This window comes from Haemaphysalis longicornis, unplaced genomic scaffold (assembly GCF_048455015.1).
Source record: "Haemaphysalis longicornis isolate Haplotype H1 unplaced genomic scaffold, Haemaphysalis longicornis Haplotype H1 scaffold_7, whole genome shotgun sequence".
In the NCBI taxonomy this organism is placed as follows: domain Eukaryota; kingdom Metazoa; phylum Arthropoda; class Arachnida; order Ixodida; family Ixodidae; genus Haemaphysalis; species Haemaphysalis longicornis.
This window is the reverse complement of record NW_027526422.1, coordinates 35,674,520-35,744,590: the sequence shown is the minus strand read 5'-3', so window position 1 is coordinate 35,744,590 and position 70,071 is coordinate 35,674,520. Positions and strand designations below refer to the sequence as shown.

The 70,071-nt window shown below is 47.9% G+C and overlaps 5 protein-coding genes across 6 annotated transcripts in view; all 5 read left to right on the top strand.

The window, feature by feature from the left end:
* LOC144146253 (uncharacterized) overlaps window positions 1-5,561 on the top strand; it is a 10,147-nt gene extending 4,586 nt beyond the window's left edge. Inside the window, exons 3-5 of the mRNA XM_077678216.1 lie at window positions 3,051-3,201; window positions 3,551-3,663; window positions 5,548-5,561. Coding sequence (XP_077534342.1) covers window positions 3,051-3,201; window positions 3,551-3,663; window positions 5,548-5,561 — 278 coding nt within the window. The remainder of the gene's footprint in view (window positions 1-3,050; window positions 3,202-3,550; window positions 3,664-5,547) is intronic.
* Window positions 5,562-24,855: 19,294 nt separating this feature from the next.
* On the top strand, window positions 24,856-28,972 carry LOC144145210 (mitochondrial ubiquitin ligase activator of NFKB 1-like). The gene is made up of 3 exons (XM_077676744.1): window positions 24,856-25,110; window positions 25,629-25,840; window positions 27,925-28,972. Exons 1-3 carry the CDS (start codon window positions 24,985-24,987, stop codon window positions 28,637-28,639), a joined length of 1,053 nt encoding a protein of 350 aa, XP_077532870.1. The 5' UTR covers window positions 24,856-24,984; the 3' UTR covers window positions 28,640-28,972.
* Window positions 28,973-31,012: 2,040 nt separating this feature from the next.
* Sds22 (protein phosphatase 1 regulatory subunit sds22) lies at window positions 31,013-53,461 on the top strand. Of its 2 annotated transcripts, XM_077676742.1 has the most exons (13): window positions 31,013-31,119; window positions 31,522-31,602; window positions 33,105-33,182; window positions 36,902-37,003; window positions 37,123-37,140; window positions 39,399-39,466; window positions 40,180-40,245; window positions 41,614-41,744; window positions 44,203-44,365; window positions 45,516-45,632; window positions 49,204-49,308; window positions 50,323-50,409; window positions 52,281-53,461. In XM_077676742.1, the coding sequence occupies exons 1-13, from the start codon at window positions 31,035-31,037 to the stop codon at window positions 52,461-52,463; spliced, it is 1,284 nt and encodes a 427-aa protein (XP_077532868.1). In that variant the 5' UTR covers window positions 31,013-31,034; the 3' UTR covers window positions 52,464-53,461. The 2 variants fall into 2 exon arrangements, with proteins under 2 accessions (XP_077532868.1, XP_077532869.1); XM_077676743.1 differs by lacking the exon at window positions 37,123-37,140.
* Window positions 53,462-57,410: 3,949 nt separating this feature from the next.
* On the top strand, window positions 57,411-65,602 carry LOC144146252 (uncharacterized). The gene is made up of 4 exons (XM_077678215.1): window positions 57,411-57,777; window positions 62,053-62,252; window positions 63,088-63,237; window positions 65,243-65,602. The coding sequence occupies exons 1-4, from the start codon at window positions 57,411-57,413 to the stop codon at window positions 65,600-65,602; spliced, it is 1,077 nt and encodes a 358-aa protein (XP_077534341.1).
* Window positions 65,603-67,221: 1,619 nt separating this feature from the next.
* The window catches only part of LOC144145205 (neprilysin-1-like), a 10,215-nt gene continuing 7,365 nt past the window's right edge, over window positions 67,222-70,071 (top strand). The window contains exons 1-3 of the mRNA XM_077676738.1: window positions 67,222-67,516; window positions 67,942-68,172; window positions 68,434-68,687. Of these exons, the coding sequence (XP_077532864.1) occupies window positions 67,268-67,516; window positions 67,942-68,172; window positions 68,434-68,687 (734 nt within the window). The 5' untranslated portion in view covers window positions 67,222-67,267. The remainder of the gene's footprint in view (window positions 67,517-67,941; window positions 68,173-68,433; window positions 68,688-70,071) is intronic.

Here is a 70,071-nt window from a genome sequence, read left to right as displayed (position 1 = left end):
ATAACAAGATAGTCAACTCCCTGACACGAAATTTTCGTGTAAAGCTTTTCGTGGTTATAGGTGCCTACGAGCCCATTAATCATAGAATGGCACATTAGATTGTCGAACGCAGCATAAATGATTACTTACCGCTCCGTTTATTAGTATAAGTTTCGGTTTCGGGGAAGCGAACACCGAGGCAGCCTCCATGACAGGAAGGCGCATTTGACGTCACAGTTATCGTCGCACTACAATCGATGCCGGTCTGGGCGCGCGTGCGCCAGACCGGCCCGACCAGCCGCAGTCGCCTGTGACGTCAGTCCCAAAAACTGTGACGTGGTGTACAAGGCGGAAAAGCGCGCACCAACAGCACCGCGGCCGCCTCGAAACGTCACGGAAGCCCTTACGTCGGCCGTTTGGGGGTCAAAGGTCATGAGCTTGCTCGATGGCGTGGATGAGCTTTCTCATGCGCGCAAGGATAAAATTGATGTAAAATATGTTCTACTGAATAACCATTCAGTAGAACCATAACACTTCTGAGGGGTTGTCTCCATATACAAAGGAAGCTTTTTACATATAGTTATCTGACATTTCAAATTTTGTGTCAGTATTCCTTTAAGACGATCTCAAAGGGACCATGATAATTTGTTCGTCTTATCAGGAATCTGTGTTTTCAGAAGCCCTCCCAAAAAAAGAATCGCCAACACGCCCAAGTGCATGCAAATTTCTTGCTTCGAGACTGTGAATGGAGTAGATTTACGAAAGAAAAAGACAAAAAAAAACTTATTTGAGTGCGCAACTTGATAGAAGGATGTATTCAAGTTTTCTTGCCTAGTTTCATCCAGTCCAAACGGCGACGGAGAGCGTACACCCGTGACCTGAAGCGACAACTCAGCAGAAACAGAGAAGTAGCTCCTCGCTTTCTCGGCGGTGACGCGGTGGGACTCGCGAAGCGAACCACCGCGTCACCGCCGCAGTGCTGCTACTTTCGAAAACAGGAAGTCTACGTCGTCGTTTTTTTTTTTTTTTATCCTCCTAGTTTTGCGTCTGCCTCCTCCAGAGCAGAGCGGCCACAAAACTGGCCCTCACTCATTTTTTTTTCTTTGCTTTGCCGCTGGTTCCGCGGGTTGAAGGATGGGAGAAACTGGTAGCTTTATCCACGTGTCTTTTTTTCTCGCTCCCTCCCTTCCTACGTGGCGCGAATTCGCTTTGCGCTGTGGTTTTCTTTTATTTTTATTTCCCTCTGGTGAATTTCCCGCCGCACCCCTGCAAGTCTGCCATGTTCGCTACCCAGAATCGCCAGCTGTGGTGATCACCCGGAAAGTTATTAGGCGGAGCATTCTTTGCCGAGTACCCCCGCAGCCAGGAGCGTGTAACGTCCTACATTTTCACAATACAGATTCCATAAGTAATCGCTAGAATAACGTAAATGGAGATAGATGATCGAACGAACTTTTGAAAAACTAAAAAATAACATCAATATAAAAAATTACGGAAAATGTCAAAACGTATACAGCATGACATTTCCACAATAACGTAAAATTCGCGAAAGCTTCACCTGTATTCATTTATAATTGCGTAAATGGAGATAATTGATTGAACGGAATTTTGAAAAACTAAAAAAATAAGAAAAATATAAAATAATTACGGAAAATGGCGAACCGTGTAACACCCTGCATATCCACAATAAGCAGATTTCGCGAAAGTTCCAAATGTAATCGTTAGAATAACGTAAATGGAGATAGTTGGTTGAGCGAAATTTTGAATAACTGAAACAACAGAAATATAAAAAATTACGGAAAATGTCAAAACGTATACCGCATGGCACTTCTACAATGATGTCGATTTCAAGAAAGTTCTACCTGTAATCGTTATAATAGCGTAAATGGAGATAATGGGTCGGACAGGATTTAAAAAAAACAAAAATTTGGCTGGAAAAAACTCTCACTCAAGACAGGGGGCATAAGAATGCTACGCATTAGTAGATAATTCTCTGAATTTCTGCAGAAGTTTTTGTCTTAACCGAAGAGCACGTGCAAGGCTGATCGTCTTAGTCTGACTTTTTAAGTGCGATGCACTTTATAAACGACCCTGAATCCGCCGTCATTCGCGCTCCTCCTCCTCTCCCCTAGCAACGGCGCGAGGAGCGGAGAGGAGCGTCTGTAGCAACGGCGCAGCGACGTCACACCCCACGTGACCCGCGCGCGCTCCGCCTCCCGCGCCGTGGCTGTGCGCGCCCGCGCCGGCTCCCGCACCGCTCCTCGCGCCGTGACGTCACACTCCCACGTGACCGCGCGCTGGCGCCTTTGCGTCTGCTCCCCCTCTCCTCGCGCCGTGACGTCACATGCTCTGCAGCTGGCGCGCCTCTCCCCCCGTTAGGTTTGCACTCACCCTCGGCGCGCGCCTCTCCCCTCGCCTGACAGCTCCCCCTCGCCGGTACTGCGCCTCTCAAGGCGATGGCAGAATTACTACGCCGTGTACTCTCGGCGCAAGAAATGAGTTCGCACTTCCTCACGATTCCCTTCGGGGAGGTGGGGGCAATTTTTTTTTTGCATTGGGCCTTTGGGAAACCAAACAAACGTTCCCACGTTGTTCGACATAATCGAGATTTCGTCTTAACTGAGTTCATAATAACGGGAGTTCACTGTATATGCCTTGCGCATTTCGAAGAGCTTCGGTCGGTTTCAGTTGTTTTAAAATAGCCAGTAGCCCTCCGCTATGGCGGCCCTCTCAGCCGGCGTGTTACCTTGCCGCATAGAAACTTAATTCGATTTAAAACTATTCGACGCCTAAGCAATACTGAGTAATTTTACGATGTGTAAATGCTCGAGCATTACTTGGTTCTGAGTGTGCGGCTGAGTTATGTGCTGGCGCGCCTTAGTCCAGCTTGCGCCATCTAGTGAATCGTCCGCGAAGCAGCCCCCAACCGGAGCCACGTGACGCGTCGCAGCCAATGGGAATTAATATTCCGTTTGCCTGCATCGTTTTGGAACAGTGTGCCAAGTATGTTCGGCATTAGACGTAGCACGTGTGACAGGAGCCCCGTGGCGTGCCCTTCTTGTTCACCGCAGCGCTGGTGAATATGTTCCCGTGCGTGGAGGAGCGCGCGCGGTTGTACAGGCCCCCAACGGTGCTGCCGTCCCCACTTCACCTGCTTTCCGCAGCAAGCCTCTTTTCGACAGACGCGAAGCCAACAAAGGAGGCCTCCAGGAATTCAGCGCTGTATGTTTTGCCGCCCTATCTATCTATCTATCTATCTATCTATCTATCTATCTATCTATCTATCTATCTATCTATCTATCTATCTATCTATCTATCTATCTATCTATCTATCTATCTATCTATCTGTCTATCTATCTATCTATCTATCTATCTATCTATCTATCTATCTATTTGTCTGTCTGTCTGTCTGTCTGTCTGCCTGCCTGCCTGCCTGCCTGCCTGCCTCCCTGCCTGCCCGCCTTCCTGCTTGTCTGTCTGTCTGTCTGTCTGTCTGTCTGCCTGTCTGTCTGTTCGTCCGTCTGCTTATCTAGTCTGTCGTTAACATTTCGTTCGCGTCAATCCTTCGCAGCTCTAGGAGGGAAGCCATCGACGAGATGGCCAGCGTGGTCGCCCTCTCGTTCGCCTTCGTTGCCTTCGTGGCCGCAGCCGGCATTCTACTCACCGGACCAACCGAACATGCTCGTGAGTGCTCACGGACCTTGGGGATCGCTGTTTCTCCTCAAAGTTGCCCCCCTGGGACGTTCACTCTGTCAGCTTCCGGTTCTAGGTGCCTCGGAACCCTCCATTCTGCAGCTTGCTTTTATTCTCACAGGGGCGCATTGTATACGTAGGTGGGAAGAAAAGCCGCAAAACCGTTGATTTCATCATTTTCCGGGAATGCGGTATTTCGGGAGATACTTTCTAACCGCCCGAAATTCCACCATCCCCGCGTAGTGAAAAGGTCGATACATTCCCGGGCGAGTGTGGGCAGAACGGGACAGTATTCACAATCAGTGTCCGCCTTATGAGGCTTGAAAACCCGTCTCCCGAGATAAAAATATGACACAAAACGGGCGGAGTGCTGTCAGTGCGATTTCTCGTGGTGCCAGTCAGGCAGGCCGGAGTGCGCTTCTCGTATGCATTTCCCCTGCTAAACGTTTCTTTCCTCCGCGTGTAGTACGTCGCCAAGACAGGGTAAACTGCCGCGTATTAACAGCGAAGCTGTTTAGAGGCTCTCAATGTTGTTGATGCTCGTCATGCCAGGCGAAGGTACCCCTCCAGGCCGACAGATGCAGCCACCGCCTTGGCGGTCGTCCAGTGCGCTCCACTCCACCCCATTCTTATCCCTCTATCTCTGCCTCATGGTTGGGATCCGGGGTCACAACTTGGCCTAAGTCGATATATTCGCTTACCACTTCCACCAGATATCTGTGGGGGAGCTTGGAGTACGTGCATACCGCGGCGAGTGGCGTTGTGGGCGACCCCCGCCTGACATTGGCCGCCTGCGTGCCAATGTCCACGCCGCTGTTTCCGCATATTTGACAGGCGTGGACCTGGATTTAATCTTTTTCCCCCGAGTACTGTCTTCTCGTGACCGGCACACCGCGGCGGTCTTCCGCCCCGCAATGCGATGAGTGAGGCGATGGTATTGTCTACCAGTAGCACAGATTGCGAACGTAGACGTTCTACTTTTGCTGCCTGATAAAGAAAGAGGGCCGACTTAGCGGTAGCGTCAGCTTCATAAGGGCCACGTGATGAACGTTACATTGAAGGCCATGTGCTGAACAAGGCTACGTAGTCATGCTCAAATGAAATGCGAACACGGAAATATAAACCGGGACATGCAAAATTGAAAAATACTGTTCATGGAGGTCCTAATGGCGCGGTATTCGAATACTTAGAAAGCAACATTTCCCAACTTTATTTCTCTAATTAAGTCACGCGTCAATTTGACTTGCATTGAAAGATATTACGCTATTTGTGGGGTCTGGTTCATATTTTCGTGATCGCCTTCCATATGTCCGTGACTGTACGTCTGAGCATGCAAGAAAAAGAAATCACTGCTTAAATGTGCGTCTTAAGGTGGTATTCGTTGAAAAGTTGAGCTGTCAATTTCTTCGCTTGGCAACACTGAAAACGGCCACAAACATGGCCGATGCGCCTCGGACATGGCGCGGCTTGGGCCACTGCGCCTGCACGCCGAACAAAAAAAAAAAAACAGCGGCGTGCGTCGTCTGCTCAGTTTCAACCCGATTCTCAACGGTGGTGTCAACAAAGATGTAATTAATCGCACTCACATTGAACTCGAGGCAATACTTCGCGTTCGTTGAGGTAGAGTTTGTTAACGTGCAACCGAGTCATGTGCTTAGCATGGACACGTACCGCCATCCCGCGGAGTCCGACGTAACGAGTGACTGCGCACTCACACGGTTGCCTGCATGCGCGCCTCGCCAGTGAATACAAGCAATAGTTCTAGCCTACCAATTTTAACAAAAATACTGCCTGTGTTTATCTTCGTTTTCATCTCGGCTCTGATGAGTAAGTTGTCGTATGAGATAAACTAATCGTTTCTTGTTTTTCTTTCAGGGCCACCATTATGACGATTCGGTGGAACTGACATATTTTTGCATAACTAATTGCCCAGAATACTTTGTCATCTGACCTGACATATTTCTGGTCATAAATAATTACGGAGAAAATCAAATCATGTTAATGAACTTCGCATATTTTTGTATAAATAATTGCGCAGAGAAGTTCGTCATGTGCTTCAAACGATGGTGTTTTGATTAAATGCGTTTAAGTTGCCTCACGTGTACCGGTGCTTTCGCATTATGATTTCCGTTCACATAGTATATTACAAAATACAGTTCGCCTATCCACCACGCCCAGCAATGAGCAATCGTTAATGAACTACAAAATGGTTCAAACGTAGGGGATTATATCACCACCTAAAGATTATTTTTCGCGGGCTACAATTAAGGACGTACAAAACATCTGTGCTTTTCATTCACCAGTATTATAATCATATTATAGTCCTATCCCGGCGTCGTAGCTCATGTCTAGTATCTTTAAGGTGCCGGCCATGAAGGCAAAATACAAATTTGGGTCATTAAAAGTCGGCTTGGTCCCAATAACAATGATGCCAATTTTATCGCAAACTTCAAACAAAAAATTAAAGCCTTTCCACTCAATGTGGAAGCTGTCTGAAGTGCAGAGCAGTGATTCGCCATAATGGGTTGCAGCGTCGTTATCCGCTCATGGCTGCCGCCCAATGAATTTCAAATTTCCCGCCTTGCGCTCACTGCCTGAAACTGTGCCAGCGGGAGTTCTGTTCTTTTTGTGCTTGCTACAATTTCGTATGCTGGAGCTCTTTTGCGTAATTTCGAACGCTCCGTTTTTTTTTCTTGCCCGGCTGGAACCTTTCTGCGGCATTTCGAACGCTCCATTTTTTTTCTTGTGCGGCTGGAACCTTTCTGCGGTATTTCGAACGCGCCATTTTTTCTTGTGGCCGCTTTTCTCGCTTACTATTGTAAAAACCAACCCAACGAGCGCTCCTAACTAAATTAACGCAGGCGCTGGCGGGTAATTACGTATATTTTGCCTCAAATGTACCTGCATATGTCTTTGCTCTAAACAACAAGTAGATGTATGACAAGCGTCAGCGTTTCACGAGGTTTGAATGGTTATGACTAATTAAACTGCGTGGTTTTCGAAGCCCTCAGCGTGACCACCTGACGACGGTACACCAGTTTCTACTTGGGTCCGCTATCTCGCTGCTGCGCCGCTGCGCCGCCTGATTCCGGCAGTCGCATCCACCGTTAGGGAGCTACGACGACAAGGCGAGCCCATGAAGTGTTGTGCACTTCATAATCGGGTTATTAAAGAAAAAATCAGAAGGGGAGACCCCCTAGCCACTTTCTGGGGATTTTCTATGACGTCACAGATCTTGTTTGTACTATTGGCCGTCGCCGCCCTCAGCCACCACCAGGAAGCATGATTGGGAGAATATAGTGTGGCCTCCAGTTTCGTTTTATTGTATCACTTGGATGCTAACATGCGGTTAACATACCATGTTTTCAATGCTGGCCCATATTACCTTACGTAACTCTTGCCCATATTACGCCGCTGTAGCGCGAAATTCGAAAGTCCTTTTTGTTGTTAAAAAAAGTCAAAAAGTCATTCATGACGGTATGGGAGAGAGAGAGAGAGAGAGAGAGAGAGAGAGAGAGAGAGAGCGAGAGAGAGAGAGAGCGAGAGAGAGAGAGAGAGAGAGAGAGAGAGAGAGAGAGAGAGAGAGAGAGAGAGAGAGAGAGAGAGAGAGAGAGAGAGAGAGAGAGAGAGAGAGAGAGAGAGAGAGAGAGAGAGAGAGAGAGAGAGAGAGAGAGAGAGAGAGAGAGAGAGAGAGAGAGAGAGAGAACGTTTATTTGAGCTTTCTAAACTGGGAGTGGTTCCCTAGTCCGGGAATCCATCAAGTGAGCAGAGAGCCTTCGCTCTGGATGCCAGGAGCTGCTGGACGTCCAGACGGTCGCTGGTCACCAGGTTCTCCCACAGCTCAGGGGTGGGAAGAGGGGATCGGAGAGGTGGAAGTTTGGGATTGCACACACACTGTATTATTATATGAGCTAGAGTTCCGGGTTGTGAACAAAACTGGCATACAGCACAGTATTGAGTTGGAAACATACGATGCAGGCGAACTGGGTGAGGAAAGGTATTGGTTTGTAGTCTGCGGAGCAGCGATTCTTCTTCCTTGGATAGGCAGGGTAAGGGGGAGGACAGTGTTGTCTGTCGGACCGGTAATATTGCGTGATGTCTTGATACGTTACGAGCGGGATTGACGATGTGGTGGTCTCCTCGGAAGCCTGGAGAGAAAGGGCGCAGGCTTGCTGATGAGCAAAGTTGTTGCCCGTCAGGGAGGAATGGTCAGGAGTCCAAATGATATTAACTTTCCGGCGGGGTTGGTGTGGTAAAAGTAGCTTTAAAGTAGAAGGGGCCACCCTCCCGGCTAAGAAGCTTCGGCAGGCAGCTTGGGAATCCGTGATAATGATTGGGTACTTCGTGTGTATGAGGGCTAAGGTGATAGCTAGCACCTCGGCAACCCAGGTTGATGTTGTCTTGATTGATGCACAGGTAATGAGGGCGCCCTTTTTGGTGACTGCGGCTACTTTGTGTTGACCATTAGGGTAGGTACTAGCATCCGTATAGGCGACATCTGTTCTTTTTCCATAAATATTCTCATGTGCTTGGCTTCGGGCTTGTCGGCGGCCGGGATGGAGGTCAGGGTGCATATTTTTTAGTAAAGGGCGAACCTGGATGTTACTTCTCCAATGGTCAGGGAGGGGCTGACAGACAGTAGATTGCGGGCATGTGATATGAAGGCTGTCTAGGAGGGCTAGCCCTGCAGGTGTTTGTGTTAAACGGAGCCGTTGGCTTGATAGGTGGCCTTCAATAAGCTCGGATACCGTATTGTGGAGGCCAAGTTGTAGGAGACGGGCCGTCGAAGCGTTCATAGGTAGATTTAATACTTGCTTAAAAGCTTTGCGGATTAATCGATCAATGCTTTCTGTGTCACTTTTGGTGAGGGTAAGGTAAGGTGTTACATAGGTTACTCGCGAAATCAGGAGAGCTTGAACCAGTCGAATGAGGGTCTTTCTCCTTCATGCCCCGGCAGCGGTTCGAAACGCGTCGAAGCTGAGTGAGTTACCAAAAGCTAGTTTATAACCAAGACGTATTTTAACTTCAGGGCACCTTTAAATCCTAAATCCTAAGCAGTTCAAAGCAAGTAAACTTACGTGTACTTAAAAACAACCTGCGAAGTCCTCACATGAGAGCCACATACATAGGTGGCTTCACATCGCACTGCGCAATGCATTCATTCTGCAACCGCTTTGCTGAGCTGCAAAGCACTGCTGAAACTGATTGACAGCAACGCAAACCTAGGGTATTCGAAAGGTCAGCGGAATAAAGGTGACGCATTAAAAAGTACAGTCGCCAGCAAAAGTTTGCGGGATGTGCGGCGCGTGGCCGAGCGGCGCTAAACTGCATTGCTGCGCCATCTGCAGCCAGCGAGCGCCGGGTCGAGGCTCAAGTAACTGGCGGGCTAGGCGCGCTTTGCGCATGCCTGTCCTTTATTTGCTACCGGGCATCTGTGTTCACTCGCTTGCCCGTGACATGCTCTCGATATTCGCGGCAGCCGCGCTGGCGCCGCGTGACCATCGCTGTCGTTCTGCTATCACTGGTGCTACAAAATACGCAGCCCGCGGCCGCCGTTTGCGCGGCGCGCAGCATTCAATAAATCTCATCTTCCAAGTGATGTAATGGTATACGACTAAATTTATTTTACAGGAGCTAGTAAAGGCTACCTGTTGGAAACTGCGTACCTCGATGTGATGCTTAGAAAAAAAGTCGCGTCGCCAAATTTAATATTGCGGCAAAGCGAAGTTTCTGGGGAAAGGTCTAGCTCTCAATGTAATGTAGGTCTCATGTAAACATCATACTGAACTGGCCGCGAGGACGACCGTTAGCATTACGCCGAATCACATTTACTTGCCATAATTAGTTTTTAGGGAAGCCGTAAGCGATGCGGCATTCAATACATGACAGACTAAGGAGGGCGTACAGTTACAGAAAATGGCTGTAACTCTTGTTTTGTTGGAACTACCCCAAAGAAAATTTTGTTATAATTAGCCCCTGAGACGACTACAACGGCAATTGTGGGTCAGCTGACAGTTTATCGGTGCTTAGGTTAAAAATAAAATAAAAGTATTTCCTATTCAACCACCACTGCCTCTTGAAAGATAAGGCCGGGTTCATACTGTCCGCAACTGTCGTAACTAACTTTAAAGAATGACGTCATTTCATGTCTCAATCCACCGAACAGCGTGACATGCCGTCTTTTTACGTCCATGGATCATGATATGGCTTTTGCGTCGATAGCACGGGGCGGCCTCTCTCGCATCCACCGTGGTCCCACGTAATTCGCGCCAGCAGCGCCAAATCCTCCCCTTGTAGTACGTGGCCTCTGAGAAACGTTGCATTAATCGCCATGGCAACGAGTGGCGAGGGGGGAAAGGGCGTTTGCTGACGTCGCGGACGCTGCTGACGTCATTTATCCCGCGGCAGCCAGGCCGTGCCGCCGCGCGCCGGCCCCTGAAACCGACGCTCGTCCAACGAAGAAAACATGTAGGTAATAGTACGTTTTCTTGGGCGGTATTCCCGTGTTTTGTCCCTTTTGTGTCCCTTTCAAAAGTGTCCCTTTTGATCGAGCCCTGACTGGCTAAAAACGAACACCCAGATGTGACGCCATGCAAGCACGGCGGAGCTATGAGCCGGGCTACTCGGAGCAGACGATTTGGAGCAGACGATTTTTCGTCGCCTTATTCTTGGTTCGCTCGCGGAACAATAAACACATAAAAGATACTCTGATACGGTTTCAGTTCTTTAAAATGCGTTTGCAAGAACAGTTACGGTATTTGAATCGAAGTCCCACTGCTTAACCGGAAGTACGTCACGATGAAAGGGACGCAAAAGGGACGTTTTCAAAAGGGACAGTTACGAGAATACCGCCCCTGGTGTCGAATTGTTGTCTTTGTGGCGATAATAATTGGAGTGTTACACAAATATTATTTTTGCTATGCATTTATTCAAAATTCATATGAGGACGCCTTTGATTCGAAGTCATGAAAACACATGTACTACACCAATATATTGCACATACATTTTATGTACACAGTATTGGACTAAGCAAAAATATGACGTATGCAAATTTAGGCATACAATATTGTACAATAGGGAAAAAACGTGCTACATACACATTTACAATAACACGGTTAGGCGGGCTAGTTGGTATTCTGAATTCATGGCTGTAACTTTTGCGCAACTTTACACGGTGACGGGTACAGGTCTTCGAGTCCCTTTTTGTATCGGTCTCCATCTAAAGTTGCGCAAAAGTTACAGCCATGAATACACATTTAGGTACACAATACTTGATTACGAAAGAAGAACTTCGAAAGTTCTAGTCCCTACACAGATTTTTTTTTTCGCGCACACCTCGGCGGGAGAAGAAAAGAACTTGAAAGTTCCACTCAATGTATACTTATTTCTTGGGCTCACCTCGAGACAGGAATGTTCCTTAGACATTAAAAAAAAAATTGTGTCAGTTCAGAGACACAATAATTGGGAATCTATATGTTAAAAGAAAGCACGCACACGTATGCTTCAAGCCCTGCCTTTCGGGCGAGTTAACGCAAACTCTGAAATAAAGCGTTGACCCGCCCATTAACCTGCATACACTTCCGATAAATCATGTTCACACCAACAAAATGCAGCCATACAAAACTGTTGCAACACAATGACCGCACTGTAGACACTCTTTGCTGGATTTTATCTACGTACAAAAACAATGCCCAACCATGTGCACGTCGTAGAACACAGAACACAAATCGAACGCACCCGTCTTTTCTTTTAATGGTGCGTGAATTAACAGTCTGCTTACCGGGGGTGGGAGGGAAGGCGGGAGGGGAGAAGACACCCAGAAAAAAAAAGAAACTTTCCTGTATTTTAAGCCGCAGATATCGGCCAGGTTGTTACAAGCTACCCTCTAACTCGTGTCTGGGCAGCGCCTCTTATCTCATCCTGCCCGATACGGCATGACCATTCTAACTTCAGAACTATGGAACACCAAACCCATTCGCGATAAGATGACAAGGCGCGGGCGCCCAGTTTAGATTGAACAGCAAAGCCGGCAATGCTACTTGGTTTTATTTATTTTTTAATGAGCGAAACGCTTGCAATGGCGGCTGCAGACAAGGCATGTATATCGGTTTGGCCTTCCACTGCTTCATGTGAAAATCGACTTGCATTGAACACCGCGGAGTTACGTCAGATTTTTCGGAGCTCTGAAGCAACGCTTGGCAGTAGTTTCGCCGCAAATATACGTTTTGGAGCAAGACGGGGGAGGAAAAAATGCTCAGGGCGCAGCACCTCCACGCCATCAATCGATGTGGTAGTATGTACGCCATGAAAGGCAAGAAGCGCGTACAGTTGAGCTTGCCTTCTTTGTGAGCAGGTGCGTCGTGATGACATTGGATGGATTGAGCAGAGTCACCGGAGGAAACGTCCAATGAAGTCGCAAACCGTCCTCGACTTGGGGCCCAAACCTAGACTCATACCTGCTGCACGAAACAACAAAAAATACCTTGATAAGTATACTGAATCGACGTTCCAGCAGTTACTAACGCAATCATCAAAAAACGGCAATGCCACCACAAATTCATCTTGCGAGCAAGTGTGTGCGTGCCAAAGACGCGTTTACTTCTACTAAAACTTTGCGTACCTGCACAGCTGGGATATATTTGCACATTAGTTTCCACTCCAAGACGAGTGACATGTCTCATTAACTTCACGTTACATGCGCGAATTATTTTGAAAACAGAAGAGTGCAATCAGTCGGCTTTTAAGGAATTCACTATAACTTGTACAAAGCTTATTTGCTTACCTGTCGTCTTTGGAGAAGGCGAGAAACTTGGTCGAACTGTACCGCCCTGTGTTGCTGCACCACAGAGCTGCGCAGGAGTGGTAACACTCCTTCCTCCGCTGCCCCATATTTAGAATACATTCGAATGTATTTTATAATGCAGCGAAACTTTCCGCCCGTGGAAGCGTTTAGGCAACCCGCGCAACCCTTCGCACGCCGGCTCGCTCACGCACGTACCGAACTGGCCCGCCGTGCGCGCCGAGAGAAAGAAAAAAAAAATATTGGCGCCGGTGAGCTGTTGCGCATGCGTGAGGAGGCGCGGAAGCGTTGACGGTGTGGAAAGAAAGAAACACTGAGGGAAAGGGAAGGGCCACGCCGCAGCACCGTGCCGCTAGGATCGCCACAATTTCGGAAACCGAAACTAGCCAAAGTCGCCGACCAGTGTCGATAGTCTGAACATAGCCTAAGATTTATTCAACGTTGGGCGCCGCGCAAACGGCGGCCGCGGGCTGCGTATTTTGTAGCACCAGTGATAGCACAACGACGGCGATGGTCGCGCGGCGCCACCGCGGCTGCCGCAAATATCGAAAGCATGTCACGGGCAAGCGAGCGATCAGAGATGCCCGGTAACAAAGAAAGGACAGGCATGCGCAAAGCGCGCCTAACACGCCAGTTCCTTGAGCCTCGACCCGGCGCTTGCTGGCTGCAGATGGCGCAGCAATGCAGTTTTGCGCTGCTCCGCCACGCGCTGCACATCCCGCAAACTTTTGCTGGCGACTGTACACAGCCGCCTTGGCCGCAAAAGTTAGCTAAGGGGGTAAAGGATGGTTCGAAAACCCCGGAGCCTCTGTGGTCATTTTGAAGGCGTCATGGTCATCACCATCATCGTCATTGTCCTCGTCTTCGTCGTCGATCACATTTGTCTACAGCGGGTGAGCAGTGGTCTCCTGGATATATGCCCGTGACACCTGTGCGCAGCCCCTGGAGGCCGGAAATCCCTGATCATCCCTAACCCTCGCTGTGGAATATGCCACGTCCGACATTCTGCATGCTTGACGTCACGTAGTAAGCGCGTCGTCTGCTATCCGCGTATGTCCTCCCGATGGCATACTCCAAGACAGAGACAGAGTCGCGGGTTTTCAGGATTCCCATGAGCCTAACTAGCCTTTTTGGGTGTACTTTAATCCCACACCACTGGCCGGTCAGGAGGTCGCCAAACTCACCGCTTGATTACCTCTGATTACCGCTGATAGGTTCACTGGTTCCACTCTCTGTGGTCCCGGAATGGCCTCAAAAAGGAAAGATAGTCTGTGGCACTTCGCGTGGCATCTGCCAAATGGGTCGCATCCACAGGTAGGGAAACATGTGAGAATGGCGCATAAAAAGCTACAGTCTGTGGAACTTCGCGTGGCATCTGCCAAATAGGTCGCATCCACAGGTAGCGAAACATGTGAGAATGGCACATAAAAAGCTACAATAGTCAAGCCACTGCCTCGAACTTTCTTGCCATGCATGATTTGGGAGGCGACGACAAGTCCGCTGTAGGGACAGAAGACCAGGGATTCAGCCCGCAGATCAACGATTCGGCTTCCTGCAGATGTCTATTAATCCCCCTCCCCTGGCTCGGCAGTCCCCAGGTCGGCCGCAACATTGCGAAAGACGTCTTTGGGTTCTCTCAGCACATTGTACTTCTTTTGTGAAAAATAAAGTCATTTCATTTCATTCACGCCTGGATGATGCTTTACACACACAAAAAAAAAAAACACGTGTTAACCAGTAACTTTTTTGAAAATATGGGGGGTATTGTTTGAAGCAGTTTGGCCTTGCTGCTGTCGGCAAGGCGCGTACGCTGAAGCTGCTGAAGCAGCGATTCAACAAACAGCGATTTATTCGCTGCTCAAGACACGTGAGGCCTTCGCAGTTGAAGACTGGCGCCAGGGACAATCTTCAAATACCGAGTGGTCCTTCTCGAAGTATTTTCGGCACTGTACTCCCGGCGCTGGCTGTCCTCGGCTGCGGTCACCGGTGCTCTCGTCAGGAAGCGTGCGTGAATACGGATGTCGTTCACAACAGTTTTCACGACTCGGACCGTGCAGCGGTAGACCGGTGTCACAGAGGACCTCCAAAGAACCGGGGTCCTTCCAGAAGACCTATGCGTGGCAGGGTCCCGTCCGTGGCCGGTGCTCCGATGGAGTGTCCGGTCCAGTCGGCAGCAGCTGTCTCTAGGAAAAGAGAGCCCCGGCCAGGCGCGCACGCCCGTTATAAGTTCAGGCCACCGTACACAGTTCTGCGCAGGGAAAATCGCGCGGAATACTCCTGGCGTGCGCGATCATGAAGATACGCCTGTCACGCTGTTTTCACACTTGCAGGTAAACGAAAGCACGTGCCCAAGCATGTATAGATGAGCAGTGTTGGAACTTTATTCCGTAGAGGAGAAAGAAAGGAGTGCAGGTGTGAGTAGAACAACCCCCTTACATTCTTCACGACGCCATGGCCTAACTTTCGACGCCCTCAGCTCCTGTTGGCAATTCGATTCATTCCTTTATTGGCGCTGACTTCTTTTCTATTGAAACATTACCCGCGGAAGATAGGCTAGTGCCGGTTTATGTCGACAATAACTTCCCACAGAATTCCAAGCAACTTCCTGGACGTGTCCTATAGGGCATTTAGAAGAGCACGTTGCTCATTTTCCAGATCATGTTGTTATTGCCACTGATGGTTCGCAATATGAATCTAAATCAGCGGTTGGTATTTGTTCATTACATCTAGATTAGAGTTTTTCTTTTAGATTTGCTGATTACACCCCCATACTTGAGGCAGTACTGGTCATGGCTCTGACCGTAATAATAGTTCCAAGCTCTGTGTCTCATGCAATTTTCATAACCGACTCTCGGCCTTTTACACTTATTTTGTCAAATATGAAAACTCTATTCACCTAAAAAATTTCCCCACAAGCACACCAGCAACGAGAAACTGGTACAACTCAGGATACATAACAACCTCTCAGAACTTGTAAAAGCCTTCATCTAGAAGGGACTTCTCATCGATTCCCGACAGGCCTGCCGACTGTATCAGTACGGAAGGGTACCGGCAAACGCCCTTCGTCTCCTCCGGACCTTGCCCGAAGATCTTGAAATCACCATCGTATGGACCCCAAGCCACTCAGGCCCTGCCGAGAACGAGGCAGCTCACGCTGCCGCCCGCGATCTGTCCTTCCGGGCATTCCCATCCATAAGGCAAGACGCCACGAGCAGCCCGGGCTCCACAATCCCCTCTCTAACACCGCTCGATCCGGCATACAATGCCATCCTATCCCACTACCTGCACTCCAGAAGGACCTATCCACCGCCCCGCCCGATTCGCAGCAACCAACAGTCTCATATACGGCGCCGGCTACATACCGGTACTTACTTTAACCACATGGTTCTCTCCCACATTTATCCATCACTCTTCCAACACGACTGCCGCACTTGCAACATCCCTCTCCCTACCTACCACTTGGTGCCCTCATGCCGAGACAACCCTTGACACCTCCTCAACCCATCACCTGAGCAGTGGGAGTATGCGCTGACCAGCTCGGTTCCGGAGCAACAGCAAGCTCCGCTCGAACGGGCACTGGAACCAGCGCGGGCTCGCGGCCTCCTGGACTTGGAAGGCTGACCGCTTCCGCTCTTACTCCTTTCCCTTCAACATAAATAAACGTTTATCTCTCTGTCTCTCTCCTGACCTCATTGCATGCGAAGTGGGAGATGAACAGATCATCAAACTCAATACAAACCTTGACATGGACTTCGCATCAAATACTGTTCGCTGCCCCCTGACGTGGCAAGGTCACGAGAACATACGAAACACTGGTTTAAGTCACATACCTATAACTCCCTCCAGAGGAATTGTGGGTCGCCCGATCCCAATGCACTTCCACTGGTAGGCTTAGCTCGGTTTCAGTCTGCTGCGATTTCTCGCCAATTCCCTCGCCGCCCTGTTTTGAGCTGCTATTTGCCGCCACCGGTGTATGTGCTATTTCCACTGGAGAGCAAAGGTTAGAGGGCAGTGTTTACGATGCATAAGAATTGGCGGCGCAGCCCTTGGCACGCACAGTTTCATCACAAATACCAAACAGTTTTGTCGCTTTCAAGAGGACTGACGTCCATTTATCTTAAACATTCATAGTAAGGTCAGAATGGGGTATGATTGGTTCGGGTCGCTGAGATGGGGCATGGGGATGGGCATAGCAGATTTTGCCTAATGGGTCTGATGCCTCTCTATGGTGCAGTGCGCTATTATTAATTTCTGTAGCAGCTAATACTCCCTCCAGTTGGTCCCATGGGCAGACATCGCTCGCATGCTTATTAAGCACGACTAAACTGCCAGAGCTTCATTCTGTATTATTGTGGCCCTATATTGTACTTGGGCAAAGTACTGCTACTGCTCATTATATCTGTTGGAACTTTCGACAAAAAGAAGTGACACCGAATGGTGGTGCTAAGCGTACGCTTTACATGCTTCGGGTTCGCTCCCGGCTCGTGCACCTCACCTTCGGCGCCTGCATGTTCGGTCATAGAATCTGACTGCCGGTGATCTCCGTGAAGCTCAATGAAGCCGCTATCAGTAGCGTAGTCCCTCGGTCCCACTTTGGCGTCCAACTCTGACGCCGCCACCCACCTGAAGACCGGGCGAGGGCAGGCTGGTGCGACAGGCGTTCCCGAAGAACTGCACGTCGAAGTAAATTCTTGTATTGGCAGGATATTCGACGGGATGAACCCGAAAACGTTGGGTATTCGGTGTATGGGGCCCCTGACATTAGACAGGCAGGTGACATCCTTGTCGTTCGTAGCGCGGCCCGACGTTGAAGAAACGACGCTCTCAGCACTGGGGGTGAGCGACGGAGTCGCCTGCTGGCTTTTTGTCCGCACGTGTACAGGCTGCTGTCGTCGCGTATGGCGATCTCCTTCGGGAACGGCTGCATAAAAGCCTTGAGGGACTCGGTGGTGCATCTGAACTTGCTCCTCGGGTCAGGCGGGAGCTGGGACAGGTGACCAGTGAGCTTCTGCAGTGAGATGCCCTGGTATGATTCCACTCGCTCCTTCGGGAATTTCCCCGTAGCTCCGCTGCAGTTGCTGCTCCTCTCAGACATGGCTCCTCTCAGACGAGGCGCGCAAATGCACCCACAACGACCTTGAACCTCCGTAATCGGCGCAGAGGAGGGTGCCAGGATGAGTCCCAATCCCAACTGCCGCTGGCTTTCTCTCGCGCTGACGGCATGCTCGGTCAGTGAGCTCGGCGACTGTCCCTGCTCGCCTCTTTTGCCGCTTGGGCTCCAGCTCGGCGTACGGTCGGCGTACGGCGGATTGTGGGACGTTCGCGGGTGCGGGGGCTCGGTAGCTGGAAGGAACGAAGTCTTGATGATGACGATGATGGAGACGACGACGACGACGACGACGACGACGACGACGAAGAAGAAGAAGAAGAAGCAGAAGAAGAAGAAGATGATGATGATGATGATGATGATGATGATGATGATTATGGTGATGATGATTATGATTATGGTGTCCTCGAAGTTCTGCCACGTACGCACAAGGGGGATTGGTCAAGGCTGAATACCTCACTGTATTTCGTAAGGCTCTCAAACTACTTATCTCTGGAAACTTGTTTGGTTGGTTGGAGCCAACAAGAATGGCACGTACCCACTCTGGGAAATTGGCCAAGTCTGATTGTGGCTTTATTGTTTAAGAAGCTTACGAATTCAAACCAAGGGAAAATAGAAGTGAGATAATAGTGGGTAAAGTGATGCTAACAATTTGAGAAGCCAAACAAACGAAAATTCGATACTGCTGTAAAAACAGGTATTTTAATACACGATTAAAAAAATGGTTCATGCGATTTACTAACAAGGCAAGCGACCTGATTCGGCAATAAAAGAGTGAAGTAAGAGGAGACTTCTTCTCCTTTGGGCTATGGCACATACCCACTGAGGGGATTGGCCGTGGCTTGAGATTTGTCTAATTTGTTAAAATGTGTTCTTTAGCATTAAGAAACTACGACAGATGAGAGAGAAAAAAGAAAGGGGATGGCAAGCATGGGCTGCTACAGAGATTCCTTTTTTTAATGCGGAAGCTTTCTTTGTGGGATCTATTACGTCCTGTCAAAAAACTAATGCATTTTCTCACAGACCGGTTAGTCGACCGAAAAGCCAGGATAAGCTATCTGGTTGGTTGGTGCCAAAAGAAAAGCTCATACCCACTCAGGGAGATGTGTTAGGAAATGGGCGCTAACTGAGAGAAAAAAAAACTGGGCTCGGGATTAAAAGAAATAAAGTGAATGCATTTGAAGTACTCGGTTAGAAAAAAAGTGTATATAAACGGCAATAAAAAAGATAATAAGTAGACTGCTAGAAAATAAGATGCGGCATCAGAGAGGACACTATAAAATTAACACTAAGGAATAAAGAAAGGATAGACAGAAGGACAGCCGTGGAAAGTACTATCGGCGTCAAATGAAACGCGAACACGAAAATAAGAACTAGAATGCGCAAAATTTAAAAATACTGTTCGTAGAGTCCAAATAATGGCTTGCTATTGGTATGTTTGGAAATCCACTTTTCCCGACTTTGTTTTTTATAACTAAGCCAGGCGTCATTTTGGCTTGCATGGAAAGAAATCGCGCTATTTGCGTGTTCAGGTTCATATTTTCGGGGTCGCGTTTCATTTGACGCCGATAGTACGTAAATAAATCAAGCAAGAAGATACGGCAGTGAAGGAGAGGCAGTGAGCGGGAAGGCAGTGCATGAGTACAGGCGCTGACATGTTTTACAGAGCAGCCCGCCATCTTGGAAACACGGAGCGTTCGGTAAACAGGGCATAGTGTCAAAACGGTTTCTTGAAGAGGCAATACATGCATCGATCATGAAAAAGGAGTACAATAGTACACCTTTATCTCACAAACAACGCATCGGTATGCATTTAGATCGTTCGTAGATGCGTTTACTTAGCGCGCGAAAATTCGTCGCGTGGGATCGTTCTTCGTTTGCTATTTGGGTCCTTGAATGTTTGAAGATCGATTGGACGTGCACCTTTAGCGAAGGCTTTGACGCACTTTGGACGCAGCTTTAATGTGAGAAAGCGTGCGCGCTTCTCTCAGCTTTCTTTGGGAAGGGATGGTAAAGCGTTAGAGGATTGTGAAGAATGGGGAAACAGGAGGGGCATTTTTTTTTAACGGGATAAATTAATATTATTGTTATTATTATTAAAATTATTTATTCGGAAGGGGAGACTCAAGGTCTAGTCAGGGATGGGGAAGGCGGTAAAGAAGGTGAGAGCGTCTACATTCTCTTGTGTATCCCCGTGGTACAAGCGAAAGTCCACAAGCCCGGCCCAGAGGAGGCGATGCCCACTCCTGGAGGGTCTTGATGGGTGCGCCGTACATCAAGACCCTCCAGGAGTGGGCATCGCCTCCTCTGGGCCGGGCTCACCCAAGAGAAACGGGATAAATGAAACATGAGGGCGGCCATTGTTCTTAATTCGTTTCATCATCATCATCATCATCATCATTTAATGTACCCTTAAGGACCCCTGGCGAGGTAGCACATAAGGGGAGGGCAAGTACAAAATTCCACAATGGGTGATGGTCGATGGTACAGGCACACACATGAGGCAGGTTCATAATGAAATGGCGGCAACGTTTGCAAATACATACATATATACATGAAGGAACTGTAACAACAAAAATAAAATAAAAAAGAAAATAACAACAACTGTAATATTCTGCGATTAATACTGAGGGTAGGGTTTTAATACTAAGGGTTCACGTTCGTTGACTATGGTTTCTGGCTGGTTATTCAAATCTTCTATGGAAAGAAAAATTGAAAGATGAACACACGGGAGCATCTCAATGTCAGTTAAAGCAGTTATTTCTTGAAATTATTGGTTGAGTGGCATTGATTTAGTGTATAATTGAGTGATTGGTATTATATATTTGGTTATACGTGGTGGTGGTGGTGGTGGTGATGTTTATTGACGGGTGGACCTAGCCTTGCGTGGTATGCCGGCAATTGCTCACCCGATCAGCACCTTTTACCGCTATGCGCGGGAACTCACCATGATTCGCTGAGGCTTGTGACCCTTAAAAATTGCAGGATCAAACGAAAGATGTCCCTCCTCGTGATCCAATGGCCTTCCGGGAAAATTAAATCGTTCAAAGAGGCATGCGGAGCAATTAACCCCGTCTTTGGGTATTTGGTACTCTATGAACACATGTATAAGTGTACATAAGGGCATACCCAACAAAGACGTGCACAAGCTTGATGTATGACAAACGCCCTAATCCAATATTTCAGCAAATGCAGACCTTACACAATCAGCTTCTCTATCAATGTTAAACTTTTTTGCCCATCACAAGGCTCTCAAGGAAAGGGAAGGAGCGTTTTAAACTTTTTTAGGAACAGCCATTAACTTGTCCAAGGTGCTGCCCATTGCTGCTTCGCCCGATCATCTGTCTGAACCATGGCCGGAGGCCCTGGTTCAGACAGATAATTTGGTGAAGTATCTGCCAGTATCTTCGGGTATCTGCCAGTCCTAAAAGAGTAGTTGTGACCACTGAACCTATAAGCATGGCAGCGAATGCTTTAGCACTGGATCAGCCACGGAACATCACCTCGACGTTCCTGGTGCTTTCTCGCAACATGTGGAGGCAAGGGGCGTCCTTTACGTGCAAACGAACAAAAAACAAATTTAGCACCCAGTTATTTTGCACACAAATGGGGCAAAATATTTGCCGGAAGGGGCAAAAGGCAACTCTATTTTTTTCCTTGCAACGTTCAGTGGAAACGCACCGGTGCGGCCAGATGTCAGTCTGCTGCTCTGTAAAGCCTTCGGCCACGTGGGCTGGGTTTTCGTTACACTCGCCGCACGAACTTCCGCTAGCTGGTGCACTTGCATGGGTTATAAAAACTCTGCACGTGTATATTATCAGCGCAACTGAGAGGAGCTTTGGTTGCCAAGAGCGGTGCATACACATTCGACACAACAGGTAACCTAAGAGTCCCCCAATGTGGGGCCACGACTTACACTAGGTACACTACAGCACAAGGCAAAACTTGTTGCCCAAAAATTGCTTCATGTGGTTATGTCTCTAGAGACTTACGATGTAGTGAGTGCTGTGACCTCTACCGAAATGAGCCAAATGAAGGTCACTTGCCGAGGACCCCAAATATTAGCTGTCGTAAAAAAATTATCATGTGCGGACTATAATAGTATCGCTATTATTTTGACAAAATTTGTTGGAAATGAATTCGTTCTTTTTATTCCTGAGAAGAATTTGCTCCGCATCTCTAAACCCTAATGAAGCATCGAAAACACTGTGCAGCACTTCACCCCCCCCCCCCCCCCGTGATGCGGGTTCGTCTCTCGGCCGCAGCGGCCGCTTTTCTAATGGAGGTGAAAAGCGAAAACGCCCATGTGTTCGAGATTTCAGCTTTAAAATACCCAGGTGGTCAAAATTAATCCGGAGCCCTCCAAACGGCGCGCGTCGGCGCGTTAAACCTCACAATCAACTTCGTCCCTTCGTCTAGCTTTACCGAAGGCGATGGGAAACCGTGCGTGCATGCCGAGAACCAATCGTTCACGGTTCATTAGAAACCAACGTTTGCCGAGCTTTCGCTTATTTTTTTTTTTTTAAGGCAAGGGGGAAAATTGCACGTTTGTTACATGTCTGGGAGAGGAAACAAGCTGCCTCCGACTAGAGTTATACTCTATTTTCCCATGCAACCAGAGTGCGTCTAAGCACATCACGAAAAGCTTTAAAATTTTCAACTGATTATGGAACAATTTTTGCCCGCTGCCTTTATTCTGCGCTAGTCCCTATTGGCGGTGAGCGCGAACACAGGCGGCGCTGCGGAGCACGCCTCCGTGACGTCAGCTTAGGGATTCTCGCATTTGTCGTCTGCTTCACTCAGGCTCGCTCCCCATGATGTTTCTTTGTGCTCGGTCAACGTCCGACGCTTGACCGCACCAGAATTGGCGTGTGGGTAACATTTTATCATAATAATAGGTTTAAAGTGTGAGTTAAAGTATAGTTTTAGATACCGCTACGGAAGAAACATTGCCGGCGTCGCCCCCTTCCTTGTGAAGCCGGTCGTGTGCGTAGCGCGACGAGTCGGAGCTAGGCGTCAGCTTCTGTATTAAACAATTTTTCGAAAAGGGAACAGTCAGCTGCAATAATAACCGACAGCAGCGAAAATGAAAGACCAAAACAAATTCTGGCCTTCAGGGCTATCGGCTTTGGCAGAAGGCATTATGATTCCCGGTAATCATATGTATGGAAAAACAGTTTTTGCGACCTTGCCGAACGCTCGAAAGTACCACGTCTTATTGTATCACATCACTTTACTTTGTCATGACATGCAAGTTTGCCGACCTGCACTATAGGCTGCAAAAACTATAGGTTGAGTTCCAAATAACCCACTGTGTGTATAGGCGCGCATGGTTTTGTACGAGGCTTCTAACCAGTAGGAGGTTCATTGAGCAAAACGAGTCCCGTCTACGTTAAAGATAGAATAACACTCTGTTTGTTCAGACCTGGAGGGATATTCCGGTACATTTTCCACAGCCATATCCTCCCGATATTCGGATATGCGTTATAGGAAACCTGCACTCAAGAGGGGGGGGGGGGGGAGGAAGCGGAGGAGGAGAAAACTTTATCTAACAATGAAATCGAGCTGGTTAGTGGGCCGGGTCCTCAGTCAAGGACAAGGGAGTAAAAGCAATTTTCTTTAATTCTTAGAACGCCATCCCGAGTAGAATAGGATTTGTTCTTTGCGCCTGTAATGGTTGGAAAACAATAAAGACCTGCCTAGAAATATTCATCGGTTTCGATTCTTGTGTTATTTGCAGGTATACTATTTATTGCGTTAGTTAGCGAGTATATAATGCCTTCAACGCCGTAATCATGTCATCATTGTTCGGGTTCAGAGTCAGTTCGTTATGATAACGATGGTATGATAACAAATTCGGGGCACCAAAGCCGCCTTCGAGTAATGTGGACAACGTTGTTTGGGGCGCGATCACGGTGGCGCAGCACAAACCTCCTCATTGTATTTCCATGTGAATAAACAAAGCACGCTGCGGATATGCACATTATTACACGCAGCCGTAGTGAAAGCAAATTTGTGAAAAAGGGAATGTATGCCATACAACCTAAGCAAAACATCCACAGTATCTTTGTGAGACTCCCAAACACCCCCAAACCTCCTAATAACACGTTTGGGATGGTGCAGAAAAACTAATGCGTCGGGCACAAAAAAACAACAAGATACATTAATCTGATACAAGAAAACAACAACAAAAGAAATAGAAGACAGCCGTTTTATTTCCTGCCGTACGTGCGATGCGCGTGTAGGGGCCCGCGCTGCTTGGTAGGCAGCATTGGACTGTTGGGTCTTCATAAGAGCACCTCAAAAATTCTGCAGGGAAGCCTTCGCATTTTGAATACTTATCGAGGGGCTCTGAGCGTTGATCCTCGCGAATAAGCCCGAAAGGACGAGTTACGCGCGATCTTCTGACCGATGCTCTGAAGAAAGTTGTTCTCTATCTCCTCATGTGTTGCAAACTTGTGGGGGATACAGCTTCAAATTATTCAGATGCGTCAGAAGCTGGCAAAGTAACTGAAGCACTATAGAAATGCACTTTTTTAATGCACTACAGCAACAAAGCGGGAGATTTCTAGCACAGACACTGCTGCCCCTCACAAGCGGAGTGTAGCAGACGACAGCGGCGCGAGTCCCTAAGCTGACGTCAGAGCCAGGGGGCGCCACTCAAACATCTCACCGCCAATACGCATCATTCCGCCATGGACTACATGGCTTTTCAATGAACATTAAATTTTGCGCACGCAGCCGATCCTTGAGAAAACGATACGAGCGACCACATGGCCTTCCCGTCATTAATAACAACAACAAAAACAACCTACAGTTAGAGCCTCTATACTACAGTTGCCGAGATGTCACCGAACTAGCCAGCATAACGTGACCAAGTACAGGTGACGGCTCAACCAGCTGATTTTAACTAGCCGGAACCCTCACGCTTTTATGATCTTAACTGATATGTTAATGAAAGAAAAACTAATGGGCCATAGCAGCGCTTGGTTGCTCTCGTCGAAATCAAGTCGTAGTCTTTAGGTTCTTTACAAAAGCAATACCGCAAGTTGGGCTAGCTGGTGCATGATATCGAAAAAACTTCAAAGCGCACAAATAGACGGGGACAAAGAGGAGGGACACACAAGCGCGTGTCCCCTCTTTGTCCCCGTCTATTTGTGCGCTTTGAAGTTTTTTCGATATCTTTACAAAAACATGTAGGTTGTCATGTTTGTAGTTCCCGCTCGGTCAAAATTACTATGAAATAGCCCCGAATCCGCATCCGTAGCCGTAGACGAAACATTTTGCTTGTTTATGTTGGATCGGTTGGCTCGCTTGGCGCTCTCCCCATGCTCTCCCATTCTGCGGTCATGACGAGGTTAGACTATCGTTATTAAACCGGTGGATCTATTTACGCGGCTGCGACATGGCCCTCGACTGGCTGACGCAGTACTTGACTTTGGAAAATGTCTGCTTGGGCATCAACCTTGTTACCTTCAGTGCCATCTACAAGGTGTACCGATCCAAAGTAACGAATTTCGAGGCGGTGCAGGTGAGGAATTTCACGTGTTGCTTTTGTAGGAGTGTAGAATGCCTGTGCAGATACCTAGGGATGCCTCTCCAGCGACTCGTGTGTGTGCCCTGCCGACCAGGAAATGCCGCCCTGTAAACTTGTTCGCTGGTACGGCAAGAAGGAAGTTGTGTTTGTTGCGGACCATTCCTGGGGTAGAGTTTTGACTGAAACCGCGAATTCATCAGCTTCGCAGCATTATTTTGTGCAGCGACGAACGTGTGACATGCTACAACTTGTTCTTTCTTGCCTGTCAATTCACGGTCTTCAAGTTGTGGGCGCGCAAGTTCATAGCCAATAATGCGGTTCTGCAGTTGAACTTTCGCTGGGCATTGAATAGACAGTGTATTTGAGGGCTTCAGATCTTCCAAAACTGTGTTGTTCTAATATGTTTTTATACTCTCCTACCGTACCTAGGTAGGAGGTGAATGGTGGGGGTGCTTATGAGCTCTAGGAGTGCTACAGCTTTATTTGCATATGCTTTGCTTATGTCTCCACAGACAGCTCGTCAGTTTGACATTGACGATCGCCTGGCGGCCAAGCTACAAGAAGAGTATCCCAACGGGACTGCTGTGCATGCTGTGATCAGAGGCCACGTGCAGGCGCTCGGTGACACACTCAAGAGCAGGCACTTGCGTGGCGCCAAAGCTGTCATCCAGGAATGCTGCCTCACAGAGCACAAGATCCAGTGGAGCCCTGTGTCGAGATTCTGGTGAGCATAATGCACGTTGTGGGGTACGTCATGCTTATTCGGGGCTCCATTGAGTTCCTGAGAGTACTGGCCCTTCCACGTTGTCTCTGTTATTCGCTTTGCTTTTTTTTTTACCCCCAAAAAAAAGTCATGAACATACTATCTTGCTAAGGCAACCGTAAGGGCAGACAATTACAGCCACTGAGAAGGCATTGGTTGGCAAACTGCAGCAAAGGCAAAGTCTTGTAAGCAAGAAACTGAGCAGAGTACGGAACAGGTATTACAAGTACTCGATGCTGTCATTCAGAGTTCACTCACTCTACAGGAAACAGACGTGCTGTCTGTAGTGTAGTGTCTGAAGAAAGGGACACTGGAATGAGTACTGCTTTACCATATTGAAGTCGAGAGTGCAGGAATCATGTTTAAAGGGACCCTGCAACACTCTTTGAGCAGTGCAAGTAAATCTGCACAATATTTAGATTACACTGCCAGGAATACCTGAGCCAAATATTACACGTGCACGTGAAGCGGTGAGCGTGCAAATTTTTGTGAAAGACACAGAAAATCCAATCGCGCTCTCTTCAAATTTTCTCATTATGCGCCACTGGCATGGGCTAAACGACGTCATTGCGGCCATGGCTGTCGCTGGTAAACTTCACGGCTTATTTTTCGCGTTTCCTGTGACGATCTGCCGTCATTGGCGCTGTGTACCAACCTCTTCTACGCCTGAACCTGTATGCACAGTTTTGGCGTTCCTTTGTGTTTTAAGTGCACGCAAAGTTTGAGTGAGGAACTCAATACTCCCCTTTCAACGATACCACTTGACAACAAACATTTATTGCTTCAAGAACGCCTTACCAGCCTGAGCACGTGCTTGCAAACAGGCAGCCATGCCTGCTTTTTTATGGCACCAGACCGGAAATAAACCCCTTCACGTTGCTGAGAAAAGGAGAAAACTCCCAGGCCTGCGATATATCGAAGGCCACCGAAGAGAACACCGCGAGCCGGCCTCTTTTCCGGGAGAGAGCGCACAGCTTTTGTCGCGTTGTCCGCGGTCGAGTTGAGAGGGAACATTTATGCGTAATTTCTCATCGCACGTAATTTCGGTGATAGTGAATCGATTGTCTCAATTCTTGTGGGAGGAGATTACTGGGACAAGAGAATTAGCCCAAAATACATCCCGAGTAGTTGATGGTAAGTGCTGAAGGGTCCCTTTAAAGTTTCGTTGGCCAATGCGCACACACAAAAAAAAGTGCATTAGAAAGGGCCGTTTTCTTGCACTATCCTCCTCCCTGCTGATTTTCTTGTGTCATCTACAATGAAAAGTTGGCAAGCTTGTCGGACTGGCTTAAACGGATTTCTAGAATGCTTAACCTATACAACCTGTGATAAGTTGGCATTAAACTTGAGATGGTGAAAATTAAACTTTTGTAGGCTTGGCTAGCAGGATAATCCATTGCGAACCACCGTGATGTCATTGCAGTAGTTGGTGCGTGGCTGCAAACGGTGCGTGGTGTTTTCTTTCCTGCTGCTCGCTACAGGTACACGGCAGTTCTGGACCGTCACACAAGAATTGAATAATGCATCACACAGGTTGCCCTGCACATTGGAGTTATAAATAAATCTAGTTCGCCTCACCTCAAATTACGTAAAAAAGGGCTCTTGGGTATTCCAAAATTCATTCATTCTGTTTTGATTGTCTGAGAATGTGCTTATTTGTTGTCAGTGTTCTGCGGGTGTTTGAACAGAAGGAATGAAGGATCAGTTGCAGAATTTCACCCTTAGTGCTTCCAATGTTGTTTTCGTTGTCCTATGTTCTGTAGTTTCAATCACATTTTTAAAAACATCCTATAAAATAATGAAGCAAAACGGATTTGCTGTATTAGCAACGCTGAAAAAATGCCCTCCTTTTTTGTTAAAAAAAAGTGAATCTGTATTAAACACAATGCATTCATTCGCAGTTTTGAGCACCAAAAAAACAAAGTGAAATAGAAGCTTAAGCTGTCCTGTATTGGTGTTCGAGTGAGTCCTTTTTGTGCAAAAAAATTGTTAGAAAAAAAGCATAAAACTGTTTTCCTTACTTTCTTTTTTTTTTTTTCCCCAAGGTCACAGACTCAGCGGGAGATACAGCGAATCCTCAACTATGTCCCCTTTGCCCTGGCATCACGCCACAGCAGCGCAATGGTCGAGGTGTTGGACCCGCTGGAGTGTGAAAGCGTTCCTTTGAAATGCGTCTACGAAAACTTTATTCCCAATCGTGACGGCTTAAGTGGCGTCTTCTTTGGCTGGCTACGAGGCGAGCAGACGAAAGGCATCGAAGAACAGGAATTTCTTCTTGAAGAAGGCTCCGTCTTGACTGCCTTTGGCTCGCTTTCCGTCGCAGCAGATGGCTCAGTCAAGCTGATCCCACCCACCGACGGCGTCTGCTACTACCTCACCCAGCTCAGCCACCCGGCGCTCGTGTCGAAGCTGCGTTCCGAACTCGGAGTGCTGCGTGTCACCTGCCTAGTGCTTGGCTGCACCGCCGTGGGCCTGTCCTTCTACCTGCTGTTCTCCTGGTGGAAAACAAGGCAGGCGCGCGCCCAGCAGAGGAAGGACTCAATGCGTCGGGAAGAGGCGAAAATGCAGCGCCGAAAGCTGAACCGGGATACGACGTCGGACCATCCGTGCTGCGTCATCTGCCGCACCAATCCCGTAGAAGTGATGATCCTCGAGTGTGGCCATGTCTGCCTCTGTACGGACTGCTCGGAGATGGTCAGTGGCAACTGTCCGATGTGCAGGTCTCCGATCAAAAGGAGCGTCGCCGCGTTTTTGCCATGACTTGCGGCTCAATGTTCCTCACCTTGCACACAAGTGCAGCACATTGCAAGGAACACTTTTCTAATAGTGGCACGTGGTTTTTGCGTGTTCACAGAAAGTGGCAAAGAGTACGGATTGTAAGCACATTTAGTTTATTCAAAAGCGCATATTACATTAAAAGCTTTCTAGATCGTTAAGTCGTTCATTGTTTCCAACAAACGTGATATTGCTTAGAGTGAAGCCATCTGCTGAGCTCTAAGATAGCCAGCGAGCCTTTCTTCGGACTTCAGAGTGTTTCAAGCCCAGTATGTATTGTCCGTTATTAAAAAATGCTGGTTACTGTGCAGTAAGAGATTTTCTGGCCATGTGTACACTTGCAACCTATATCTGCAATTTTCTTACAACATTGACCAATTTAATCTGGGTTTATTGTGTCTTAGAAACATTTATTAAAAGAGCAGCCACTAATTGGAAAGTGTAATGAACCTGTCATTAGTACTGTAAAACCCCACTTAGCCACAAGTGGCCCATGCAAGCATGCAGCTTTTGGCTCTGAGATTTTTCAAATATCATGTATGCATTCAAGCAACCTGGGCAGTTTACTACCTTTCAGCTGCGATGGTTTAGTCAACATTGATGCTTTGTTATGGGGATGGTCAGTGCTAAGAAGCAGAAGGACACAGCCCCGTGCATTTCCGTCTGGGAGTCCTGCACAGATGAAAAAGACCAAGGCAGTGTTTTTCCTGGCACATATCCACACAAGCAGATCCTGTTTGGTTTTGGTTAGTATTATTCATAAAGAATTATGATGACAATAATGGCACTAATGTGGTCATTTCGTGTCTTTTTGTGACCGTGCATAAAATTTTCAATAACAGCAATTGAACTTGCACTTTTGAAGAGGTAGACTCTGCAATGTGCACGTTTTCTTCATTTTCAAGTTGCCACTTGGGCTGTTTGTGTGTCCGTGTGTGGGTTAGAGAGAGATTATGGAGTGTCACACAATGCAGCACCTGGATGGCTCGAGTATGGGTTTTGTTGAGGTCATGGGTCGTTAGGCTGCAAGTGAGGGCTCTCACAGTGACGGCTTTGGCCATTGTCACAACGGCTTTCTGAGATGCTGCATGATTATTATGCAGCTCCACCATAGTGATTGACAATGTTGACTTGAATTCCTTGGTGTGGGCGTGGCTTATTGTCATATACTGTTGGGAGCTTGGTTTTTTTTCAGGGGCGAGTTCAAGTCCTAGCCTAGCCAAAGTGAGCTTAAGGCTATTTGCCATGGCTTGTAGCTCAACAATCTGAACCTCAACGGAATAAAAATTGCTAGTATCCAAACAGATCGTGGTATTGTTTGCGTATATAGCGAAGAGGATGACAGACAATTTCATTTCAAGTTGTCACGATATTTTGGTCATGGTCAGCTTGAATAGCAGAGGACCCCAAATAAAGCCTCAAGAAACTCCACATTCAAGGTAGCAAGTTGCATATAGTCTGACTTTTTGTGGAAAGCCCCTGATCCAGTTTAATAAGTGGGCACTTGGGGAAGCATGTGCGAGATCGTCGTGGATGACCTGCTGGTTAACGTAAAAGGCCGTTCAGAGCTCAACCGCCATAAAAAAAACCTCGGGTACTGTGTATGTAGTGGGGGCGGTTAATGACCCAGTTGCGAAGCCAGATCAGAGGTTATCATATGTGGCAACATTGGGGTGTTTGGGATGCAAATACGGTTAAAAATATTCTAATGGCTTACACGATTGCTACGAGTTGAATCAATTTGCAAATAGGCGTGGCCTAGAAAGGCTTGTCGATGGTGAGGTGGTGGATGAGTGTCTGTATTAAGGTTGTTCCACAGCCTCGCTTAACCAAAAAATGGGTTTCAATGCAACCGAACTTAACCAAGTTTATTTTTTCCTTTTCAATTTTTTTTTTTATTGAAGGGGTACGTGATGCCACAAAACGACCTGCAGAAGAACTCTGGAGTGTTGTGATACACACCCATGCTCCCAGATAGGGTTAATTACTCTTAGAGGTCATTGATTAACCAATGCCTCGGGCGGGATGCTGTTGAGGGCGTTGAGGGGCTCCCACGTGAAAGCGCCACAGGATAGGGAGGATGACCAGGGGCACACCGAGGACGTCCCTGGCGCATTGTGGCGAGTGCTCACCACATGCAGCGCAGAAATAACGCTTGAAAAACGAAATTAGGTGTCGTGTGGCGCATAAATTTCGGTTTTTCTTTTGTTGTTGTCGGTTGTTGTATTGTAAGATACCATGAGCTGACAGTCTTAAACAAAATATTTCATTCCAAAGAAATTTTAAAATTCTCTCCATTCTGTGGATGCGACCAGTTACTGCGTATGGAATGTTTACGAAATGATCAGCAAAAAAACTGCAATAACTGCGCAGGGACAAAATGATCACCAGGGGCCGCAAGGGTCGGGAGTCGCTCGTCGGGGGGTGCCACTTTCCAAAGATGAACCGCAGTGGAAATAGCACAGGCAAGTGCCTTATTTTTCAGTACCGTGCTTCAGAGCCACTCGTTTGTCGTTGGAAAGTCACAGTTAACAATCTGCTGGGTGCCAAAGCGTTAGGCTCTTCCGATTTCTTTCTGCGGCGCCGGCGTGTGACGCACGTCAGTGGAGAACGGGGTGTCACTTTGCCAAGTCCGAAGCATTCGCTCGTTTGCGGAATGAGTAAAGCTACAACTCGGACTACAGTTGTGGCAGCGTCGCCACCGGGACGCTACCTCCCTCAGCCCTCAATTTTTTCGCGTCGCAACGCGCTTCCTGTGAGGCGCGAGCGACACTCGCGCACTCGATTGTCACGCATCCATTGTCGTGACAAAGATGCAACGTGAACTCATTTCGGACGGCTTACCACACGGGCCATGTTCTTTTCAGTGGTCCACCCAGAACTGAAGGAGGAGCCGAAGCAAGTGCCGCAAGATTTGCCTAAATCCGACGCGGACCATGGAGCGAAAGGCAGGTTCTTTTTGAACTCAACGTGTCTGCTAACTTGTCTACGTGAGCGCCTAATAAAGTGTTACCTGAGATATCCGAGAAGAAATGTAGAAACAAGCGCTGCCTGGGGCCTTAGTTCTTGTCAGACTTCTTAATAATTTACTCTGAATGTGATCAGCGCCTTGGTAGGCCGCAGTTAACGCTTCTTAATTCTCTTCCCGCGCTCTGCTTTGTTATGCAAGAAGTATTCAGTGCCGAATAGGTAGTCATAAAAATCGCCTAGTGAAGACGGCCACCTGGATCCGTCACTCGTAACGGCTAAATTAGCCTCTCTGTATATAGAGGCAGCATTAGGGCTCAAGAGACATGTACTTGTGAGACCTCTTTTAAAAGCATTTAGAGTAATCTGTAAGTGTAGGGAGCTGGAGAGTGTGTGCGTATGTTAACAATGGGAGCTGAAAGCAGGGACGCACCACTTTATGTATTTGTTCCGAGGCTACCAGAGGGCGTTGTCATGTCTTTTCAATTTGGCGCACACAACCTTCACGTGGAAGATGAGAAACTGGAAAGGGGCAAGGTGGTCACGCACCCAAGCTTCACAAGCCTACCTCTTTGCAAGCCGTAACCTCCGTTCTTTTTCTATCGGTCTGAAGTGAAGTTACCCCGCGTTGGTTCAGCTACGTCAAGCAGTGATTTCTGGCAATAGTGTGTTGTTTCAAGGTATTTCAATTGCAAATGACATGAGTGTTCCGTTTCCTTCAAGTGATTTTGTGCAGTGCTTCCTAATCTCCGCATGGGGAAAAGAGTGGGGGGGGGACCTCATTCTGTGGGGTTCAAATACTGCACATATATTTCACACTGCACTGGTTTTTCACTGCACTATACTGCACTGCACTACTCTACTGGTTTTCAACACACTGCACTGGTTTTTCAAAAACACTGTACACAGTGGTCAAATGGCAAGCCCTAGTCAATGCACTCCACCAGGTTCTTGCATCTTGGTCGGCGACATTTTGTGGTGCAGCCACACTGACCACATATGTTGCATTTTTGCTTCCGTATTCAAAAACTTGTCGGATCTATCGCCAGATCATAAAAACTACTGCATGTCAGCGGGACCAACTTGGTCTCGGTTTTACATGAGCTTTGCTTTTGTCACATAACAGCATTTCCTATTTTGCATTCTTCCGCTAGCCAGTCCCCATCAGAGTAGTGCAGGTGCTTCTGAAAGTCAAAATGGTACACTGTCAGGTTCCACATAAAGTCAACACTTCCTTTTTCGCAACCAAAGGATCGTCATGCGCTTGGCTCAACTTGCTCTCTGTGACAACTTTAAACAAGTTCTTAGCTTTGGCTGAGCCAGGTGCATCCAAATCGAGAAGACCTGCTGCCCTTTTATACTAGTAACAACCACCGTGCATTGTGGCATTGAGCATGAAGGAAAAGGTTAGCTTGCAGCAGTTTAAGGTACCCCTGAGAGACTAACTTAGATACGTCTTCCCTTTTGCCATTGTTCTCCACAGCACCACTGGGCGCAGAAGACAAGGGAGCCCCGGGCGCTGCCGTGCCCCCTCAGGCCAATGTGCCCGCTGGCAACAATGGTACGTCCGAGCTAGTCGCTAGAGTTGCCTTCGCAGTCTTCAGGAATGTGTGGAATGTTGTTTCAGTGAGGCCAAAATGGTCTCACTGGAATGTGCAAACATTGCTTTTGCAGTGTTTGCACATACAAACGCAAAGCAAAGGGAACTAACTTGCGAAACTGGGCGAGTCAGAAAGAATCCATAGTGGAAAACAGGGCAAAGGATGAAGCAAGAGCAAAGAAACGAGTGTGGGCACGTCCAGTGCTTGTCCTTGTCTGTCTGCTCCCGTCCTGTCTCTTGCGCTGTTTTCTACCACAAATAGCAAAACTAAAGCGGAAGTTCTGTGTCTATTTTAATTTCTTACAGCCTCTGCAGTGTGAGCTGACAGGAGAGAATGCCACAACTGGAACAGAGATCTCTGTCCTTCACCTTATATTTTGTATGAGGGGGGAAATGATCATGTGTGAAGTGATGAGCATGCTATGGCAAGCTGCAAAAAGTAAAAACTGCCCACCCGTGAATACAGCTAGTCCAAGGACGGCAAGGTGTATGGCTACAAGTTTTGGAGGCTTTTTTTCAGCAAAGTTTCACTCTGTATTGAAGAATAGAGGTGTCTTCAGTTACATCCATGCTGCCCTGCCTAATTCAGGGCACCCTAGTCCTACCTAGTCCTGCACGTACCTGATTTGCCGCTGAATAGACCGACGAGGTGTTGTGTTGAGGCCGAGAGGGGCATCAGCAGTTGTGAAAGCACAGATGCTGCCTCACTTGAACTACCGTTTTTACACAATTGTGGGACGACCCACTTCTTCAAATTCGAAAAGCTGAAGTTGGTGTTTAACTTACAATCTAAACTGAAACTTGTACCGCCGGCGAAGTCAAGCCGAATGAGAAATCGGGTGCAGAAACTGTGTGTTTGCTTTCTGAGTCTACCTGTTGCATATAGTAGTGGTTGTTCCTAATGCTCGTTCGCAATGCTTCCTTTTTTCTGCTTTTACTGGGTTTGTGGTAATACATGGGGCATCTTCCATTGGCCGTTTTGGGGCGCTCTCAAAAGCAGCGTCGTGTTCCTGGTGGTGGTGGTTGTAATGCTGGTAATCCCCGGTGGTCCTATGGGGCAAGTTCAGCCTCCTGACGAGGCATAAATGAGACCTTCAAGCACATTTTGCCCCACGAATACAATGGGTGGCTGTTGGCGGACAACCGAAAACTCATACCGGCTGTGCATACATGTGAAGAGGGCCTCCCTGTCTACTGTGTGTGTGTGGGTGCTTTTTGCATGGTCAGCCATTCCATGCATTGTTGGGATGCGATATTTTGCAACATGCGGGCTCACACAGGATGACGACGTGTGTGGGCCCACATCAGTTGTGACGGCAGCCCTAGCACTAGTGAATATGATGACACTAACGAGGATGAGCTGTAGGTCAGGTGACCAATTTATTTTGGTTGGGCGATGTGCTCGTGTGTTCCTTTTTTTTAAAATTTTTTCTGACATGCGATAGGAGGGGTCGACCCAGAATCGTGTAAATACAGTACTTTGTGAGTGCATTCAAAACCTGAGAGGCCATATATTAAGGCTATAGTGTGGGGCATCACCAACACCATCAAAACCAGCTAAGAAATGCAGAGGCTGCTATTATGGGCTCTCAGACTACTCTGTTGATTACATTAATATGAGGACTTCTAGGATTTTACTGTAGTCACCCGCCGCGGTGGCTCAGTGGCTAAGGCGTTGCGCTGCTGAGCACGCGGTCGCGGGTTCGATTCCCAGCCGCGACGGCCGCTTTTCTGATGGAGGCAAAAAGCAAAAACGCCCGGGTGTACGAGATTTCGGCGCACGATAAAGATCCCCAGGTGGTCAAAATTAATCCGGAGCCCTCCACTACGGCGCGCCTCATCGCCTGTGTTGCGTCGGCGCGTTAGACCCTACAATCAATCAATCATTTTACTCTAGTCATCGTAGGCTCCATTTTGAGGTCCTTGGAATTGCTGCTGCTCTATGATGATGCTGTATGGTTTGATGTGGTCTTACTAAGGTGGTACATGCTAGGACAGTGCCAAATTGGGCAAGGGTAGAAAAATGGTTCCTTGATCTTATTCTACCCTTGTGTTATTTCATTTCAAGGGATTGATAGGACTGCTTCATTGCCACGTACAACCTGACTCTTTTGTTTCTTGCAGCTGTTTCTAAATTTGTTTCGAAAGCTTTTTCTGAATTTCTAAAAGCAAATTCACACCTTAAGCACAGTGCTTAAAACCTTACTCAACTAGCCTTATTGCTTTCTTGCTTCAGAGGTTTTTGAACTGCATGAAACTGCATTTCAACCTGCAAGATCCAAAACGTCATTCTAAACCATGAACTTCTGCCTGTGCATTCATGCACCCCAATCTCGCTCTGCGATTCCCCTAAACCTAAATTCTCATTTGCTGCTGTATCCATGTATACGGATATCGACTTCCCTTCCACAGCTGAGCCATCCATTTTCGCAGTCCAACCAGCCTTCTCTTTATGCACTTGCAGTACTGCAGCCACTTGTAGCGCCACACCTTGCCATCCTTTGACTAGCTGTATTCATTAGGGGCTCTTTTTACTTTTACTTAACACGGGTCACAAAAGATGGTGTGGCACTGTCATCGGTAGCAACAGCGGTAAAAACAACAGAAACGGGTGCAATGGAAACAATTGCACGTGCCGTAACTAAAGGAAACACAGTAAGAAAAACATAGCCTCACAAGTACACTTAAACCTGGATGTAACGAACCTCTGTGTAACGAATTCCCGGACTTAACGAAGTTTTTCAATTCCCCATGTCCACCTTCATTGAAGCCCATGTGTTGGCGACTTCTATGTAACGAAGGAGTTGCAACAGTTAACCTGGATGTAACAAATTCGCTACGCTGATGAGTCAAGGTTTCTTGCCCTTTTTCTGAAAAAATCGGCAAAATGCAGTAATTTAGTGAATTTCGCCTGCACCGCAATCTCGTGCGTTTCCACGTGTGATTGTGGTGGCGGTTCGGTGCTAGGCCTGCCTGTCGGTGTGTAGTTGCGTGTGTTCCCTGATATCTGTGGCATGGGTTCGTGGATGATTTCTGCTGCTTTTTAAGACAAGCTCACAATTTTAAATGCCTTCTCGGCCAGCGAGAAAGAAGAAAGTCATCGCCCAGTATAGTGCCTTAGCTAGCATCCCTTTAAAAATTTTGACTGCAGAAAGGAGCATGAAGTTTGCGAAAAGGCGCCCTTTTCAGCAGAAGTTTGGTTGTTGAAACGTGTTAAGGCACCGAAAGTATAAAAGGCAAATGTGATACTCAGTTACGTTTGTGAATTCGGTGGTCAAATAGTAGCAGCAAGCGCAAATCACGCAGTTTTTCAGTGTGAAATATATTCTTGAACGAGGGTGAGTTCAGCATCACTGATACCTAGCATATTGGTTTGGTTTCTGCTTCGTTCCCGCGAGCTTTAACTCAAAACCTGCATGTAACGAAAACCTGGATGTAACGAAAAAATGCGAATTTTTGTCAACTTCGTTATATCCAGGTTTAACTGTGAAATGACACTGAGCACCCTGCGATAGCAGTCGGCGAGAATTGTGTGCGTGGCATATGTCAGCACAAAGCATGTATGGGTCTTTAGTTTGTCATTTTTGACCTCTCGGAACTGTTCTAAGACAGGCACATAAGAGGCCATATGCCAGCTTGTGTGGACCACTGTTCTAACAATGAGATCTGGTTGTTGCTAGTGGCTGCAGTGAAGACTGAGGGGAACCCACCACTAAGGCCTCCTGGCGAGAATGTTGATGGGGACGCCAAGGCCGTGCACGCCATCTTTGCACCGCCAACTGGTATGACTTCTTTCTATTGGTGTTTTCTATTGCTTTCTTTCTACATCACTGTTGTGTAGTTACTTATAGGGCTAACAGACGAATTCAGTTAATTTTTTTTTTAATGTCTCTGCTTGCAGGTAACACAGAGCAGAAAGGTAAAATGGCATGCAACTCCTTTTGAATTTTTCATTTGGTGCCTGTAGCCGAAGTACAGTCAAACCCCTTTAATAGGTAGTCGACCGGTAAGGACGTTCAGGTACACACTAAACAATGTACTTATTAACCGCCAGTGCCAGTTTAGCGGCTACTTGCCAGCCGGAAATGAACTTTGACATGTTGCTCTCAAACAAACACTCACTCAGACAGGTTTTATTTGTGGGTAGGCAGCAAAAAATCTGTCATCTTCACTTGCCACTGTGGTGGCCGTACCGACCGGAAGCTAATCTCGAAGGCCATGCTTTTGTGCGCTGCAATTGCCAACAGCTGCATGAACAAGAAATAAGTCATGGGGACCATGTTTTAAAGTCACTATCGCTGGCGACAGTCGTCCGGGCGTCGCATCTCGAGCATCAAACGTCTGCGCACATGAGATTTTGCCGATTTTGTGCCTGTGCGTGTAGAACAAGAAAGAAAATATTATGCACTAACCGTTTGATGGGCAATGAGTGGCTACGGCTTACGCGGGCCACAAATACATGGCGTTCAATGGGGCTGGGTTGGGGAATCTTGGCAACTACGTTTAAAGGTGTTGTGCCACCAAATTTTAAGTCTGTAAAAAGCCTGCTGTAGGCTTCCTCTGCATGCAACGACCCTCAACACGAAGTGCTGGGTACAGCAAGTGCTTAATATATATTTTAATTCGCTTCTAAAAATTACCTAAATGCTCTTCTGGAAATCGGGACCCATCGCTAGCGCCACTAACCATGACGTCAGTGTATTGCCAGCGCAGCAAAGTTTGTGACGTCATACAACGCTAGCGACTCGAGCGACGTGAACGTGAACTCCAGTTACCACAGTTTGTTTGGTCGCTTGGTCGTATCGACACACTATACCGATACGACGGCGACGCCGACGAGTCGTTAAAACATCGGCCAACTGACCGCGTTGTCACACCACGCCGACGGCGACACAAACACGTCGGCCGATGGAAAGTCGCCGTAGTGTGACTGACTCGCCGACCGAAGACGCCAACAAAACCGGTCACCTGACTGGTCGCACGACGCGTCGTCAATCGACCGAGAAGCGAAAACTGCGCCCCGACAACATTCGTGCCGCAATGAACGCGGCTCTATTTTGTTAGTTTCTGGAGGGTAATAAACTCAGTAAGTTCCATGAAGCCCATACAACTCAGCACTAGCGCTAATGCGATCCGTATTTTGGCGTTCGACGCTTCGGCCGTGCTCTTCGGCGACGCCGCTACCCCGGAATGCGTGTGCGATCGGCTCGCCTGTAGAAAATATAAGGTCAGTTTCGTGCAGAAGAACAGTTACGTAGGGTAATTTGGGTAATAAGGGATCAGTATCGGCAAAGGTTTTTAACGTAAAACGTAAAACCAAAGTACGGCAAGCACTATCCCTTCAGTGCAAAATCGCAGTCGCAGCCGGGCACACTTATTTTTGCGAGCGCTTTCGCAGAAGAGCAGAGTTGATGGCGATAAGCTGTCGCGGGGGCTTCGCGGAACCTTGCTGCGCAAGCGCTATTTAAAAAATGTGAGTTTACAAGCCAGGAATTCTGTAAACTAGCTAGTAAACACCGACGTACGACTCCAAGGATGGGCCTCCATCTAGTACACCGGCTATATCGCGGAGCGGGATCGTTTGTTCGCTGGCTCAGTGGTCTCGCGCGTTCCGCCCATCCGGTCAACGTTGCCGGTTCGATTCGCGGCGGAGGCATCTTTTTTTTTTTTTTGAGCGTTTTTTTAGCATTTTTATGGTTTGCAAATCCATGGTTTTCATTTGTCTGCATCCGAGGATGCAGACAAAGAACCCGCGTCGGAGCTGTCGCGGCTTGACGTGACGAGTCGGCGTGTTTACTTCCGTGGTGAAGCACGTATGTGGGGGAGCAGACGCCGCAGTAAAGTCGCAACGTACCGCAGCGCCGCCGTGGCAGAACCTCCTCGCAACACTTTGACGTCACTGCTTGAATCGGCGCCCAGAAACCGAAACCGAATCGTGTTCACATGAATCGTGCGATAATAAATTTTTCACTCAGAATATGTGCGTGTGAGAGCATGTATCATGCTTTCTAACGAATTATAAAACGTTTGCAACAAAGAATGCACAAGCAACAAATTTGGTGGCACAACACCTTTAAATTTCAATTACACTTTAAGCGGGTATGTATTAACGAGGTTTGACCTTATAGTAATTGTAATACCATACTATGTTTTTGGTTTTTTTTTTTTTTTTTTCAGACCAACCAAAGCCCAAAGGACCCGAAGTGAATGAAATCAGCTTAGAAGATATTGAACTTGATTCAACCGTGAGTTTTATTGTACTGCCCTTAGCATTTAGCCATATTACGTCAGGATGCATCTGCTTGGTTCACAAGGAAGCCTTCTGGTAGCGAAAGCATTTACTAGCATTTCTTGCAGGCAATTTGGTTTTTTCATACAATGATACTATTGTAAGATGGCTGGTTCCTTGTTTGCTTCCTTACTCTGATTAACCCTTTCCCTGCCATGTTAATCATCGTGGAAAGTTGCACCAATACAGCTAATGACTGGGCCCATTGGGTGGGTACTGTAAAACCGCTTGCATGGAGCTGTCAGTGATCCAGACTTCTCGCATTGCTTGTTATTGTTTTTGACACTCGATGGTACCATGTGCATCGTCTCGTTGCATTTCGCATTGCTGTGTACTGCAGGCTTCGGCTACGGCTCGAAGAAAAAATGGCAGCCTGCAGGCTGCGGAAGGATGGAAACGTGCCTTTCGAGTAGCGGCAGGGACATAGTCATTTGTAGCACTTTTGTAACGCTTTGTGTATTGATTTGTCTTGTAGCGCTCCCAGACTGCCTGTAATAACCGGGAACACCGTACCACAAAACATTCGTGCAGCGGGAAAAAGCCAACTCGAACCATTTATTTTTATTTTTTTGACAAATGAAGACAGGTTACACGACGGTGAAATTGGCACTCGTGTGTAGGTAAAACATTGTGCAGCATTTTGTTTGATATATTTGCATTCTTCCCTAGGAAGTTGACTTCAACCACAGCCGCATTGGCAGAGTAGCAAATTTGGAGGGCCTGCGATGTGTGGAGGTAAGTAAAGTTTGTTTCCTCTTATTCCTGTTTATTTATTAATGTTGCCTAATTTTGTCTTTGTTGTAATAATCATTCCTGTTGAACTCCAGGATGTCATCTGCATGCCGGCTCATTATAGTGTTTCCAGCATGTACCGTATTTACTCGCGTAATGAACCCACTTTTTATTACAGAAAACTCCCTGTGAATTTGGGGGAGCATTCATTATGTGGGAAAAAGTTGCAACAGATTTTTTAAAGTTGAAATTTCATGCATTAAAGGTGCTAAGAGAAGCATTATCGAAACCTTACCTTTCTAGTGAAAACATGTAGGTAATTATATATTGAATTTTTTTTATTCACAATGCGCTAGTGGCCCCCTACTCACCATCGTCCCCTACCTGCCATCTTCCCTGGAGTCGCTTGCCGCTTCACATTTGTTGTTGGCCCACGGCGCATTGTCTTCCGTGCTGTCAAGGCACTCCAAAACTTCTTTTCCTACACCAGGAAACTTCCCTTCCTTGGACCCACGAAACACACAGCGATCCCTGTTCACTGCCCAAACCTCTTGTTGTTGCCAGTAGTGTGCACGCACTGGGTTAACACTGCAGTGGCACCCAGCTGCATGGTTTCCATGTGCTTCACCGCATGCTCCACCAAAACTGGCTGTGTAGCTCATGTACCGGCCCATCGTACAGTGCACACCAGAATCACAAAAAAAGGTCGGAACACCGCTGAACAACAAAACCATGAAGCATAATAGTGAAGTCGCCGAATGGCACAGAGCAGGGAAGAAGGGCGGAGTAAGTTTGGTGATTAGTTGGCCAGCCGCAGCTTTTTCATGACACTATACACAGGAAGGTGTGTTTTGTGTTCAGAGGATGGGGCTCCGCAAGCGCACACTTTTTAAACTGTGAGCCGCGACATTCATGCTCACGTCTCCGGCTACTGTTGAGATTTCTTTTTGTTAGAATGAGTTTTAACAATTTCTGCGCGTACTGTAGCGTGATATCAAGTTACTGCGATTGTCTACGGCATCAGCAACTGTACTGAAATAAAAACTTATTCCCTCTTCATTTTTTTGCTAGGTGACGAGAAAGTAAATTCTTGAAAAGAAAGGGGGAGTTTCATTACGCGAGTAAATGCGGTATATAGACTGTTTGGCTGTACTGGCTTCTTCTTAAAAAAGTTCTTATGCACGAGGTTCCTCTAATGTAGAACACACTTCTAGCTGTGAAATTGTTTTCATGTGTATGCGAAACTTTTGTTGAAAAAACATTTACCAACGCGCACTTCCATGTGATTTTTTTGCACTTGTTGTAAGTTGGGCCACAGACGCAGCCCTTTGATGTGCCAATACCATTCTGCCTTGCTTTCCCCCCTATTAGGTTTTAGTGTTTAGGAACAACCTGATCAAGAAGATTGAAAATGTGCACATGCTGACCACACTGAAGGAAATTGAGTTCTACGACAACCAGATCACCAAGATTGAGAACCTGGATGCGCTGGTGAACCTGCAGTGAGTTCTTTGTGTCAGGGGAGGGGGAAGAGAGCATTACGGGCTAAGCAAGCGGGCATTTCTATTGTAAGGAAAATGCCTTTAACACCTCATCAAACGTGAAAAGTGGCTTCCATCATCCGCTGTAAAGAAAAATTTCCCCGCATTTCCCCGAGGGGAAGAATGTGAAAGTGCGAATGCACGAGTTGAATTTGCGCGGTTCGGTAATGTTCGCGAAAGAGAGATCACACACACACACACAACTACAAAGAAAGAAAGATGCATTTATTCACAGACACCTATTTGTGTTGTCGTTGTACTTGATTGCTAGAGCGGATCTCAGCTTTGAAATTTCGTGTCAGTACTCCTTTAAGCGGGTGCATTAGCCCTTCTCACGCCCGATTCCTGGCCAATCCCCCACGTGGGTAGGTGCCACGCACAGACACCTATTTGTGTTGTCGTTGTACTTGATTGCTAGAGCGGATCTCAGCTTTGAAATTTCGTGTCAGTACTCCTTTAAGCGGGTGCATTAGCCCTTCTCACGCCCGATTCCTGGCCAATCCCCCACGTGGGTATGTGCCATGTCAGCGGCCAGGCAGCGCGCGCCCATCTCCCCCCGTTGCCAAGGAAGACGAGGAGCGCGCGCACCCGCAGCTGTTGCTATGTGGACGGACGGCGGTCGCCGGAATTCAGGGTCGCTTATAAAGTGCATTCGCACTTGAAACATGGGACCGTGTGCTATTTGAACCCGGGTAGCCAGACCAGGAGCCAGGTTCGCTGGCCAGAGTATTAACCTGGCACCGTGCCAGAATGGAACAAGAGTTAGCCTTATGCATGTCCCGTGACTGGTGAACATGATGGCACAGGAGTAGAACAGGTGCGCACGGAGGAGAGCTCTCCAGTCCGCCTGTCGGAGTAGCCTGTTGGAGCAACGCGTGTGAAAAGACGAAGCAATAGCAAAAAAACATACAAACCCAACGTAGCAGTAACAGTGCCTTTGGTAATCGTTACGCATTTGCCTTCAAACCAAACCATGTAAGCAGACTCGAGTTCTCAATGATTATGTTTGAAGCTGTTTAGGCTTGCCACTTGTATATTTTTGCCTTAACCAGAAAGCTAAGTTAGTATTGCTTTATTGCTGCAAGTGAACAACGTGTCTCTTTCGAAGAGCCACTACTCAGTCATTTAACGGGGCACTGAAGGTAACTAGAAAGTGGGGCTCAGACGAAAAAGTTCAACTGCCCTGTAGCCCTCTCAGTGTTTATTCGGCTGCGAAAGATGCTGTAATTGCGGAGAAATTACCAATTGAGAAACGCATTTCATCTCTCACGCCATTTCATGACGTTTCGTGTGACGTAAACGGAGGCTGGAAGTGAGTGAGACTCTGGTGTGCTCTAGCAGGAAAACTAAAACCTACCAAGCGAATTGATGTGGCCGCAGGAGCCACTAGACGCACTCTTGGCACATTTGGCAAAGCAACTTCCTCGCCCTACACTTTCTGCAGGCTGCCGCTCTGTGTGCGCCAACCTTGGTGCCATACGGGGCATGCGACGGTGGTTAACCAATGTGAATGGGCCGTGCGGCCTTTTAGTTTACCTACAAAACATCTGGTGGACAGCGCAACCGCAGTGAGAACGATGTCAGGGGTGCTTTTATGCTTTGCAGTCTCGTTATGGACAGTCTGATACTAGTCCCTCCGATGCACTCGGCTTGATATGTGGTGCCATCTGTTAGTTCCACTTACAACCGTGCACAATGTCTAGTGTGAAAACAAGCCTAGGTACTCCGATGTACAAGCACCTGAATGGCAGTACGTGTGCATTTGCGAGCAATTACTATGCAGGCGTGCGTGTGCGCCTTCATCCGAAAACTCGTAAAAGACATTCAAATCTGCGTTTCTACAGATGGTCTTACGTAGCACTGCCTTGGTATACGTACTGTTAGAAGTAACAAGCATGTGACTATGCCAAACTTGCAATAACCATCGCAACCATCACCGGCGCCGCGGCTTGGCAGCTTGTAATGTCAGCACGGCTTGAATTATACCTGTACATTTGTAATTGTTTATGACTTATTAGCGTGTATAGAAAGATTTTACGTGTTTCTTTGAGAGCTTGTGTGCGCGCTTCTCGTTCTGTTGTTCGTCACGGGTCTCTTGGTACATCCGCTTAGTCGTCATTTACATCAGTTCTGCTGGGTGACTGATAGCTTCATTTTTTTATTATTTACGAGATTGTTTTAAAGGTACTGCCCCAGAGACTGCTATATTCGTTTTCTGGGGACGCCAATCTGTCTATTTAGACCAACTTTGGTTTTTCCTTAAGGCCACATTCATCTAGATTCAACAGCAGCACTTTGGATACCATGGTTCTGCTTTTTTGTGATACATGACGCGTAGTTTTACATTGCTTGTGGTGGTACTACCAGCTGCAGGATTTTAAATGTATCTGTGCTTTGTTTTGTGTCGCGCCTTCTCCAGGATCCTGGACATCTCGTTCAACCGGCTAACGCGCATTGAGAACCTGGACAAGCTGGTGAACCTGAAGAAGCTTTTCCTGGTGAACAACCGGATCACCAAGATTGAGAACCTGGACAAGCTGGTCAACCTCGAAATGCTCGAGTTGGGGGCCAACCGGATCAAGGTGCTGTGATCTGCTGCTTCCCTGACGGCTTCTTTCTTTCTCCAGTAGTTTGGTTGCCTTTGCACAGATTGGGCACCAACTAGTGTCACTAAATAGGCTTACTATTTAGTGACTACGCATAACTACTTACACTAGTTTGTTTGGAAGGACCTGCAGATGCCAGAGCTTTACGGAAAAAGCTTCTTTTTTTTTTTTTTTTTTAATTCGTATTCGCTCTTTATGATGAGGCTGCCGCCACTTTTTTTTTTTTTTTTTCATTATGCCTGCCTTGGTAATGAGGCAAGCCATTCTATTAGCTCTGCCTTTGAACACCACATGTGAAACCACAGCTAAATGAAGGTACGCTTCTTTTTAGCATGCCTGGATTTTTTTTTTTTTTTTTTTCTCTTTCTCTCTCTCTCGCTATGTCCATCAGGTGACTTACTCTGTAGTGATGTGCTCAGTTCATCTGCTGCAGCTGCTGTAAGATACGCTGATGTGACATTAGAGGCCTCAATTCTGGTGGTGGGAGCTATGGTAACAGTGGTTCTGAAAGCTGCATTTCCTTGTTATAACTTTAGTAACAGGCTTTTTAGAGGCTCTGTTTTCTGTGGTGGCCACACCGTGCCTGCAGAATTAATTTCACTCGGTAGATTTTTACATGGGTAATCGCAGGACAGGAGTATTGAATTTGTTCTTTTCTGTTCTTAAATGGCATCTTGTGTGTTTTTAGGAATTTTGGACTTCTTCATTCAAATTTTGCACTATGTGTGTGTAACGACGTTTTTTCTATTAGAATGTGATCATCTTTCATAACAAGTTTTCACTTGTTCTTTAAGCATCGGTACACTGCCCTCTTACTCTCTACTACACCCAGCCCCCTGCATCATTTACCAGCATTGCTATCAATCCTTTCTGTCATAGCAAAAACCTGCCAGTTAACAACAAAGTTCTTAATTGTTCACCTTACTGTGCTTCCTCTTGTAAGCAGCACATAGGGCACTATGCTGCTCTAACTCAGAATACTGCTCATAGTCAAGTGTTGTGTTGTTTCACTTGCTGCGTCATTGGCAGGAAACTGTGGTAGTAGCTAGCTGCGGGACCTCATTTCAGACCCAGTGGCGTGAGCTCATTTCTACAGTGTGGTCGGGTTGTTAACTGTTACTTGCAGGCCATCGAGAACCTGCACACCTTGGTGAACCTGAAGAGCCTTTTCTTGGGGAAGAACAGAATCTCTAAGCTGGAAAACCTGGAGCACCTGGCTAAGCTTGAACTGCTCAGCATTCAGGTACACTGCGTGTCTCTCTCTCTTTCTCTCACGATGCTGCACTTTTTTTTATACAAGAAACATAGCTTTGCAACTAAAGAAGACCTGCAAAAAAGTAAGTAGTGGTTCTGCTTTGATGCACCAGAAAATCAATGTTTACTCCAAGTTGCAAATTATCAAGTCAGCACCTATTACACTGCGGTTTGCACACATTTTTTTTTTTAAGGTCAATGGGACATTGATTTGACGTGCCTAGGTCAGTGTGCTACTGGCATTGCTGCATGCCATAGTGCAGGAGTATTCTGGCATGGCAGTTTTCAAAGCGTTGTAATGAATGAAAGCTGTACGCAAAATGTCACGGAGGCACAGTACACTGCAAACCGGGAATGAACCTCATTTGAAAGCAATTTGCAATGTATTGAATTTTTTTTATGTGCCAATCTTTGCCTTGTTCAAGACCATGTATTTTTTATTTCTCGGGCTTTGCCAAGTAATTTTTTACTGAACTTTTCATTTAGGGAAGCCTATGTGCACCACATTTACTTACCAGAGGAGCCCTTTGGCAAGAGGAGGTACCGCATTTCATCGCTTATAACCCCTGCATATAATTTTCACCCGTGTTGTGCCCCCAGTAAAAAAAAGAACTTTCCTGCGTATTACTCGCACAATTGACTTCATAACGCAACCGTTCAGTCTTCATAAAATTGCAGTACCGTGCAATTGCATCCGTCTAGTAAGATACCATATGTACGTATCAATGGTCATCAAACTGATTTTTGTACTCGCACATGAAAGGCGCATTAATCCCCTCCTCAAATCATAAAAGGATATGCAGCCAGTCCGCATTGCTCCGTGGCAAAAAGCTGCTAGGTTGTAAGCAGCTGCCCTCTCACTTGTGCCAGCAGCAGCCCCAGTTTTCTGATCCTCTTGAACACTCTTAGTTCCACATTGTGGCACTCGACCTGGAACAGCAAGCACCGTCACGATAAAGATAGGTGAGCACCGTGGCCCAGGCTGAACAGCAAAGCTTTGCTTTCCTTCTGCTTGTCGTAGTAAGCTCACTGGAATAGAGGAGGAGAACAAAAATTTCGTATTACCCACACACCAACCGTACTCTTAACAATTTGTCAATTACTCGTGGGGTTTATATGAGCAAACATAGGGTAAATTAAAACTTGAGCCCAAGCTTACCATGATTTGCACACGCCCTTCATATAAAAAAAGTCAGGGAAGCTTGCATTCACACGCAAGACTTGAATGGTTAAGTTTCAGTATCGTTGTTTATTTGCATTTGCGGTGCTAGTAATCGTCGTCATATGCATCGAAGAGGTCGTTGTCTTCTTCACGGCGAGTGGTGGATGCAAAGTCACTCTCACAAGGTTCGCACAGGTCCTTGAAAACCTTGAAAACCCTTGAATTTAGAAGTGTAAATTTCAAGGCCTGGAAAGTCCTGGAATTTTTAAAGAGTCCTTAAAAACCCTTGGTTTTTCTGGAGAGAACCAATGGCCCTCTCTTTTCACAAAAATTTTAAGTGTTTGTCGTTAATTTTTGGTGTAAAAAATGTAAAGAAACATTGTAACAATCAAGTTTCAGTGTATTGCGTGAAGTTACGAGTTGTGGATTCTCGTTATTACGAGGCAACATTGGGAGCAGCACTCCTCAATAGAATTCATGTCACGATACAATCCCGTGAAAGCCGGCTTCTGTTCTCTATCTTGCATGTTCCATCTAGTCTGCGGACGGCCTTTCATTGCATGTTTGCTGTGCCTCATGTGCTCCATCTGTGTTTGCTTTTATGTGCAAATGGTGGATGTGTACATAGTTCATCCTGCCTTGCAACAACACTTGCTGAGTTAATTTCAGCTGATACTCTTGCTGACAAAGCAGGAGATTCAGGCAACATTAACTAAGTTTTGAACTCAAACAGCCTCAGCAAAACACCAAGAAAAAAGAAAAACCTCTAAATATAAACCATGAAATAAAAAATAAAGCCGGGGGAGCATTCATGAACCCATAGCGCCTATCTAAATGTGCATTAATGTTTTTAGGTATTAGGCAATATCAAAATTTCGCATTGTGTTGAAAAAGTTATAAATATTCCCAGATAAAACATAAGAGGGGGACCTTGAAAATGTGATTTCTGGTCCTTGAAAGTCCTTGAAAACTCTTGAATTTTTGCTTTTGAAGCCCGTACGAGCCCTGCCCTAAGCATTGTAGACTTCCACCAACTCTTCGTCACCAACTCGAAGCAGCAGTGGCGGGATCTGCAAGTTGTCTCGGAAATGATTTGAGCATTAGTAGCTATGTCTCCAAGTATCCATAATGGCTTTTAAAGAATGTGACAATCATGGTGGCCTCTCCCACGTAAGGTGTTTTCAACTTTAGCATTAACACTGGAGCTTGTTGCTTTTACATGCACCCTAGCGCTTGACAGCAGCGCTCTTGCTAGAGCCACTGCGTGTGCCGGGGACGCTCGGCGGTTGCTGCGAGGCACGCGCTCACGAGCGCTGGGCGTTTTCTTTGTGTTATTTTTGCGATAGCAAATTTACAGCTTGTATTTCTTAAAAGTGTTTCTGGTGAATGGCACTCTGTCAAGCAGAAGAGCTGGCTGTTTGTCACACGAGCATGTAAGAAAAATGAAGCTGAGTGCATTCTTTTCGTACTCTGTAACGCACTACCAGCCAGTCAAAAAGGGATAGCACCAGCTAGCGGTACACTTACGAAGCACTTTGGTGAGGATGAAAGAAAAGGTCATTGGTGTCTCCATAGCGTTGTCGGTGACTGCCAAACGGGAAGCATGTCCATCGTAATAGGTGCTCTAATCATGTATGCCATGTAGGTGAGGCACGATTGCTCGCACAAATAGGTGGAGTTACCACAACTAAATTTTTGTAACATTGTTCGTGCTAGTGAAATGTATGAACTTAGGCTCAACGAAATTCACGGTTTAATAAAGGTTTTAGCTGCAATTGGGACATTATCATGTCACGGTCTGAGTGTACTGAGCTGGCAAATTAATTTTGGGAATTGATTCTGCAAGCTTGCCAAACGATGGATGCAAGCTTAGTTAACACATTGGTATTTGCTTGCAACCTTCCGCGGTGGCTTGGTGGCTAAGTTGTGCTGCTGATCCCAAGGACACGAGTTCATTTTCCGGCCGCGGTTGCTGCTTTTCTGATGGAGGCAAAAAGCAAAAATGCCTGTGTGTTCGAGATGTCGGCACACGTTAAAGATCCCCAGGCGGTCAAAATTAATCCGGAGCCCTCCACTACGGTGTGCCTCATAGCCCATGTCTAGCTTCGGCGCGCTACACCCCATAATCAGTCAATCAATTATTTGCTTACAGATTGAGTCAAGCAACTGTAGGGTACTTGAGAGGTAGTAAGTGGAGGGTACTTGAAGGTACAGCATACTAGTGGGGAAGAAAAGGCAGAGGTTGAAGCAGGACAGGTGGACGAGCAAATAGTCATTTGGGGAGGTCTTCATGCAGCAGCAAATAGCTGGGAGACGACATTGGTTGTGGCTATGGTAATGGTCAAGTTTGTTGTTGGGTGCTCTGACAAGTCCTCTGTTTTCCCCTCTTCCCATGCAGAGTAATCGAATAGTCAAGCTGGAAGGCCTGCAGCAGAACAGGAACCTCTGCCACCTGTACATGTCACACAATGGCATCGAGCAGATTGAGAACCTGGAGAACAACGTGAGTGGCATTTCATTTATAGTTTTACCGTAAGCGTTTGATTTCACCTCCCTTTGCTGGAAAGTCCTCGTTTGTCATTCTCATTCCGCTAGACACCTGTAGTACTCACAGGCTGAAAAACGGGGCTATCCCAGGGCAAAGAGTGCCTGCTGTTTGAGCAGTAACAGTTACCTAAGATTCAGTTGTCATTCCACTAGTACTCTCCCCTGCATCATTTGCCCCATGGTATACTCTGCCGCATATTTCCAAACGCTTCGCTGCACAGAGAACCCACGTGACATGGCTGTTCGCGCAATGGAGAACGGTAATTCAGTGTGGTCATTGGCTGCGCCTCAAACATTAAGCGACCTAAAACATACCAAATCACCAGTATTAACGAAAACGACGCGTAGGTTTGAATTAAGAAAAAAAAATTACATTTAGAAAAAAAAAATAGGCAACGAAAAAAAAAACCTAGAGATAGACCTGCTGGGGCTCGAACCCAAGCCATCAGCGCCAGTACTCAGTACTCTACATGAAGGCTACAGAGCCAGAATGGCAGGTTACTTTTCGCAGGCGCTCAAAAGAATAGCGCGCGTAGTCGCATCCTACATGTCACGGGGGTGCTCTGTGCAGCGAAGTGTTTGGAAACGCGCTACTCTGCCACCTGCAATTCTGCCATTCACTTGGCACCATCAGGTATGGCGAGTACCAACTAACACCCTACGTCCCTCCCAAGATCACCCCTTCATATGAGCAGTGGATGACCAACCCTGGACCCTGAGACCTAGCAAGATCTCATGAAAGGTTGTCCTCCGCTAAGGACCAGAGATGTCCTGCACTGGGCTGGTGCCCTAACATCAGCACCTGATGCTTGATAATTAGAGTTTATTCAATCAATCGCAGCCTCACAAAGCGTACGGACTGAAAGAGAACGTGTGATAGTGTAGTAGTCTATCAGGTTCAAAGTGTGGACACTGTGGACGGATGTGCTGTCCTGTCTAGCGATTTGACAGATCGCCTTATCATCCGCAGGTGAAGCTGGAGACGCTAGACCTTGCATCGAACCGGGTCAAACGTCTGGCTAACCTCGCGCACCTTGTCAACATTGAAGAATTCTGGGTATGGAAAAAGATCTCCCGCTTTTCTCGCCCTATGACCAACCCTTAGGTTTCTGCACACAGTAGATGGCTAGAGTGGTGGCCCATAAGGAAGGGCATTATAGACAAGCAAAGCGGCTGCCAGCAAGCTTCTTTCCTGTGGTGTAGTCAGGGTGTAGAGGTTATGTGATGGCTTCATTCTTTAAAGAGGCCATGAAGACAAAATGCAAGGTTGGTTCATTCGAAAGGTCGCCTCATTTTAATAAGCGACACCCTTTTTAACACAAACTTAGCTCAAATAAGCAGTATAATTAGGAAAAAAAAAACAGAATGGCCATGTGACCCAATAGCTTATTTCCCGCACTAGAACTTGTGATGTATTATGGGCAGCTGTGCGATTGGCTGAGGCAGCCGAAAGCAAATGAAAGTCAGGCAGGGCATACAAGCTTCCAGAACAAGCTAACCTAATGCACATTTTTTTGTAGCAGTAAGAATGATGTAGTAAACAATAGAAGTTACAAACACACACGTAAACATAGAAGCTTAAAGCGAAAAACAGCGCTAAAGACAGGAGAAAAGGAAGCATAGGACATAGAAACATAGAAGCACCAGTGCGCAGTGCGTGCATCATGCATGTTATAGCTTCACAACCGTCCAGCGTGTTGAGCTTGCACTGGCCAAATGGCATAAGCAACATTGTCTTCTGTGACTCTACCCTAAATTTTGCCTTAAATTGTTCAGTTTTTCAGTGAATAAAGCATCGATTGCTGTTCCAAGTGCTGGGGGAACTATAAAACACCAAATGTTTTGAATAAAACAAACTTGTATTTTGTCTTCATGGCCCCTTTAAGTTATATAAGGTGTGCGTGTGAATGGTTAAAGTAATAACAGCACAAATGGATGGAGCCCAGGATAAGGGTCAACACAGTGCGAAGTGTCGGCCTTTGCCCAGTTCATATTACACATCGCACTTATGGCTGCAGCATATTTGAGCGTTTCCATAAAGTAAACATGCGCTCATATGTGCTTTTAGGAATCCTGTACAAGTGGGCCTCATTAAGGGTTTGTCTGTTTGTTAACCAGACGGCTCACTTATATTTGGGTAGCTGTTCTTGTTCTATTGAAGAACGTGCCTCCTTAAACTTTGGCCCCAAACTTTCTCCCTTTCTCTTGTCACAAAAGGTTCTGGGCTTTGTAGAGGCATTGATCCCTGGCACACATTTGAAAACACTCTTGTTTCAACTGCACTGTTTCGGACACCGCTGAAGCGAAAAATCAGCAGTTGTCAGAGGTATCATAGATAGGTTTAAAACCAAGAGCAGCGCTAATGAAGGCAACAAGCTAGCGGCGTTAATAACAGGGTGTGCTGGGCAGTGGTTTTGGGAGCTCACCTTCTACTTTTTTAAAAGCAGAGCACTTTAGGGGCTCACCTTGTCGTCGTAGCTCGCTCGCTGGACCCAAGTAGAACCACACGGCATTCCATCGTCGCAGCGTAACCCAGAGGCTTCGTTAATTGCTGGCGCTTGTTGTACATCTCCCCGTTGCTTAGCGCAAAGAAAACCATAGGTACATTTGAAGCAAAATATTTGTAATTAACCGGTAGCGCCCGCGTTCATTTAGTTAGGAACGCTTGTTGGGTTGGTTTTCACTATAGTAAGTGGAAAAAAAGTGGCAGTGCAATGCTGGCACGCTTGGGAAAAGAAGCAAGCACAAAAAGAAGAGAACTGCCGCTGGTGCAGTTTCAGGCAGGGGGCGTGCGAGCACTTCGAAGGTGGGAAATCTGAATTGCATTGGGTGGTAGCAGTGAGCGGATAACGGCACTACACACTTTCGACAGCTTTCGCATTGAGTGGAATGGCTTTAATGTTTTTCTCTCTCTCTCTCCTTTACCAGTTCAACAACAATGAGATCGACAACTTTGCGGACTTGGAAGTGCTGAGGAATTTCCCCAAGCTAGCGACTGTCTACCTGCACAGCAACCCCATTGAAAAGGACCCCATGTACAGGCGGAAGATCATGATGATCTCACCGACCGTGACGCAGATAGATGCCACCATGTGTCGGAAGCAGCAGTGACTCCTCCCCACTGCAGACGAGGCAGCCCTGGTCGCAGAAGGAAGAGGTGCAGTCTGGAGCCTTGTTTGGCTGGTTAGGCGAGGAACTGCGGTTACCGTCCCCCCCCCCCAAACGACCGGAGACACATCAGTGCTGAACAGCAGAGAAAGAACTTTTCTTTTTTTGCTGATGTCTAGGAAGAAAATAAATGGCCCCATGAGTGTGTGGAATTCTCTTGTGAGCTGTGAAAAGTGGCTTCACATTTGCATTTACATGGAAGGTATTGAGCTTGCTGCGTAGCGTGTAAACCGCAGAACCTGATTTCTTTTCATATATTTAAACTTGTTGCATTGGCTCCCACACTTCTTGCATAATTTTCTAGTTCCTTGCGTGACGTTAGCATCTCACAAAAAATAAGCGTGTTGAAAGGGTAAATTTTTTTTATGTACACAAGATTGAGTTTTTGTAACAGTTTTGTTTGGCGAACACCTCTAAAATCATCACAATGCCATCGTTAACTCTCCCCCTCCCCATATGCTCAGCAGTGATGCAAAGATGTGGAGATTACCTTTGACATGACGTGTGGATGCTTATGCGGGATGATGGCTGTGTTTGTGCTGATGGTCTGTAAAATACCTCTTAACATAAGGTTGTTGTCATGTAAATTTTTGCCTTTTGACACTGTTCATTCAGAGCAGCTGTCAGATGAAATGTGTTCAACTACCATGATTGGCTGAAACCTTTTTGTGCTGGTTACAGCTGTCTAGTGCACCTTCGTGTTTCCAGTACTGCTACAGCTGTTGCACCAGTGCGAAGTCGTTCGTAGTGGTCTTTCTGTTGGACAGCCAAAGATGAACAATTGCTCTTCTGAACAGGTTAACATAAATAGGTTTGCCAGGTCATTCAAAAAAAAAAAAAAGTCTCAAAATGCTATAAGCAGCATGCCTCTGCCTTTTTGTCATTTCAGTGTTTTCGATTTTCTGACTCTTGCGAAAATAAAAGGATATTTTTTAATCCTCTTCGAAGTACGTCCTGATTCAGTTTGGAGGTGTGATCACAAAGTGTTTTGTGAGTGAAGGGGATGTATGTACATTTTTGAAAGGTTGTGAAAGAAAACTAGTGCTAAAACAGTGTTAGTCGCGGCACCTTGTCTTTGTCTGCTTAGCCTGTCTTTGTGTGAATTTATTTTACCATGGATGTATACAAACTAACCCAGTTCAATCAATTTTTTGGTGCAATGGCGTGTGTTTGTGGACTTTTGCCGCAAAGGCCGTCGTATCCGTAATGACGTCTGTGCCTCGATTCATTTCAACTATGCCAAAACTTTACTATCCCTTCCCCAAAGAAAGTGAGAGAAGCGCGAAGGCTTTCTAACAGCAAAGTTGCATCAGAAGTGCGTCAAAACTGTGACGAAAAGTGCGTCCAATCTATCGTCAAACATTCAAAGAACCAAAACTGAAATGAAGAACAAACCCATGCGATGATTTTTCGCACTCTAAGTACTTAAACACATCCATGGCCGATCAAAATTAATAGCGATACGTGGTTTATGAGATAAAGGTATACTATTGCACTCCATGATTTATGCATGTATTGTCTTATCTATAGCCATCCTTTTTTTCGTGATTTTCAAGTAAACGTTTTGACACAATGGAAGCCTACTTTCACGCCCATACCGCGTTTCTGGAGATCTTATGAGAGCTTCTCAGTTGACCAACCGCTCTATGGGAAAATGCATTAGTTTTTTGACAGGACGTCATCAGACCCACTAAAATGCTTGGGCAAGTTTTTGTAGCACTGTCAGTAAAGATGCCTGACTGCATCTAGTCTTGCACCAGCATGCCTCAAGGCGTATCACAGGACAGCATGAAGTTGTCCATTTGCACACACTGTTATTTTACATCAAAGCTACGATCATGGCTCAAGTGGCTAGATGAGTGTATAGACAGAGTCAGCTGCCACAGCAAACCACAGTGTGGCAATTTTCAAGTTACTTTTTTTATTTCAGCAGCGTACATACTGCACGTCACATCCTTCACACGTAAAAGACTGCGATCTGGTGGCTGTTCCATGACGGTGGTCTTGTGTCTGTCATTCTCTCTAGTGAGTGCTTACGTGTTGTGCACATTGAGGTACAATGCCCAACTTAAAAATCACCTGCTTTGCTTCCCAATTCTGTTTCACAAAATTTGCTGTGGTAAAAATCTGCGATAAATTTTTACACCCTAAAAATATAGGAAACTTATTACAATATTATTTTTAACCTGAGACTTATATTGAAAAGAGTGGGATCTTAGCTAATCTATTGGGCGACAAGAAATTCCAACAAGTGAGTGAGTGAGTGAATGAATAAACTGAATTCTTGAATAATGCGTTCGCATACACTGCTCTGCCGTACACCAAGCCCCTTTAAAGTTGGTGTCACTACTTAACACTAATGCATGTTTTAAGGGCCAGCTACAAGTATGATATCTTGGTATAAAGGCCCCAAGGACATCTAACACCTTTGTAAGACCATGTACCCCTATGGACCACCTTACACCAAGCCCCCTCGAAGCTGGCTTTGCTGGTGTGCACGAACACGTTGCTGTAAAGACATTTTACAGGGGTAAATAAGCAGTATTATGAAAAATAATGATGGCCCTAGGAACTCGTTAAAGTCGCCTTCGCTACTATACGTATGTATTGCTAAAATGGAATTTTTAGGGCCTATATATGTAAACCGACCATATTCCTACGACCACAAGGCAGGGAGGGGGGGGGGGGGGCTATATTTTATTTGACAGGGAGAATGCTTAGTCCTGTCATCACTAGACTAGAATTAACGTTCTGATTTGATCGCCAGTGTTCTCGATGTAATCCTACTGTTCTAGAAAGATTAAAGCGGAAAGATAAATATACTCGCTGGGCAAACGCCGCGGCATTCGTTTCGTCGATGTTCTCTGAGCACATCACTTAGCTGACTGCTGATTCGACGCTTGTGTGCTCCTGGCGTACCCGCAAATTTTCCCGCCATTTTTTTTGCGGGGCTACATGGTTGCCAGACCAGGACTGCCCTCTATTGATTAGCTCGCGTCATCCGTAAAGGCCGCGGATCTGTCAACCCGCTCTGGTTACAAACTCCTGCGCGCTCGCACCGCGGGCTCGGGCTTGAGCCCGGGTTTTTTTAAATGCAGAGCATTTCAGTAACTCACGATGTCACCCGCGTTGTCCCGTTGTAGTCCGCACCGTCGTTGTCCGCACCCCTCCCCCTACACTACATAAAAGAAAATATTATCCGGCGCCTGGTTTCGATCCCTCGACCCTGTGGGCGGAACGCAATGTACATGGTGCTCTACCCACTGCGCCACAAAGTCGACACAGAATGGGGCGCTACGAACGCGCCTTATATCGTTGACTCATTCAAATTACTATTCACGAGTGCTCTCTCGTCAGCAGTTGCCACATGTGCAACAACATTAACGTAACGCAAACTACTTAACGTCGTGCGCTCCCGGAAATGCTCTGCATTTGATCGTGCCCCTCGCGAGGGGGTTGTTTCACTGCGTCGCCATGCGAACAGTTTGCCACGCTTTAGTTTCAGTTCTTTCTTTGCTGGGGTGCCGATGAGCGGCGCCACCTCCTCGCACTTCGCTGCGGGAGGATCCGCGGCGGGGACGAGAGATGGCGCTGGCGTCTCCACGGCCGCGTCTGCGGCCTTCGCGGGCACCGGCGCCGGCGCGGGGTCATCGCCCTTCTTTAAAAGTTTAGTTCGCACGCCACGCAGGAACAATTTTCTTTTTTCTTTTTCGCTTCGTCCCCATGGTTGCCAGACCAGGACTGCCTTCCCCTTTACGGACTGCTTTTACGGGCCCCATACGTTTGTAGTACCTCCCGTGGGGACGTGCGAGCAGGGGTTTGTAACCAGAGCGGGCTGACAGATCCGCGGCCTTTACGGATGATGCGAGCTAATCAACAGAGGGCAGTCCTGGTCTGGCAACCATGTAGCCCCGCGAAAAAATGGCGGGAAAATTTGCGGGTACGCCAGCCGAAATGCTACCGTGTGCTCATTAAGTTCTTTGCGGAGCCCAAGTTCGCTTCAATAAACCGTGTTTACTGGAAGAATCCTGCATCGTTCTTGGCTTCGTGGCAATATCCAGCCCCACGACCCAAGCCCAGCCAATTAACGTCGCCTGTACAAACAGGCGGCGTTAGCCCAGCACCTGCGCACTAACCGTCCTCCAGGCTGGTCGCATCTCCGATGACACCGGTTCAGGGACCGCAACCTGCCCCTCTTTCGACGCATATTATTGCTTGGGTTTAGGCGAGTTGGTTCATATCGACTTGAAAATTCAGCTTGAACGAAAACCACAGGACTTAGGAAGGAAACACGGACACAATGCTGCACTGCGTTTACCGCACTGCGTTTTATTATTGTTCATCCATATTATTCATCCATATTATATTATTCATCCCTCATTTTTACTCTCCCATATCTTTCCAGAGGATATTTTGCTAGCTCTAGGACAGACGTTCCGGGCGCCCGCAAGATTTCCAAGTACGTTCAATGCAGACAGCGATATATCACCTTCCACCTTCTAGCTGGCCTAGACTCAGTCTCACCATTGGGAAATAAAATGTTGTGCTTGTGCGGCGGTGAAAGGGAAAGGGTCCCCCCTGACAGCAGTCTGATGCGATGTGGCCGCGCCACGTTCAGTTGACGGTTCCGTTTCAGTGCAGGCCAGGGACTTCAGCTGACACTTCGCGCTGTCTAGTGGTTCGCTTTGGACACAGCCGCAGTCTCCTTGGTCCACTGCTGAAAACGAACTTGCTTATCGGCGTCTGTGGCCTAGCCGGTAGCGCCGCGGCTCCTATTTGCGGCAATTTCTTTACCGGAAAAAATGCTGCCTCAGATCAGTTCTACGCGTTCCCATCTAGAGTGCAGCCTAATTTTTTTAGACGGCGTCTTGACCGATCCCCTGAAATGGTATGCGCAAATCGCCAAGAGACAGTATCATCATCATCAACGACCAACCAGTGCGTGCAGGGAAGAAGACGGCCGAGGCACGCGCAGCGCCCGCCACACCGCTGGATTCCATGGCCACTTTTGCCCACCCTGTGCGCAATTCTGTCAGCGAGGCTGACATGCAGGAGCAATCTCAGCCGGAGTGCCAGGAGGAGCAGACGGAAGAGCGGACGGAGCAGCTGACGGAGCAGGAGGAGCAACCGCATTCTGTCCAGCACTCCGATCGGGCTTCGCTGTTACGGGAGCGCCGGGACAGGCTGCTGGAGTCGCTCGTGCGTTCCTCTCGGCAAGCCTCGTCGCAGTTCGCCGACTACATCAGCGCCGCCCAAAGTGAGGAATGCTCCGTCATTGTTACTCCTCCGCGCACAGTCCAGCTACCAGGACGGCCGGATGTTAGGCTAGTTAGTACATTCTGGAAAGTCAAAAATGGCTGCGTCTTACCTCCGCTAACCTTGGATGTGCAAAGCAAAAGCTTGGCTTAGCCTGGTTGAGTCTTGGTTTCGCTTGGTTAACCTTGATCTAGCTGTATTCCCGACCACGTCTCAAAGCTGTTCGGTTCCGTGCAACGCTCAAGCGGGATTCACACGACGGAGAAACCCTCTCTTTTTGGCCCGCGGGACCCGCTCACGTGACCGGTTTTAGGCTCCGCCCCTAGGTGGGAATAGCACGCGGTGGCTCCGCGAAAGAAAATGCCTCCGCGTGTTTTCGCTCGACGGCGGTGGCCCTCGGCGGGGAATAAAACCTGTTCCTCGGCGCTGTCGTCTGCTACTCACTCCGCGTAGCTCCGCACGTGTGGATGCGCCGCCAGTCCGGATAATCCGGTCACGTGCTGTTGACGTCACATATCCGTCCGCCTCCGTGAGAGGGTTCCTCCGTCGTGTGAATCCCGCTTCACAGGAGGAGGCCGGGAGAACGTGGCGTTTATTCATGGCGAACGCACCGTTCCTCTTCACCGGGCGCGAGACTAGTCCCGTTGCCCGAAACGACCCAGCGCCGCATGCATGGGAGGCTGCGGGGGTGGTTGGCTGCCTCGGCCGCAGCGGCGGTGGCGACCGCTGTCGGCGCCCGCGGGCGCCAACAGCGGGCCCGGCGAATCACGCGATGCGCTTCGAGGGGTGTGTCGCCGGGGGTGCGTCTCCGGTCAAAATGTCATTTGCGCATCCTCCACGAAATCGCTGGACGAAAGTAGTAAAGCTTTGCCTTAAAAGTGCGCCGTCATTGTTACTCCGCGCACTGTACAACTACCAGATGGCACGAAGGTTGGGCTAGTTGGTGTATGAAGTCAAAAGCGCACAAGGAACGGAGTACGGAAATAAACACAAGCCATTCGTTTGTGTTCCTTCTTTTCACCCTGCAGTATTTGTGCCCTTATGACTTTTCAGTAACGGTATGGCTTGCATAAATCGACGTCATATCTGCGCGAACGCGTGAGAATTATTTCAGTGCGAAGTACTCTTAGGCTTTCAGTGAAAGTTTCGATGGCCAGGGTGGCGGCGGGGTTTATAGATTTTCATCTTAGAGGTGGAAGTGCTCACACAACAGGGTCAAAAGTAAAAAAAAAATAGACTACACGGCGCTTCCACCTTCAAGATGAACAGCTACCAACTAGCCCTATTGTCCGTTCTACTGTGGTTTATAGATTTATTTCGCAAGGCAAACACGTTTCTTAACTCCTAGCACTTATGCCACGTTTCGTGGCGACCTTACTCGATAAAAAGGCATGTGCGTAGAATGATAAACGTCACGCCAGTAGGCGAGCTCAGACCAGGAGATCCTAATCTCCCTGGTCACCAGAGCCGCCGACGTCGCTGCCAGGCATAAGCCAGCAGCCACAACAGCTTTCTAACCGCGCAAAGCTCAATAAAGTGCTTTCTCTCTCTCTCTCACGCCAGTAATCAGATTCCCCTTGGAATGCCGCCTCGGGGTGTAGGCTCGGGCGCGAACCTTTTTAAAGCGAAACTTTCAGCCGCTCACTGATGTTTGCAGTCCACCCAAAATGCGCTGCAGAAAAGCCACCTTCCTCTGGCGATGATGATGATCGTGGGTGGAGTGAATAAAAATTTAAACGCTTCCTGTCATGGGAACCGAACCTGGGTGCCTCGCATTATGACGGCGACGTCTATCCGATTTCGCCATTCCGGCACTGTCGATACAGTTTGGATTCGTAAAGGAGTGCATGGACGTGCAAAATTAGACAGGAAATGCACCCGTTATTCTCACGACGACGGTGGTTGAACCCCAGGGAAACCTGGAATGCCCGTGTCACTAAAGCACTAAAATTAAGAGCGCAATCGTAGTGCAATAGAGCGTTCCGATCAGAGACGTGTTCGCGTAAAGAGCGCACAGTCCTACGTCATACTCCCGACCAATAGGAAATCGCCACCGCAGATCACGCCTTACAGTAGACGGAAAATCCAATGCATTGCAATATAAGCATCATTCAAATGTAAGCTCGTTTCTGGGTTGGTTCGTTTGATGTAGGACTTGATTAAAAAAAAAAAAAGACCCTGCAACACTTTCGATAAGCGCTTTCATTCTTTCCTTCGCGTCTGGGACCACTGCGAAAGCTATAGTTGTCGCAGCACAGAGCGGCACTGCATGATTTGCTCGTCGCACCAGATACGCCTTCCATTTCTGCTTTGTTTTTGTGGCTTTATCGAAAAGCGTTCATTGCTGCAACTGAAGAAAAACCGGCCAACAGCCGTTACGTGGCCTTAGTGACGTAATTCGAGCCATCGAAGAACGTCACGACCGGGAAAGAGAGAAAAAGCTTTTGAGCGAGTTTCTGAGATATCTGATGGGCATAGAGCAGTAATTTTTGGCTGAGGTACTTTGCGACCCCATAATCTACGTACTGAATGTGTTGTGTGACTACGTTCTGCAAGCATTTAAGATTTCAAAAATAGCTGAAAAATGTGTTGCAGGGTCCGCCTCGCGTGCCCCCGTCGTCATTTCGACAGAGGGATTGTTGATTTTCGTATTTCAAATAAAACATTATTTTCAACGCGTTTTCTTTTCATTTTATATCGCGAAAATCGATCACACGCATTCTTTTAATGAAAAGAACACTGCTAATACCAGTTATGCGTTGATGTTTTGCCTCAAATATGCCAAATGTTTTTGCTCAACAATGTTGGCAAGTATGAAGTGTGGTACCAGATTTGGTGGTTTGGGAAGGTTCTGCCTATATAAACTTAATCGTTTCAGTATTCTTTCGTTTTTTGGCCGGGTGGATGAATCGAAGAACGGACTGACAGACCAGAATTTCCGGGATTTATGTAGCCAAAAAAGTACAATCGTTTTTTTAGGGGCGAAGCCCCTTAGGGCCGAGGCTTGTCTGTCCGGCGTCAGTCCGGCGTCCGTGCTCACGGCACAGCACCGTGTAAATCGAAACATCTGTGAACAAAAGGTTCACAAAAGGTTAACCAGAACAAAATAAAATGTTCACAAAAGGTTAGAGAGAGAGGGATAGAGAGAGAGCGAGAGACGCACAGCACCGTGTAAATCGAAATATCTGTGAAAAAAAGGTTCACAAAAGGTTTACAAGAACAAAATAAAAGGTTCACAAAAGGTTAGAGAGAGAGAGAGAGAGAGAGAGAGAGAGAGAGAGAGAGAGAGAGAGAGAGAGAGAGAGAGAGAGAGAGAGAGAGAGAGAGAGAGAGAGAGAGAGAGAGAGAGAGAGAGAGAGAGCTGCGGTGCAAGTGCGTATATAAGCACGTTTCAGACCACCGGGTGAAAACGAACGTAAGGCGTGGCATGCGGTGGCTCAACGGTGACGCCGACAACAAGCTACCCCGGAGTGTATACTGTACACACGCGTTGTCACTCATTCACGTGCGCGAGTGGGCAATGTCACGGATGATTCACGGTAAGAATGATCCCCAATGCTTCGCCCACTCGTCATGATTCACTTCGTGGGGATGCGTGACTTTTTTTTTTTTAATGTGGCTGATGCCTCTTTCATAGGAGTCGGTAAAACACGAAATTGAAATGTGCCTTCACAGGAGAATTCAAATGGTAATTGTGCATCCATATGAACTTGCACATCGCTATTTATATTACGTCGGTATGGCACCGTTAGACACATCAACGTTAGACGCTGGATTGTACGTGCCGTAACATTGCGTAAATCCGACTGAAATCACAGCCCCTTGAAAACCGTGCGAACGAAACCGAACCGCAACCGTAACCGAAAGCAGTAGGTGGCGGAGGGTGCCTCAATTCACCCGCGTTCCACGCACACGAAGACGCTTAGGGCATCGGGGCGCTAACTGTCGGTGCTCGTTAGCGTCATGAACTACTTCGATTCGCCTCTCCTAGACGGCAGCACCATCTGAATGAAGAGGTAAATAGGTAGTGGGAAAAATATAAGGCGCGTTCGTAAACCTACTTGCGCTTGAATTCATAGCGCAGTGTGCACATCGCTGTGTACTTGCCGTTGCGGCGAGAGAGTTCGTGGCTCGAATCCGGGCGGAGACGCGTCAATGGAACTTTTTCTGGCGATGTCATTCCCGTGACGGATATGACGCCGGTGTGTTCCCGAGCATTAAACACTTTCGTGTTAAAAACGAGAATTTCCCTGGGCGCATTCTCGAACCCCCACAGGGCGCGTGTCCTGCTGGCGCCAGAGTCGGGATTGGCGCGTGAACGAGAACGCGTTGTACGGCGCCTGCCTGCTGGGTGCCGCCCTGGTCGTGGTCGTGTCGCTGGCGTGCGTGGCGCGGGCAGGAATCCGCAGCGCCTCGCGGCTGGAAACCATACGAGAGCGAAGGCTGCACAGCGTCGAAAACGTTCCCACTGTACAGGTATTGGAGAATTTAACATTTTTTTTTCGTCCTGGAAGTTGTCGCTTTGTCATTTGGTTACAAGTGCTAGCACCGATTTAATTGGCGCAGTCGACAGGACAAAACATCTGCGCATGCGCAGCACTCCAGAATATTCCAAGATGTCATGTTTGTTTAAAGAGCACAAATGCCTACATCTATATACAAGCCGCGCCTCCTCACACAGTGGGGGTAGTTGTTTTTTTCCCCCTTATTTAATGCGGTATCATTTACAGGGACAAAGTCCGCAATGTTACGCGGGGATATCTTAGTGTGAGGGAACTAATCTTGCCTCTACGTCGCTCCAGCGTTTCGCGAGAGCTTGCAGAAGAGCTGCATAATATTTTTTTCTCTCTGTCACGTCTTCATCTCTTCAGCTGGCTTTCAACACCACCTCATTGTAGCTTTTCGACAGGTAATGAACTCAGCTTATTTAATCGTACCGGAAGGTGCGGCTAGTGAAAGCCAGTACGTCGACCCACGTTCATGATAAGAAAACAGTTGCAGCGACAGTTAAGGACGTCGACACGGCTGAACAGTAAACAAATGGTTGATGAAGACAGGTGTACGCCATGTCGCTTTTTTTGTTTTCAAGTCAACGCGCTCACGTTGCATAGGACTCGAGTAGATGTTTATTCAGCATCCTTTCTTCAGCTTTATTGCTTAGAAAGGGTGAGCGGCTTGGGCTTGATGACGGCTGGGAGGACGAAAACATCAGTGGCAGTTGAAATGCGTCGTAGAAGTTCGCTTGAGGGCCTCGTTAACCCCTGCAACTTTTTCTTCTTCTCTCTCTTTGTGACTGGGCCGTACACCGCAGGAGCAGCCGTGCTCGTCGCCGTCGTGCAACCAGGTGTCGCACATGCTTCTCCTATCGCTGAGCCATGAGGTCGCGCCCTGCGCCAACTTCTACGAGTTCGTCTGCGAGGGATGGAAGCGGAGGCACCCCCTGCGAGGTGACAAGTACCAGGTACGTTCGACGATTCCCTTTGCGTGTCAGAAGTGCATCGGTAACGCTCACTGGCTGTTTCATATACAAAAAACTGGTTGATTTCTTTGTCATAGCAATCGGTAAAACACAAAAGTGAAATGTGCAGCGAATTCTTCAGCTGAGCATGTTTTGCGGGTCGACTTCTGTCTTGTGGGTGTGCTTGGTGAGCGACGTCCTGCTGGCGGGTCGCTTATGCAAACGTGAACTGGCGTCATTTCCGTGACGGATATGACGTCAGTGAAATCGTGGGGTATTGCGGCATAAAACCCTTTCGTGGTAAAATATAAAGACCGAAAACTAACAACGCGCAGCATAACGTACTCTTTAGTACTATAGGTTGTTTCCCCGCAAGAAGGCCCTTTGTGCAGTGGTGCACCCTTTACAGGTCACTTGCTCCGTTTTATTGCCGTCTTTTCCGTGACGGATATGACGTCAGTGAAATCTTGGTGTATCCGGGAATAAAACACTTTGGTGTTTAAAAAATGGCTGACGAGTCCTATACTCCCTAATGCGAAATTTGTGCGCAGCGCGAACTGTAGTCTTCTCGGTCACGGAGCATAGCTGCTGCGTCTCAGGAAGTGATCGTGTGATCAGCGAACGGTTATCTTGGAGCGCGGTTATCTTGGAGCGGTTATCTTGGAGCGCGTCGCCGCCGCCGAGAATGTTGTTGTAAATCATGTTTGAACCTCCCGCGGAAATGTCACGTGGTTGGCATGAGCCACGCAGCAAGGAGAATGTCTCACTGCCTCCCCTCACACTTTCGCTATACTTTCCTCCGCCGCTTTCTGTCTTCGCTCGCTCGGTTACGACGCCGTCGCCGCCGCCAAACCATAGTGGCGGCCGTCGAAATGCTGCGCACGGAAACATCAGTGGAATGTTGTGGAGGCTGTATCCTCCTTTACGTCTGAATTTAATTTGATGGCGGGTGACCGGTGCCGAATGGCCGAGCGTGAAAGTCGTTGGCCAAGTCAATTCGAAACTTACAGCGAGGTAGTTCGTCGAGGCTGTCTTCACTGCAAGCGCTGCTGTGTAGAGGGGAAGCGGCTTTCGCTTGTCTCGCCGTTGCAGACGACGGGCTGCTGCGTCACTTTACCTGCCTTGAGTTGAAAATACAAGTTAAGCTTCGGCGGGGTAATCCATATATATAATAAGTGATAATAATGATAACTGAACCTAACTTAATTCGTATAGGGGAGACAAAAAATATTTTGAATGCAACTGTTTTTCCCGCCGCGATGTCTCAGTGGCTAAGGCGTTGCGCTGCTGAGCACGAGGACGCGGGTTCGATTCCACGCTGCAGCGGCCGCTTTTCTGATGGAGGCGAAAAGCAAAAACGCCCGTGTGTACGAGATTTGATTTCCGCACACGATAAAGATCCCCAGGTGGTCAAAATTAATCAGGAGCCCTCCACTACGGCGCGCCTATCGCCTGCGTTGCGTCGGCGCGTTAAACCCTACAATCCAGTGCAACTTTGTTTTATTTCTTACATGGCTGGGCATTTGGCTTTGGGGTGTTTTGTCCGTCGCCTCACATTTTTATTTGGTCAGCCGCTTCTCTCCTAATATAACTGCATAACTTGAATTTTTCTTCCCTTAATTTGGTAGCGATTCCCCTCCAACGTGTTCCCGTTACCTCACGCGGAAACAAACATTGCCTGTATTAAAAACTTTCTTCCTGGTCAGTTTTGAGGCTTGCAGAGGATAAGCTTAAACGATACCCCTCGCACACATCGCATAACCAGCTTTGAATTAATGCAAGAGCGCGTCAAACGGGCCAGGGAGGAGTGGAGACAAACGCTTGCTATGTATCAGATTGTCGCAGGTGTTTGTACCCTCCCCTCCATACGCGCTGTTGCTTTCATTCCAAGTTATGTACCAACAAGCCGCAGTTTCAGCTCTCTTGAGGTTTCTTGCACAACCAGCGCAGCTCTCGCGGAATCTTTTCGGTGCGAAATGGTTCACAAATCTCACTCACGCATGCGCAGGTGAGCGTCATGACCGAGGCCGAGCGCGACGTGCGCAAGCGGCTGATGCTGGCTCTCGAGACGATGGCCATCCCTCGGCGCAACCAGACTCAGATCGACAAGCTGGTGGCGCTGTACCGCTCCTGCGTGGGCAGCCTGTCGCGCGAGGGCCAGAGCCTGCGCGACCTGCGCGCTTTCTTCCGCCTGCACAACTACAACTGGCCCGAGCCGCACGCGCCCGAGCAGCCCGAGTTCTTCGACCACCTGCTCGAGCTGGACATCCGCTGGAACCTGGCCGTCGCCTTCCGCTACCAGCTGGTCCGCGACCAGGACACGGGCCAGAGCGCCGTCGCGCTCCGGCCGGTGGTGCCGGACGCGTGAGTGCGCACGCTTCTTCCACTGCTGCCTACCAAAAAGGCTCTCCTTAGCGCATTGAAGCGTTGCAGTGAAGCTTTCCTCGTGCTGCGGAAGGGAAAGAGATGGCGGGGTTGGGGAGCACTCCTGCCGTAGCGAAACAGCTTTAACCGCAGAGCTGTTAAGCTTGAGCTTGGTCCGTCTGCGTTCGCCTAAAAAAACACCAAACGCACGTGAGCGTGCGTCACGTGCGGAGCTCCGGGCGTCGCCCAGGCTTGCGTGTGGTCTTGCGCCACGTGAGGAGCTCGCAAAAAATACAAAACAATACCGAGCGTACGTGAGCGTGCGTATCGTGAGGAGCGCCCGGCATCGTCCAGCTCGACCTTCAAGAACTCTGCCCAGCGTTCGTGGCTTCATCTCTCGCGTGCTCTTCTCTTCGCCAGTTCACAAGCGTTCGCGCCTGAAGGGGGGAGCAAAAACCAGCTCGCACTACAGACGCCGAGTTTGCGAACCCTGTTGCTCCGGTTTTTAGCGCGCGTTAACGCGGTACACTTTGCGAGAGATGTGAAAGGCTACGGACAAAACGACCCGGGCCTGCCAGTCATAGAGAACTTTCAGGGGCAAGTTCAGAAATCCATGTGAGGGGCAACAGCCCTCCGACGAAGGGAGAGATAGCGCGACAGCAGAGCGTCACTCCCGAAGAGGAAAAACTGCAGCTCGAAATCCGCCGCGCCGCTACTCGAGAACGGATGCGGCGACTTCGGTCCATTCCGTATATCGCGCCGGTGAAGCGGCGGCGAAACGTCAGCGAGTTGCAGAAGATACGGAGTTGCGAGCTCGCGTGCATCCTAAATACTTCATTAATTACAGAGTGTTCATCGCTCTTGGGGGGGATAACGGACACCACGCAGAAAACGTGACTGAGTCTCGACGCATAACCACGCAGAAAACTTGGCCGGTTCTCCAAGCATAACCACGCATAAACTCAGCTGAACCAAGAATAATAAGCTACCCTATTTTCGCGCTATAACCCACCCCTGCATATAATCCGCACCCCCACTTTCAGCCCTCCGGAAAAGAAAAAATCCTCGCGTATTGCCTGCACATTTCGTACAGGAAAGGCTGCACCAAAGCTACTGCTCAAGCAACACCGTTACATACTACGTAGACAGAAAAAATCGTATATTTAGCAAGTACAATACACTGACTGCAAGGCGAAAGTCTTAATTCACTAATAAAATTCAGTTGTTAGGGTGAGCTCGTCCTTGCTTTTTCTTCCTTGTCCTTGTATGTTTCGCGCAATCGCTGCATGGAAGGCTTAGTCAGTGTTACTGCGTAGGAGCTTCACGGCACAACGCGCATTACCGTGAAGCTGAGGCTGAAGAAAAAAACCGCGCGTATCAACCACACCCCTACTTTGCCACTGGAATTTTCGCATTTTTGGTGCGGGTTATACGCGCGAAAATACGGTATATAGCTGGTGTCGCCAGCTTTGCTGTTTGCCCAGTCCTGGCGCCATTAGCTCGAAACTACCCCCCCCCCCCCCCTTCCTCTTTTCGCGAATGGATAGCATCCGATTTTACGAAGGCGTTGAACAAATATTGAAAGGATGCCTGAGCTCCCTTCCCTCTCCCACGCAGGAGCGTTCTGCAGCCGTCCTTGCGGCGCTCGTACCAGTCCCTGATTGCGTCCATGGCGACGCTGCTGGGCGGCGAGGCCAACTACGTGGACCTGGTGGACACGGTGGTGAGCGTGGAGAGCCTGCTGGCAAAGCAGCCCTTGGACGGGACGCGCCTGGCGGTGCCCTGGACGCGCGTGCTGTCCGTGCTGCCGGGAACCACGTACCAGATGTGGCTGAGGCCCTTCGCCAAGTACCACCCGCTCGGCGGCGCCATCCGGGGATCCGACACGGTCCAGGTGCACAGCCCCCGCTACTTCAACGTGAGTACTGGAACGTTCCTCGCCTTCTGTACGGTCGAGGCACAGACAATCATGGATCCGTAGAAGCAGCTTCGAGGGGAGGTCAACCACAATCAGGCGCACCTTCATATCACAGAAAGATCTTGATTTGAAAGAGGCGATTGGTGGATCCATTAGACTATATTATAGCGTACTTTTAACTGATTACTCTCCGCATAGACACCTTACGACACTTTTGCAACTGTCTTACCACGCAACCCCCTAGAATCAGTCTTTTAGCAACCTGTAACGTGAGCGAGCAGCAGAAAATGTGGTACAATTGCTAAGATGGAACCGCTGGAAATCGCTCTATAGAAGCAACATTCTGAACCCATACCGGCCATACTAACAGCAGCTTTGCTTTCATCATCTAAGCATTGAAAATAACCGGATCAACTTCGGCGCAGTCCCTTCTGACGGTGCTGCTGGAGAACGTGGCCAACGGCCGGTCGTCGTGGTACGTGGGCTGGCGGCTGGTGCTGGCGCTGGCCTGCCACACGTCGCACGAGTTCCGCAACCTGCGAGAGACGCGCTTCCTGTGGCCAAGAGGCCAGTGCTCCGCGCTCGACGTGCACACGCACTGCCGCTCGCTCGCGCAGCGGCTCATGCGGCCGCAGTGGCAGGGATTCATCACCAAGGTATGCTATACACTACTAGGTACATGTGACAGGGATGAGGCGTCGTTATCTCTCTATGGTAATTATACCATAATATTTTTTTCTAAATATCTCGGAAGTGAATGCAAAAAGAACAGCAGCGTCGTAAATGTCTACTAGAAAGTTTGCACCACCTTTCTGCCGCCGAATTTCACTCCTTTGTGGGCCCAGTCATTCTTTCAGGCGCTCAGAAAGTGTGTAGATGTGTTGCCAACCGTCGACCCGTCGTACCTCTTTCCACAGGTGCTGCTGTCGCCGGACGCCGTGTTCGAGGTGCTGGGCATCGTTAAGCGCGTGCGGGGCACGCTGGAGGAGCGGCTTCGCCAGGCCTCGTGGATGGACCCGGAGACGCGCGTGCGCGCCTTCAGCAAGCTCGAGGCCCTGCGCGAGCAGCTGCCCAAGTTCTTCGTCTTCGACGGCCGCACGCCCGAGTACGAGCGCTACGCGCGCCTGCCGGACTTCTCGCCCTCTTTCCTCGACAACTGGCTCGCAATCAGGTATGGGGAGATCTCGCCCCCTTCGAATGCAATCGCCAATGCCTTGAGTAGTAGAAGTTGAGAACTATATCTCGCAAAGAAATGGGTTCCTCAGTCCAGGAGCACAAGCGACCGTTAGGAGATATCGGCCCTGGAGACCAGCAGTTGCTGGGCATTTAGGTCAGCGCTGGTCATCAGGGTTCACCTAAGCTTGGGAAGGGGAGAGGAAAGAAAAAGGGGGGGGGGGACTGGCCTATGAGAACACCCAATAATGATGTAGATTAGGGTGCTCCTCTAAGAACTAAATTTACATTCTGCCTGGTAAAGTTGGATAGAGGCGATTTACTCAGGTGGGGTGAATCATTTATCAATGGAACAAGCTTCCAGGATTAATTCTCAAGACTTCGGGAAGGAATTCGCACGAGCGCTTTCCCAAAGCCTTGAGGATGAACCCTGGAAGCTTGCCCTATCTATTGGCGGTGAGCGCGAACACAGGCGGCGCTGCGAAGCGCGCCTCCGTGACGTCAGCTTAGGGATTCTCGCATTTGTCGTCTGCTTCACTCAGGATCGCTCTCCCTGCTGTTTCTTTGCGCTCGGTCAACGTCTGATGCTTGTCCGCACCAGAATTGGCGTGTGGGTAACTTTTTATCATAATATTATCATAATCACATACACTAGCTCATGGTGTCAATTAAAGTATAGTTTTGGATACCGCTACGGGAGAAACATTGCCGATACCCCATTCCTTGCGAAGCCGGTCCTGTGCGGAGCGCAAAGAGTCGGAGCTAGACGTCAGCTTCTCATGTAAGCATTCGAACAAAAGGAACAGTCAGCTGCTAATAACCGACAACAGCGAAAATGGAAGACCAAAACAAATTCTAGACCTTCAGGGCTGTCCGCTTTGGCAGAAGGCATCACGATTCCCGGTAATCATATGTAAGGTAAAACAGTTTTTGCAACCTTGCCGAACGCTCGAACGTGTTTTGTCTCATCACTTTACGTTGTCAAGGCATGAAAATTTGCCGACATGCACTATAGACTGCAAAAACTGTAGGTTGAGTTCTAAATAACCCAGTGCGTATATACGCGCGTGCTGATTGTATACCAGGCATCTAACCACTATGGAGGTTTATTGAGCAAAATGAGTCACGTCTTCGTTAAATTTATAGTAACATATATGTTTGTTAGGACCTGGAGCGATATTTCGGAACATTTTGCACAGCCATATCTTCCCGATATTCGGATATGCGTTATAGGAAAACTGCACTCAAGAGGAAGAGGAGGAGTAAGAGGAGGAGGGGAAAACTTTATTTAACAATTAAATCGATCTGGTTAGTGGGACGGGTCCTCAGTCCAGGACAAGAGAGTAAAAGTAATTTTCTTCAAATCATAGAACGCCATCCCG

Coding starts and splice junctions, on each gene's coding strand:
- LOC144145210 (XM_077676744.1), top strand. CDS start 24,985: ATGGCCCTCGACTGGCTGACGCAGTACTTGACTTTGGAAAATGTCTGC. Junction 25,111..25,628: donor CGAATTTCGAGGCGGTGCAG/GTGAGGAATTTC, acceptor ATGTCTCCACAG/ACAGCTCGTCAGTTTGACAT. Junction 25,841..27,924: donor AGCCCTGTGTCGAGATTCTG/GTGAGCATAATG, acceptor TTTTTCCCCAAG/GTCACAGACTCAGCGGGAGA.
- Sds22 (XM_077676742.1), top strand. CDS start 31,035: ATGATCACCAGGGGCCGCAAGGGTCGGGAGTCGCTCGTCGGGGGGTGC. Junction 39,467..40,179: donor ATATTGAACTTGATTCAACC/GTGAGTTTTATT, acceptor ATTCTTCCCTAG/GAAGTTGACTTCAACCACAG. Junction 50,410..52,280: donor TCAACATTGAAGAATTCTGG/GTATGGAAAAAG, acceptor CTCCTTTACCAG/TTCAACAACAATGAGATCGA.
- LOC144146252 (XM_077678215.1), top strand. CDS start 57,411: ATGCGCAAATCGCCAAGAGACAGTATCATCATCATCAACGACCAACCA. Junction 62,253..63,087: donor AAAACGTTCCCACTGTACAG/GTATTGGAGAAT, acceptor CGTACACCGCAG/GAGCAGCCGTGCTCGTCGCC. Junction 63,238..65,242: donor TGCGAGGTGACAAGTACCAG/GTACGTTCGACG, acceptor ACGCATGCGCAG/GTGAGCGTCATGACCGAGGC.